Consider the following 60,948-nt stretch of genomic DNA (forward strand, 5'->3'; position numbering starts at 1 on the left):
ATTGTAATGAACTGATCTTGGTGTTGTAAATGTGAATCGTATTAATATAGCATTACCATCATAATTTTTATGATTATGTGTTCTATGGTTGAAGGTCACTAAGTTTTGAACTGATAATAATATAACTTGATTTTGTGATTTTTTTAACTATTAAAAATTATAAACTGAGATGTGGATGTTTTGTCAATTTGTTTGCTTTTCTATTCAGATAAATTGGTTATTTTTATCTGGATATTGTTCAGTATTGATTTTCTCGTTATTTGTTTGAACACGATGTTGCATTGTTTTCTCTTACATGAACTTGGCCCTGGACATGACACCGACATTAACACGTCGACACACACCATTAATTATTTGAGAAATTCACATAATTGAATGAAATGACACAATGAGTTGTACATCGGACATGTTGTCTTAGAACACTAAACATATTATCTGTTTTGTTCAATTGGATGTTGTTAGCCTGTATATTTAGTTGCTTTTATTATTTTGTTATTACCAGTTGTCTGATACTGAAGCATATTGTTTTTATTTTATAATTTACTTTTGACAGAGTAATCACGATAACTCTGATGTACTTTATCTATTTAGCTAACCAGATTTTTTTGACATTTCAGCTCTAACAAACTTTTCTTTGTGGACCTTAAAGACTATTCAAAATGGTAAGTCTATGAACAGGGCTCAATGAATATTTGCTTGTTTGTTTACTTTGAATCAATATCAATAATCTAAACTGTAATTCGTGTCTGTATTTGCAGGTGAAGTTCACAGCTGATGAGTTGCGTCGTATTATGGACTACAAGCACAACATTCGTAACATGTCTGTCATTGCTCATGTCGATCATGGTATGGTTTCATTAACACTTATCTCATTGTGTTGTTGATCTTCACTTTGTTGTTTGCTTAACATAAAATTAATATTACTATCATAATTTATGAAGTTTTTTTAAATATATATAATATTTGATAGATAAAGGCTTTTTATCTATAATATTTGATAGATAAAATCTTTTTTTAAAAATAATATTTATAGGTAAATATGTAGTATGCCTGTCTGTCATTGCTCATATTGATTACTGCATGAATTCATGAACACATTGACTTTGGTTTTTGTTTGACAAGAAAGTATTGGCATCATAATTGATATAGCTTGTATTTTTTGTAATTTTGATAGGTAAAACCTATTTATAATATTTAGAGGAAAATCTGTTTTTTCCCTTTATGATGCTGATTGTTTTTATGTTTCATTATTAATAATTCCTCTACGATGCATTTTCCTTATTGTTGTCATGTTTCCACTTATCCCATTTTTCAGATTATTAAGATATAATTTAAATTTGGCGTTTGCTTGACAATAAAATATTAATGTCACAATTAAATTTTTTAGTTACTTGATAGAGAAAGACTATTCTTAATACTGTAATCTTTTGCCATGTTGTTAGACCAAATTTGCTAGTTTGAATAATAATAAAAATAATTTATTTTCTGTGTTTTTTTATTTGCAGGAAAATCTACTTTGACAGATTCCCTTGTTGCTGCCGCTGGTATTATAGCACAAGAGGTTGCTGGAGATGTTCGAATGACAGACACCCGTGCTGATGAAGCTGAGCGTGGTATCACTATCAAGTCCACTGGTATCTCTCTATACTATGAAATGACTGACGATTCTCTGAAGAGTTTTAAGGGGGAGCGCAACGGGAATGAGTATCTCATTAATCTCATTGATTCCCCTGGGCACGTTGACTTCTCTTCTGAGGTTACTGCTGCACTTCGAATTACTGATGGAGCACTAGTGGTGGTGGATTGTGTCGAAGGGGTTTGTGTGCAGACTGAAACTGTGCTGCGACAGGCTCTTGGAGAAAGGATCAGGCCAGTTCTGACAGTTAACAAGATGGACAGATGCTTCCTTGAGCTCCAGGTTGATGGAGAGGAGGCTTATCAGACCTTCTCGAGAGTTATTGAGAATGCTAATGTGATCATGGCTACATATGAAGATCCATTGCTTGGTGATGTTCAAGTGTATCCCGAGAAAGGAACAGTTGCTTTCTCTGCTGGTTTGCACGGTTGGGCTTTTACTCTGACCAACTTTGCAAAGATGTATGCCTCTAAATTTGGTGTTGACGAGACAAAGATGATGGAGAGGCTTTGGGGTGAAAATTTCTTCGATCCTGCCACTAAGAAATGGACCACCAAGAATACTGGTTCAGCTACTTGCAAGCGTGGGTTTGTTCAGTTCTGTTATGAGCCTATCAAGCAGGTCATTAACACTTGTATGAATGATCAGAAGGATAAGTTGTGGCCGATGTTGACAAAGCTAGGGATCACCATGAAATCAGAGGAGAAGGACTTGATGGGTAAGCCTTTGATGAAACGTGTCATGCAGACATGGCTCCCAGCAAGCACTGCACTTCTTGAAATGATGATCTTTCATCTCCCCTCTCCATCAACAGCTCAGAGGTATCGTGTTGAGAATTTGTATGAGGGTCCCCTTGATGATCAGTATGCTACTGCTATCAGAAACTGTGACCCTGAAGGACCTCTCATGCTTTATGTGTCAAAGATGATTCCTGCTTCTGATAAAGGAAGGTTTTTTGCTTTTGGTCGTGTATTTTCTGGTAAAGTTTCAACTGGTTTGAAGGTCAGAATTATGGGACCAAATTTTGTCCCTGGGGAGAAGAAAGATTTGTATGTGAAAAGTGTTCAGAGAACTGTTATTTGGATGGGAAAGAGACAAGAAACTGTTGAGGACGTGCCTTGTGGTAACACAGTCGCTATGGTTGGTTTGGATCAATTTATCACCAAGAATGCTACATTGACGAATGAGAAGGAAGTTGATGCACACCCTATTCGTGCTATGAAGTTTTCCGTCTCACCTGTTGTGCGTGTTGCTGTTCAGTGCAAGGTTGCTTCAGATCTTCCTAAGCTTGTTGAAGGTCTCAAACGTCTTGCTAAGTCGGATCCTATGGTTGTTTGTACTATTGAGGAGTCTGGAGAACACATTGTTGCTGGTGCAGGAGAACTTCATCTTGAGATCTGTTTGAAGGATTTGCAGGATGATTTCATGGGTGGAGCTGAGATTATCAAATCCGACCCTGTTGTGTCCTTCAGAGAGACTGTTTTAGAGAGATCATGCCGCACAGTGATGAGCAAATCACCCAACAAACACAACAGATTGTACATGGAAGCTAGGCCGTTGGAGGATGGGCTTGCAGAGGCCATTGACGATGGCAAGATTGGACCAAGGGACGACCCTAAGAATCGTTCCAAAATCTTGTCAGAAGAGTATGGTTGGGATAAGGATCTTGCCAAGAAAATCTGGTGTTTTGGACCTGAGACCACTGGACCCAACATGGTGGTTGATATGTGCAAGGGAGTCCAATACTTGAATGAAATCAAGGATTCTGTCGTTGCTGGATTCCAGTGGGCATCAAAAGAAGGTGCTTTGTCCGAAGAAAACATGAGAGCCATTTGCTTTGAAGTATGTGATGTTGTCCTCCACACAGATGCTATCCACAGAGGAGGTGGTCAGATCATTCCTACTGCTAGGAGAGTCTTCTATGCCTCACAGCTGACAGCCAAACCCAGACTTCTTGAGCCTGTTTACATGGTGGAAATCCAAGCTCCCGAGCAAGCTCTTGGTGGTATCTACAGTGTTCTTAATCAGAAGCGTGGACATGTATTTGAAGAAATGCAGAGGCCTGGTACTCCACTTTACAACATCAAAGCATACCTCCCTGTCATTGAGTCCTTTGGATTCTCCAGCCAGTTGAGAGCTGCAACATCAGGGCAGGCGTTCCCTCAATGTGTGTTCGATCACTGGGATATGATGTCATCAGATCCATTGGAGGCTGGATCACAGGCTGCAACCCTTGTGACCGATATTCGCAAGAGGAAGGGCTTGAAGGAGCAGATGACACCTCTCTCTGAGTTTGAAGATAAGCTTTAAATGGATGATGATTTTTTTATTTATTATGATTTTAGATGAGTTGTTATTAAAGCTGTCACCTTAGTTTTTTAGGATTGGTACTTTGAGTTGTTTTTGGCTTTATCAGTGAGTTGTGGTGTACTTCGGATTTGCATTCCTGCTGGTCAAATTTATTACTCAGATTTTGTTTTAATACTGTCTTTTCAATGACGTTCTGTTGCTTTGCTTTTATAAGATGGTGGTGTGGAAAATGATCAAATCTAATTGGGTTTGATGGATAATTATAACACTACTATTGCCAAATAGCATCCTTGTTGAAAATGGATCATGCTATTATTTGATCTATCTGAGATAGGTATTTGGGAATTGAAGCCACTGTTCCGAAACCGAATTTTACCCTGTTAAGGCACACGATTCGTTTCTACACACTTTGCCTTTTCTATTTAGTATCAAAACTTAACTATTGAAAAGAATGTCATCTACGGATATAGGATATTCAATAATAACACTGCTATTAGTTAGCACCTTTAAAATTAAGTAAGAGCTATCTTTAAATAAAAGATACTAGATTTTGATGCAGCACTCTCTATTAACCTATCTGATATGCATAAACAAACACGACTCATCTGAATGCACAAGTAAATACCTAAATAAAATCATGAATTTTACTAGTGGCAGTCCTTTAAGACCTGGTTACATCATCCTGAAATGACAAATACTGTTAAATTTCCAAAATAAAATAACCTGAAACTCTTTCTCTCATCACATTCACTTATTTATATATACAATAGAGTATTAACGAGATATTGTGACTCAATCTTTGAATGTATTTGGTCAACATATTCAATGATGTTTTTGTAAGAGATGTGAGGTAAATATTTAGAGAGAAATAAAAAATGGTTTTTGATTATTTAATTTTTATTAAAATTTGGGTGTAACTGGATATTTTGTGAATGCGACTAGAAAAAATCTAAAATCATAAAAATGTTCACTACAAAAATCTAAAATCAAAAGCGATAAGAAATGCCTGCAGTTGTTCATAATCACAATTTGAAGTGTGATAATGCAGAAGTTCCAATGCCCTTTGCATAATATTGTGTTGAGTAGTCTTTTAAAGAAACATCCCTGTACAGTGGTGGGTTTTCTTCAGATAATAGTTCCTTGATTGGACCATAAACTATTGATTCATCATCTGTTCTAAACAATGATGCTACTGAAATTCTTGGACCTATATGCTTTGCTAAAACTCTGTGTTGAACGCTAATGAACTTGTCATTAGTTACAAGCTGCACAAAATACAATTAAATTGGCAATCATAATCCAATTCTTATTTCACATGTTATAACCCTTGCTACATGTCTATAATGTTCACAAAGAAGTAAAATAATAAGAACAAATCTAATGACCCTCCGACTTCTCGTTCTCTCAAGATTTTTCAGTGTAAACATGAAAATTTTGTTTTGTTCATGAAAAATAGAACAATATGACTAATGATAAACAAAATTATAGATGTTCTTGAAATCATGCGGACACTGATTTTGTAGAAGTGTTGAATTGTAGATGTTGCCAAAATCACAATGACACACAATGATTATACGAAACTCAATCAAAATCAATTTCAAGTTTCAACTACGCAGATCCAAACGGTTATTTACCTGCAAAAGATCACCAATGTTTACGACAAGAGCTCCATTGATAGGAGTTACATCAATCCATTGATCGTCATGAAGAACTTGTAAGCCGCCAATATGATCTTGCAAAAGTATAGTTATGAAGTCATTGTCTGTGTGATTGGTATTTCCCATAGTTAATTCAGGTTCAGGACATGGAGGGTAATAGTGACATAGAACAATCAACCCTTCAGCACACCCCATTTCTTTAAGGTGAAATCTGTTTAGCCCTAGAGCTTCTGACAATAACTCAAGCAATGTAGAAGCAAACACCATTACTTTTTCTGAGTATTCAATCACAATATCTCTGCATATACATTATCAATGCATCAAGGTTAGTAGGTTGGCTACATCAACCAAACAATAATTGTGTTACAAAACAAGAATTTTTCAAGTATATTAAAATTTGTCACTTTAGTCCCTAACATCGTAATAACATAGATTAAAGTGACTGATTTCATAGATTATCGAGACTACCTATAAATTTTATATATTTTAGAGATTAAATTAGAGAGAGCTTGATGGTTGATTCTTCAGAATACGCCTAAAAGGTTTCTTCTATAATAAATTAAAAAGTTAAAATTTTCTTAACCTTAAGGATTTTACAACATTTAATCGTTATTTAACTTTAATAATAACGTTAAAAGCAGTATTAAGAAGGAAAAAAACCTGCAAACTTCGGGAAATTCTTCTGATTTTGGTGGATTTGGTGCCATGGAAAAACCAAGTGAGTCCCTCCAATTAGCAGCAGGATCATGGTAAAGACTATAATTAGAAACGTAAACAACTTTCTTGTTAGGATCACGTGTGTAATACTCTTTCCTTACCATAACATCTTGTTGATGAAATCTACAAGTTCCTTTGATCATCTCATCCAAAACATGAGCTGAAATTCCATGATTTATTACTTGAAAGAATCCCCACTTCTCACATGCATTTTCAACTTTTCTCACAGCTTCATCTCTCAAAACAAGATCATCATGGATTCCTGTTAGGTCAATTGTAGGGATACTAACATTTGAATTTGAATCATTGACTGAAAAATCATTCATACTAGATTGTTCACAATAGAACATTTGTGACACCATTTTCTACAAGTCCTTGCACACCAGCTTTTGAATCATCAAATTCTTTCAATTCACTTTTCCTGTCATAATTTGAAACAGATCCTTCTTCCAACTCATGTGTGCATGTGACAACCATAGATGATCATGCAGTAAATATTGAATTGAAAATAGAAACTTACAGGCTTTGATTTCAATTTTTTTTTTCTTTGTACAATAGCTGAATAGACTAAGACATGTTTAACATCTTGATGCTCAACATTTTTTTTTAAAGAATCTTGATGCTCAACATATATTATAAATAAATTATGGTGACAACTTGGATTTAATTAAGCAACCAATTGAGAACCATTTCTTGTAATAGACGCCAATCAATAATAGACTATAAAAATGAAGTATTAAATTAATTTGTCTTGATGTTGAGGATTACTGTACTTCTTTAATTTAACTATTAGTTTAGCGGTCAACACATATTCAAATAAACACATACAAGAGTGGGAAATGTGGCGACCCGAATTCAAACCTGGGATTCCACATAAAATGTCTTAATAGTTCAACCACTAGGTTGTAACAATGTGACCAACTTAGAACTACATCTTATTCACGTGATGTTTAAGAGTTGAGGATTACACCAGCTGTATAGATGGGTGAAAATTTAAAATCCAAACCTTGGTAAGTACGCAAATCAAAAGCAACAAAATTGTATTTTTCATCAATCCTCGTAATGTTATTTGACCATAATTTAACCAAAGAAAAGTTGAATAAGCTAGCATTGAAAAAATTTGTAAAAATTCCGGGCAAAAAACTACTATATATATATATATTTTTTTTTGGTCAAGTAGCCTACTGGCTAGAGCTCACACAATTAAATTGTGGAGAAGTGGAGTGTCCTGGGTTCGAACCCCGACCCCTGCATATAAAATGCAATATCCCTACAAACTAAGCTAAGTCCACGAGGATATAATTTTATATTTTAGTCCCTATAAAAATAATGAAATTGGTTCATATTGAAATTGGTCCACGCGTCATTCATTTTTGTTCTTAAAATCAAATATTTTACATAATACAAGGACCAATTTCAATTTGAAATGAATTTGGAGGAATTTAAACAAAACAATAAGGACCAAAAACATAAAATGGTATATTTGCAAGGGTTAAAAGCAAAAAATATTTTCATAGGGACAAAAACCGGATATTTGCAGAATCATTTACATATTTAAACCAATAAAAATTATATTCTATTTTTCATAATTCGTACATGATTGGTATACAAAATATTGAAGACATCTATGTCAAAGGGGTGAAGAACGATAAAGATGCTAGAAGTAGAAAATATTATCGAAATTTTAAGAAACGAGTTATAGAAAATTTTATAGAATGAGATTAGATTGGTATATATGTTTTATTTTTTATTTTTTAAGGAAGATTGATATATATATATATATATATATATATATATAGAGTTACATGAGTAATAATTTTTGTACACGTGTGTTAACAAAATTGTACTTTCTGCATTCCAAATTATTATAGAAAATTAGAAAGCAATAACAGCCCACATATTATTCATCTATCAATACCTCTACATTCTAAAAAGAAGATAACTAACCAACAAATTAGAAAACAGTTACAACAAAGTTCAAACATACTCAACGCCACTTTAAATAATCGCATTGCATGAACAACCTTCCAATCATTTTGCATAAGAATTTCAAAAATGAAATATTTTCTTTTTCAATGGAGTTGTGTTTCTCATACACCAGAACCACTACCACCATACTTCACAAAGAGAATAGTAGCTCGGCGAAATCCAACACGGCCTCAACAAGTTCCTGCATCTAACCCTTTATTGGAGCAGCATCAAGAGAGAAGTTCTCATGAAGAACTTTGTATTCGCCATGCTCGTTGCGAACACATATCTTCTAGTTGGTGCTTTTTCTTTCGAAGTTTTTTCTAATTCCTTGCACGTATATAATAATTAATTAAATTAATAAATTGAAATATAATAATTGAGTAATTTTGACCAAGATACTCTCACTAAATTTATTTATGTTTAAAAAGGAAAACTATAAATTTGTGAGTAAAAATCTATTCTAAAATTTAAAAGTAAAATTTATAGTTCCAACTAAAATCAATTTTATTTTGAGAACAACTAAGCATGCAATAATCAATTTTTCACAATCTCTAAAAGTGGAATCAAAAATACACTTTTCTTATTTTTTGTGGAATAGGACAAAGTTTTTTGGTACAACTCATTGGATTTCTATCGGTTAGAAAAATTAGTATTTTTATTTTTTTATTTTTATAGAAGTCATATTTTGTTTTATATTTATTGATTTGCGCTTGAAACTTCCACATTTTCGCTTTTTTGTTAGGGCATCATCAAGTCCTTGACCAATGTTCTTTCCAAAAAAGAAAAAAAAAGAAGTCTTTGACTAGCGTCTAATTTCAATAATTATCAGGAGGATCAGATATTTATTGGTAATTTTTGTATATATGTTAATAGTTATATAGGCAATAATTTTTGTATGGGTAATAATTTTTGAACATATATGTTAATAAAATTGTACTCTCTCCGTTCCAAATCATGTGTTAATAAAATTAATGCATGTTTTAAATATTGAAAACAAGAGAGAGAAAATAATTAATGATGCAGATTGTATCATTGCAGAAGACCAGAGAGATTTTCCCCGGAGAAAATCCATTCAAATTATATGTCATTATTCTAGCAATTTTACATGGATTAAGAAATGTAGTTTATTTTGATAGAAAAGGGTATTGTGAATTGTTTTACAAAAATATTCTTTATTAATGGTATGAAAAACATAAATTAAAATAATTGAAAAAATATAAAGTAATAAATAGTAAGGGTCATAACATGAAATTAAGCATTAATAATTCTTTAATATTGTAAAATGACATGTAATTTGGAACAAATAAATTTTGCTAAAATAACATATAATTTAGAATGGAGGGAGTATGTATATATATATATTTTTTTTTTTTATAAGGCCAAGAGAAAGGTTAGGCAGAGGGAGTATATTATTTCTGTCGTATGTGTGCAAAATGAAAGGAAAAGAAAAAAAAATACAAAAGAATATGCAAAGAACAATAAGAGAAGAAACAAAGAATTATCGGTAATGTTCCTCCTCATCTAAGTTCAAAGTCCTAACTGATATATTTTTAATTTGTCCAAAAAAACAATAGAGTATTATAAAATTTTATGTTATTATTTGAAAAAAGAAGTTACTTAATAGATAATATATACATGATGCATAATTGTAATACTAGTTGAATTTTACATTTGTTTTGTATTCCAAATATATATGATATTCAATCTCACATTACATGTATGACTTCAAGAGTCATGCTTAATACACGAAGAATGAGAGAAATATGTATTTTCACAAGATATATCATGCAAATAGTATGTGACATTCTTTGTGATTGAAATGTATAACTCTGAAGGAAAAATCAACTGTGAATGATTTATCTATTATTCAAAATTTACATTTTAATTTAAAATTAATATGTTCATTGTAGTTTTACCTTTTATTTAATTAATATTTGTAACACTTAAATTAATAAACCAAAAGTAAAACTCTCAATTTTAGATTAAGTTCAAAATTCAATTGTAGATTATGACTATCCAAGTTTGGTCTCCAATTTAAATAATACTTAACATGTTTTTATTACCTCCCGACTCAATTTTATATTTCCAAGCAAACCTCAAGAAAGTGAGTTGAATAACATATTAAAGTGTTAAAATTGTGTGTATATGGAGTAAAAGTATAAATTCTAGCTTAAAATTAGAATCAATTTTAATCGAAAATACCAGGCATATCAAAATTAATTTTACAACTTTGGTATCAATTTTAGCTCATCGAAATACACTAAAAATAACATATCATAGTTATGTTTTTATTTTTGAGATATTAATATATCATAGCTAATAAAAAGATTTATTCAAATAAATATTTTGTAATTTATAAATGGAAAATGTTAACTAGTTAAACACTTTAAATAGTAACTTTTTATAAAAGTTTGTGTAATAAATTGCATTGGAAATTGAACACTTTGACATTAAGCTTAAAAGTCGTTAACAAGACCTAAATCAGAGTATCAACTCATTTTATAGTGAAATTGAACATGCAGGATAAAATAAGAAAAAAAAAAACATCCAAGGCCATAAAAACTCAAAGCACTGTCAAACTGAGTTTGCATTGTCGCTATAGAAGATTTTAGTTCTAAAAATTATTGTACAACTTAATAAATCAATTCACTTCCTAAAAGATAATGAAATATAGTAAATCAAAATTGATCTCCCTATTCATTAAAGTTATCTCTTATAGCTTACAATATCAGCTTGAAAATAATTCATCTCTAGAGGTCTAACATGCATCATAATCCTCTTGAGAAATACACATCTTGGAATGTGCCCCTAGACCCTAGTAGTAATGGTGAAAGCAGTATTAAGAAGCAAAAAAACCTGCAAACTTCTTGAAATTCTTCTGATTTTGGTTGATTTGGTGTCATAGTAAAACCAAGTGAGTCCCTCCAATTAGCAGCAGGATCATGGTAAAGACTATAATTAGAAACATAAACAACTTTCTTGTTGGGATCGCATGTATAATACTCTTTTCTCACCTTGGCATCTTGTTGATGAAATCTACAAGTTCCTTTGATCATCTCATCCAAAATTTGTGTTGGAATTCCATGATTTATTACTTGAAAGAATCCCCAATTCTCACTTGCATTTTGAACTTTTCTCACAACTTCATCTTTCAAAACAAGATCATTATGGATTCCTGTTAGGTCAATTGGTGGGATACTTAGCTTTGAATTTGAATCATTGACTGAAACATCATTGATACTAGATTGTTCACAATAGGACATTTGTGACACCATTTTCTACAAGTCCTTGCACACCAGCTTTTGAATCATCAAATTCTTTCAATTCACTTTTCCTGTCGTAATTTGAAACAGTTCCTCCCTCCAACTCATGTGTGCTTGTGACAACCATAGATGATCATGCAATAAATATTGAATTGAAAAGGGAAACTTACAAGCTTTAATTTCAATTTATGTTTTTCTACAAGAGATGAGTAAACTAAGACATGTTTAACCTCTTGATGCTCAACATATAATATAAAATAAATTATGGTGACAACTTGGAATTAATAAAGCAACCAATTGAGAACCATTTCTTGTGATAGAAGACAATCAATAGTAGATTTAAAATTGAAGTATTAACGGTGGCACTAATGACCATTGTACAATTCTCTTTTATGGATAAAGAAAAAGTATTGACGTTTGAGAGAAATCATAGAAGTAAAAACAATATATTTTCAAGTACAACTTTATTTTAATAAGTACCATGAAATTATTTTTGATCATATTTTCTAGATTGACTCACACAACAACAAATGAACTTTAAGCATTGTAAAGCTAAAGGAGATCTGGCACACAAATTCTGAGGACAATCTTTAATGGATAAGCAGTAAAATTATGTTATGATGCCAAATAAGAAGAAATGAATGTTAGTAATAGGGAATGAAACCTTTTTTATAAGATAAAGAAAAAAAATTTAAGAAGAAAAAAAAAGAATATTCACTTACCGCCTTTGATTTCTATGACTTATCACGAAAAATCTTTGGGACTGGATAGACGACAAGCTTAATTGTGTTATTGATTGCTCTTCGATTGACTCTCTCCTATCTTGCAGATCGGTTAGGTGTTCCTCCCAAGTTTCAGATATTTATTTGGCGGCAGTCTTGCACACGGTTCATACTATTTGGTGGGCTAGGAACTCCTTGCATTTTTCATCAGTCACGGTAACAATTCATTCCGCCAAAGTCTGTATTCACTCTTTGGTCGCAATGTCCGGAAATGTTTGTAAGGGTAAGTGCTTGCCTTCGGACTTCACTTTTCTTGATTCTTTTGCGGTATCTCATCATTGCCGTAAGGTCAAAGAAATTACTATGGTTTTGTTGAAGCCCCATACCTCTCCTTGGTTGAAGGTCAACACGGATGGATCGGTTATTGGTGGACATGCGGCCCGTGGGGGGCTGTTTCGAGATCACTTAAGTATGTTCTATGGTGCTTTCTCTTGTAACGTCGGTTTACAGTCTGTTTTTCATGCTGAGGTTCTTGGATTTATATTTGCTAATGAGTATGCTGCTCGGGAAGGGTGGAGAAACATTTGTCAAGAGAGCGACTCCACAAGTGCTCTTTTGATTTTTTCGAATGCCTTGTTGGTTCCGATTATGTTACGTAACATATGGCATAATGGCCGCAACCTTGGGATTCAAGTTATTTCTTCTCATATTTTCCGTGAAGGTAATTGTTGGGCGAATAAATTAGCTAATTTGGTTCACTCCATGAATGGTTCGGTTTGGCTTGATTCTCTTCTGGGTGAGTTGAAGGTTGATTTCTTTCGGGATAGATGTGGTTTACCTAACTACAAATTTCCTTAATATGTTTTTATGGTTGTATTTGTTTTTTCTGCTTTTTATTTCCTTTATGTTTTTTGAGGGTTTTGGCCTAGTCCCCCCTCCTTTGTAATTTTCCTCCTTTTTTTAATAAATTTTTTAGAGTTTGGCGGCTTAGGATAGATGTTTCTCGGGATGCCAACCTAATTGGAATGTCGATGTTACCCCTTAATGTTTGTCCTCTCTCCTTGCTTATATAAAAAAAATTGAAGTATTAATTAATCTTTGTCTGTTGAGGATTACAGCCTGTGCTTTTTTAATATAGCTATTGGCTTAGCAACCAACACTTACACAAATAAATATAGACAAAAGAGGAAATGTGGTGACCCATATTCAAATCCAGAATTTCATATAAAATATTCCCATAGTTAAACCACTAGGTTGTAACACAGGATTACAAACCTTTACATAAAACCATATCTTCTCATTCATGTGATGTTTAAGAGTTGAGGATTATATATTTAGTCCCTATAAAAAAATTGAAATCGGTTCATATTGAAATTGGTCCATGCGTTATTTATTTTAGTCTTTATTTTGAGGATTAAAATCAAATATTTTACATATTATAAAGATCAATTTAAATATGAATGACTACAAACCAAAAGCTAAAAATGATATATTTACGAGGGATGAAAACAAAATATATTTTTATATGGACTTAAACCAAATCTTTTGATATTTGACGACCATTTTCATTTCTAAGCAAATAAAATACTATCTATTTTAACTTACATAATTCGTACATGATTGGTATAGGAAACATGCCATGGAACACATCTTAACTAGTAAAGCATAAATGTACTTGGCCCTTTTTGGATAAACATATTAACTAAGAATTTATGCATAAGTGCTTATCTTACTTATGTATAAACTATTTGTCAAAAAAGATAAAATGATAAGTTAACAAGAAAACCGTGTAGAAATAAGCTGAAAACAAATTATGAACATGTCTTCTATAAGTTCTCAAAAACAGACTAACAAGTGCTTATACCAATTGATAAACTTAAACGAGGCAATCGAAATATGCCGCTGTAGCTTCACATGACAGTATAGTTTCACCACACATGACGTTGTTTTGAAACCAAAACCAAGCAAACGTTAGAAATAGGCATCTCCTTGGCAATGTATTATTTGCAAGACATAAGCATAGCAAAAATTTCAAGTCCAAGATAATTAAGATCTACAATCATATTGAAAATTGTTATTATTTCCCAACTACTAAATAAACCAGCTCAATCCACATTATCCAACTCAAAGCTTGAAGTCTTGAAGAACAGAAGTGCCATCAAGCCCTTTTGCATACACGTAGGCTATAAAATCAGCAACAGTGGTTTCTTTGTATCTGGGAGGGTTGTTTTCTGATAATAATTCTGTTATAGGTCCATAAAGCTTTTTATGTGCTCTAAGACCTGCCTTGAAAAAGCATGCAACAGATATTCTTGGACCAATGCCATTTGCCAGTACTCTATGTTCAACACTCTTGAATTTGTCATTTGTTATCAGCTGTAGTTCATTAAAAATTTCTAATTAGATAAATTCATGTACTTGCAGTGAGTAGTACAATATTAAAAACTAGGGTTTAGCCTGTTTTGTCATGCCTTGAGAATGATCTCAAGAGGGGTATTTATAGCCCTTTGTGTGCTTGTTTTCGCGTGACTTAAGCCACAAGCAAGCTGGCCTTAAGTATTTTTACTAAGCTCTAGATGCTTCTAGAAGCTAGATGAGGTGGCGCCTCTGGGAGGGCGCGCCTAGGCCTCAGGAGCCCTTCTGGAGGGCGCCTAAGCCTTTCTAGAGGGCATTCGAGCCCTTAGGAATATATTGACGGTCCATAGCTCCCCAAGCACGAGCTTTGGGAACCAGGCGAAGTGATGATTTTATGAGATTGATCATTCGTATGAGCTATTTGCGCTTTCGGATGCTTGCTAGGGGGCGGTGTGCTTTGGGGGGACACGCCCAGGCTTCAGGGAGCCTTTTGGAGGGCACCTGGGTCTTTCTAGAGGGCATTCGAGCCCTTAAGAATATATTGATGGTCCAATTCATGTTAAGGTTATTTACACATAAAAAAAGTTCTTGCTTAGTCGCACAATGAAACGATTCATTTGTAAAAAAAATCTATCAAAAAATTATTAACAATTTTAATTTTCAATGCAATATTACAAGCCTAATAGTAAAATAGAGAACTTGCCTGCAGAAGATCACCGATATTAACAACAAGAGCCCCGGGTACCGGTGGTACATCGATCCACTTGTCTTGGTGAAGAACTTGAAGGCCACCAATAATACGGTCTTGGAGAAGCACTGTGAGAAAACTAACATCAGAATGTTTGGTGGTTCCCATTGTTAAATCTGGTTCAGGACAAGCAGGATAGTAATGACCAATTATCATATTCCCCTCACAACAATCCAAGTCCTTCAAATGGTTTGGATGCAATCCAAGAGCTTCTGATAGTAATTCAAAGAGTACTCTTCCAAGTTTCATTAGACATGTTCCATATTCCATAAGTATATCCCTACAAGAATATGAAATCACCAAGCAATAAATTATGTTCCCTATAATAGGAATAACATGTTAAACTTAACCTCCTAGCTTTTTATAATTAGTTGTTTAATTTCACTTAACATCTTTGATTGATAATCGGTTCATGTTCATTAGTAGAGTTTGGACACTCTGACATCGGACACGACAGTGACACTCAAATATAAGTACAAGAACAAGTTTAAAAATGTTGGAATAAAATGTGTTTAACATTAACCCTTAAGAGTTTTGATGATAACAAGGTATTAAAAATTGTCAATTGGATATGCTAATATTTGTTCAAGTGTACAGGGCTATAGACAAAATTTGACATCTTAAAAAGGTCTTGGAAGAACAATAAAGAGCAAAGGAATCAACAAAAAGGGAAGCTTAAAGCGTCTGAAGAAAACTGCTCCTGAAGATAAAGCGCTCCTGAAGACAAAGTGCTCCTGAAGTGGTGACATCATCAGAAGTGAGTTCATCAGAAACAAGTTTATCAGAAGCCAAAAAATCACCAGAAGCTGCAGTTCATCATGGGATGCAACTTAAGGCTTCAAAAGCTGTTTAATAGATTCAACCTCGTCTTAAGATTGCAGAAGACTGGAAAAGTAAAGCAACAGATATTTTGAAAGGATTTGAAGGCATTGGATGCTTGTTCTTCAAAGGGCGTTGACAAAGTAAGTTTGTACGAAGTGTACAACCATTACCTCCACTACTTTGTTTTTGTCCCTGCTACAAGACAAGAAAAATAGTTCTACTTGCAACGATGTTCCTTCACAATGGGAATAGATTTGAAATTGATCCTTCATGGGACAATAACTATATCAGGCAAAAGATCATTGGAAACGACTCTATTTTGAATGTGCTGACAATTTACAACGTCTCTTTCACACCTCTATATAAAGGAGTGAAGACTCAGAGTTACATACAGAACAACAACAATTTAGTAATGCCAAAACTCTGCTGAAATTGTTCTGCATTCAAAAGTTCACTTAGAATTTCTTATCAACTTTCATATCTTAGAAATTCTAAGGTCTTTAGAGTCTGTATCTAATTTATATTGTGAACACCACTCATTGTATATCAAGTGTTCAACCTTAAACATTTTTCTTTCTAATTCTGATTGAATTAAGAATTCTCTTGTAATTGTGCTTGAGCAATAGAAGTCTCTTGATTGTGTTCAGGAGCATAGGAAGTCTCTTGCAGTTGTTCTTGAGAATTTGAAGTTTCTTACTAAGTTTAGTAGTGAGCAATTGTAATCAGATATTACATAGTGAACTCTCCTTGAAAGTGCAAGGGGGACATGACTGACTTCCGGTTTGTGGAAGGAACCTGTATAAATTGTTCTCTCTCTCTCTCTCTCTCTCTCTCTCTCTCTCTCTCTATTTATCCGCTGCAACTAGTTCTGAACATCACTTCAGAAGTAGAACTCTATTTGCTTCTGATCAGTGTTTTCAGCTTAGGAGAAAAAGAAGAAAAAGAAAACACAATTCAACCCCCCTTCTTGTGTTTTTCTCACCTTCAATTGGTATCTAGAGCCTTGGTCTGTTGTCAAAACACTTAACAGTGTAACAGAAAAAGATCTGTGAAAAACATGTCTGGTGCGGAACCTGAATCCAATACGAGCACTACTATTCCATATGATTATGGTAGCAATAAGAAATCTGACTATGGAAAAGTTTCAAAGTTCAATGGATATCCTGAATAATTTTCTTGGTGGAAGACCAACTTCTATAGTCATGTCATGGGTTTAGATGAAGAACTATGTGATATACTAGAAGATGGTATTGGTGACTTGGTCGTTGATGAAGAAGGAGCTGGTATTGATAGAAGAAAACATACTCCTGCTCATAAGAAATTCTACAAGAAGCATCACACAATCAGAGGAGCACTTGTCAAAGCTATACCTAAAGCAAAGTATATGAAGATGAGTGACAAATTCACTGCTAAGTCAATGTTTACTTCTCTCTGTGCTAACTATGAAGGTAGTAAGAAAGTCAGAGATGCAAAAGCTCTTATGCTTGTTTATCAGTATGAGTTGTTCAAAATGAAAGATGATGAAAGTATTGAGCAAATGTACTTAAGATTTCAGACTCTAGTTTCTGGACTTCAAATACTAAAGAAAGGCTATGTAGCCTCTGATCATGTGAGAAAGATACTTAGAAGCTTACCTGCAAGATGGAGATCAAAGGTGACTGCTATTGAGGAAGTTAAAGATTTAAACACTTTGAGTGTTGAAGATCTTGTCAACTCTCTCAAAGTTCATGAGATAAGCCTTAATGAGCATGAACCTTCTAAAAAGAGTAAATTCATTGCTCTACCATCAAAAGGGAAGTCATCAAAAGCTCTTAAAGCTGTTAAGTATGAAGAAGAATTATCTGATGGAGATTCTGACGAAGATCCTACTGAGAAGATGTCTATGCTTTCCAACAAGCTTGAGTATCTGGCAAAGAAGAATAAGAAGTTTATGAGTAAGAAAGGTGGCTATAAGAACTCCAAGAAAGAAGATCAGAAGGGATGCTTCAACTGTAAGAAGCCTGAACATTTCATTGCTGATTGCCCTGAGCTTCAGAAGGAGAAATCAAAGGACAAGTCAAAAAAGTCAAGCTTCAACACAAGGAAATTCAGAAAGTAGATAAAAAAGAGTTTAATGGCAACCTAAGAAGATTTAGATAGTGACTCAGACTCTGAAAAGGAAGATTCTGAAGAAGATGCTAAATGAGCTGTTAGGTTAGTGGCTACTGTGACTCCAGAAGCAGATTCTGAAGATGAAAATGCGGTATATTCTAAATTTCCTAGAGAAGAATTGATTGAGTCTCTTAAAGAACTTCTTACACATTTTGAATACAGAACCAATGAGTTGAAAGATTTAAAAGAAAAATATGTTGCTTTGATGAAACAACAAGAATCAACTCTATTGAATCTGAAAGCTTGTAAAGAAGGACTTAAAGGGTTTGACTTCATTTGTAGAACTTATGAAGAAAAACTCAAGCATCTTTGTCAGAAGCTAAAAGAAAAGTGTAATGGAAAGTCTTTAAGCGAAGAAGAAATTGCTCTTGAGGAGTATATTATGTCTGGTATTGACAGAAGCAAAGTTGCTTCTATGATTTATAGCATTTACAGAAACAATGGTAAAGGGATTGGATTTTCAGAAGGGAAACCTAATGAAATCAGTCTTAAAGCCTATTGTGAATGCATCAAGGAAGGATTGAAAACCGTTTTTGTACCTGAAGGTGCTAAGAATGAAACTGTTGCTCAGTCAGAACCTAAAGCTTCTAGCTCTAAGGCCAAGATTACTTCAAAGCCAAAGAACTTTAAGCCAACGACAATGATAAATTATGATTCTAAGACTTCAAAGATTAAGATTCTGAAGAGATCAGAACCTGTTCCTCAGAGTCTGATGAAGCCAGAAGCTGGTATCTTAAAGTTGAAGTCTCAGAGGAAGAAAGCAGTTGTTTTTACTGAGAACTCAGAACCTAAAGGTATTAAACCTAAGGCAATGAGTAACCGGAAGCAATCAAATTCACAGCACAAGGTACAAGAAGTGAAGAGTAAAACTTCCAATACTAACTCGAAAGGACCCATAAGACAATGGGTACCTAAATCTGAAAATGTCAATATTGCAGATATGTCTAAGAGCAAAAGTAAAAAAAAAAATCATGGTACCTAGACAGCGGTTGCTAAATGCATATGACAGGAGAGAAGTCTATGTTCCTCACCCTTACAATGAAAGAAGGAGGAAATGTGATGTTTGGAGGCAGCCAACTTGGCAAGATCATTGGTACAAGAACTATTGGTAATTCCTCTATCTCTATTAATAATGTGTGGCTGATAGATGGTCTGAACATAACCTTTTAAGTATCAGTCAGTTTTGTGATAATGGTTATGATGTGATGTTTGGTAAGACCAGCTGTACAATAATAAAAAATGATGACAAATCCATAATATTCAAGGGAAAGAGAGTAGGGAATCTCTATAAAATTAACTTCTCTGAACTGGTTGATCAGAAGGTAGTTTGCCTTCTATCAGTGAATGATAAGAAATGGATGTGGCACAGAAGGTTGGGACATGCTAATTGCAGATTAATCTCTAAGCTTAGCAAGTTACAACTGGTTAAAGGCCTACCTGACATTGATTATCATTCAGATGCACTTTTTGGTGCATGCCAGAAAGGGAAGATTGTAAAATCATCTTTTAAAACAAAAGACATTGTCTCAACCTCCAGACCCTTAGAATTACTTCATATTGATTTATTTGGATCAGTTAACATTGCATCCTTATATGGAAGTAAATTTGGTTTGGTCATTGTTGATGATTACAGCAGATGGACTTGGGTAAAATTCCTAAGAAGTAAGGATTGTCCATATGATGTATTCAGCAGCTTCTGCACTCAAATACAGTCTGAAAAAGAAATGAAAATTTTAAAAGTCATAAGTGATCATGGTGGCGAATTTGAAAATGAGCCATTTGAACTTTTTTTGTGAAAAACATGGAATTGTCCATGAATTCTCTTCTCCTAGAACTCCACAACAAAATGGGGTTGTAGAGAGAAAGAATAGAACTTTACAAGAAATGGCTAGAACCATGATTTATGAAAACAATTTGGTTAAACATTTCTGGGCAGAAGCAGTGAATACAACATGTTATGTCCAAAATAGAATCTATATCATACCTATCTTGGAAAAAACAACATATGAACTCTTTAAGGGATGAAGACCCAATATCTCTTACTTTCATCAATTTGGATGTACCTGTTACATTCTAAATAACAAGCTCTACCTAAAGAAATTTGATGCCAAGGCCCAAAGAGGAATCTTTTTAGGTTAATCTGAAAGGTCAAAGGCATACAGAGTGTATAATTCAGATATACTCTGTGTTGAAGAATCAATGCATGTTAAATTTGATGAGAAAGAGCCTAGAAGTGAAACTCTAGAGCAAGATGAAAGTTTTGCAGATATACAAGTCACTGAAGATAGTTCAGAACCTGATCAGAAAGCTGTATCTGAAGAAAGTCCAGAAGCTCAACCCACTCCAGAAGCTGAGCCAATCTCAGAAGCAGAAAATGAAAATACTTCTGAAGAAATTCAAGATGAATCTCAGCAAGTAGTTCAATCCAAATTCAAGCATAAGTCTTCACATCCTGAAGATTTAATCATTGGAAACAAAGATAGTCCTAGAAGAACAAGATCATATTCAGACAAGAAGAGTCTATGATAGGATTATTATCAGTGATTGAAGCTACAACAATTGATGAAACACTTTCAGATGATGGATGTATATTAGCTATGCAAGAAGAGCTAAATGAGTTTCAAAGAAATGATGTGTGGGATCTAGTACCCAAACCTCAACAGAAGAACATTATTGGAACAAAATGGGTATTCAGAAACAAGTTAAATGAACAAGGTGAAGTGACCAGAAACAAAGCCAGACTTGTTGCACAAGGTTACAATCAACAAGAAGGCATTGATTACACTAAAACATTTGCTCCAGTTGCAAGATTGGAAGCAATCAGGTTACTTCTATCCTATGCAGTAAATCATGGCATAATATTATATCAAATGGATGTCAAGAGTGCATTTATTAATGGTGTCATTGAAGCAGAAATGTATGTCAAGCAACCTCCTGATTTTGAGTATCTTAATCATTTTAACCATGTTTACAAACTTAAAAAATCACTATATGGCTTGAAACAAGCTCCTAGAGTTTGGTATGATAGACTAAGTAATTTCTTAATCAAAAATGATTTTAAAAGAGGTCAAGTTGACACAACACTCTTCAGAAGGACTCTTAAGAAAGACATTCTGGTTGTGCAGATATATGTTGATGATATAATATTTAGTTCTACTAATGCATCTCTTTGCAAGGAATTTTCTAAGTTAATGCAGGATGAATTTGAAATGAGCATGATGGGAGAGTTGAAGTTCTTCCTTGGAATTCAAATTAATCAAAGCAAAGATGGAGTATTTGTTCATCAAACAAAATATACAAAGGAGCTTCTGAAGAAGTTCAAGCTGGAAGATTGTAAAGTGATGAACACTCCAATGCATCCAACCTGCACCCTAAGCAAAGAAGATACTGGAACAAATGTAGACCAGAAGCTGTAGAGGTATCTCACTGCATCTAGACCAGATATTTTATTTAGTGTATGCTTGTGTGCAAGATTTCAACCAATTATCAGTTGGTTGGATTTTGTGATGCTGATTATGCTGGTGACAGGATTGAAAGAAAATCAACCAGTGGAAACTGTCAGTTCCTGGGAGAGAATCTAATATCCTGGGCTAGCAAAAGACAAGCAACTATTGCTATGTCTACAACAGAAGTAGAATACATCTCAGCTGAAAGTTGTTGTACACAACTACTTTGGATGAAACATCAGTTGTAAGACTATCAGATGAATGCTAACAGTATTCCCATTTATTGTGATAATACTACTGCTATTTGTTTGTCGAAGAATCCAATTCTGCATTCAAGAGCCAAGCATATTGAAATCAAACACCACTTTATAAGAGACTATGTTCAAAAAGGAATTTTAGATATACAATTCATTGATACTGAACATCAATGGGCTGATATATTTACTAAGCCTTTATCTGTGAAAATATTTGATTTTATAAAGAAAAAATTGAACATGCACTTTGTGTCTGATTAAATTTGCTTGCTCCTGAACTAGAAGTTTGGTTCTGAAGTCTGTTCAGAAGCTTTGGTCCATCAGAAGCTCTTAATTGAGACTCTAAGGAAAATGTGCTTCTGAAGATGACGTCAGCACTTAAACTTTAGAAGTTGTATTATTTGCTTCTAAATAGCAGTGTTAGTGGAAACGTTGGAAGTCACTCTTCAGTAACACCTGTCCTACTAACTAAGCAGTTATTCTGAAACGCCTCTGACGTGGTCTATTTGTATTGGTGTATGACTTTAGTGGGCGATGATGAATTTTTGCTTCGAATGTACTATCTCGCACCCCCAATTGTCATCAATGATGTGTCTGTTTGTCCCCTTCTGAATTGCAAACGTTTTTACTCAAAACACTTAGCCAAAACACACACTACTCACTTCACAACCTATATGTTCATCTTTTCAAACCTTTCTCGGCGAAGTAAGCGCATTTTCTGTATCTCAAAACCTTGAAACCCAAAAATCATCTCTATCATCTAATGACATCATCTAGTTCTGCTCCTGAATCCTCATCAAACATGCAACAAGAAGTTGTTCCAATTTACGAAATCAAGGGAAGAACCATGTCTTTGGAGGAATGGGACTTGAAGATTCAAACAGAAAACCATGTTGATTTCGTATCTCTAGCTTATCATGGATGTAACATAAGTAAATACTACGAAGCACAAGGCTTAGTAGGTTACTTCAACTTGCTAAATGGACCTACCTATCAGACTTTGGTGAGACTTTTCTGGGTAAGGGCTAGCATCTACGATAGAGAAGCATCTAAGCTTGAAGAGGCTGAAAAGGTATTGATAAACCCAGAACTTGAAGGGAAATCTAAAAGGGAAATGGGTTTGGAACCCTTTGTAAGCACTGAGATCAAATCCAGCATAATGGGGATTCCAGTTCACATATCAAAAGAAATCATTTCATTCATCCTCAGAAGGCCTGCTGAGGGAACATACAAGGTTGGCATCAAGAATGTGAAGATCAGTCCTTGGAATGAAATAGTTCACCAAACAATATTCAATAGCAAGGAGAAGGGTGTTTATGCTGACCTATGCATGGAAAGAAAAATGATGCTGAAGATTCAGAACGAGAATCTGTTACCAAAATGTGGTGACAGTGATCAACCTTCTCTTGAGCACAAGATCTTCCTCCACCTCTTCATCACTAGAGAAAGAACCAACGTGTCAAGATACATCTTCATGCATATGATCCAATAACTTAGAGAAAGCCAAGAGAAGAAAAGATGATGGGTTCCATATGGAAGACTCATTTCAGAAATTCTTCATCAGGAAGGGATTCTAAAAGCTCTAATCAAAGTTAACTTATTTACTGATGAACAGCTAGGCACTGAAACCGGCAAAGTCATAAATGGAAGCAGACTGAAGCATATGAAGCTGATCAGCAAAACTGATTACAAGACGCTGGACTCAGACCTGAAGGAGTCTTTTGTTGTATCAAATTTAATACAAGATTTTCCTCCCATCTGCAAGCAAGATCCTCTTGATGTCCAGATGAACTACATCAAAGATCACTTTGCTTCAACATGCACAAAGATTAGTCTGGAAGATGTGCCTGAGACAATGTATGGTGGAGCTCTTCTTGTGGCCAAGAGCAGAAAATAAAAGAGGAAGGCCATCAGTAAGGATGCCTATCTTGAGGGAGCTTCTGAATAAACCTCCGAGAAGGCCAAGAAGTCTAAGATAGTAAAAGCCTCATCTGAACTGATTGTTGGTTCTGATATGCCAACAATTCAGGATTAAGTTCAGAACCACAATGCTGAGAGGGTTCTGAACAAGAGGACCAGAAACGACAAGGAAACTGCACCATCTCAAGTAGCTCCTGATTAGCCTAAAATTCCTAAGAAGAAAAGGAAGCAGGCCCTCAGGAAGTTAAAGGTGTCAGCAGAAGTGGCTGAATAAGAGGGTGAAGAGGCTGCAACTGAATTAGTTTTAAGGAAATTAAGGAAGAAGCAAGCTGAGGCTGCTGCTACACTCCAGAAGGCTATGGAGTTGGCAAAGCAGATTAAAATCCCTGCATCCAGCATAGCAAGGGAAGATGCTGGAGCAGATGCTGAGAAAGTGATCAAGGCAGCTGAAGAAGTACAAGAACTGGTTGCTTCTGAAGCTGGAAGTCTGATGAACATTGCTGCTGGTTCATCAGAAGCCACTATTCCAAAAGGTCTTAAAGGTATTCTTGACTCTCCTCACTCTGATAGTGTTGTTGTAGAATCAGACTCAACTCCATCTATATCAACTGAAACCACTTCATCCACATTTTCATCTGACTTAGATGATGTACCTTTAGGAAAGATATATACAACCATAAAAAAAAGCCTTTCACCATCAACCAAAATCCATAAAAAGGCAGGTGTGAACTATACAACTTTTGAACCTATGGTTCCTAGTCCAGATGAAAGGATTGGGGGCCTAGCCCAAAGGAGAATAGATGTCTGCAAACATCTACCTCCTAACCATCCTTTCCAACCACCATTCATCCAACCACTTAACACTTTACCAGCTGAAACCAACCCAGAAACTACATCACAATACCCCACATCAACCAACCAAGATCCTGAACCACAAAAAGCCTCTGAAGTAGCTTCAGAAGAAGTTACTTCAGAAAGTCCCCAACAACAACCAACAACAAACTCACAAACAACCATTCCCACATCTGAACAAACTGTTCCTGAACAAGTTGTTTCTGAACAATTTGCTTATGAATAACCTCCATCACCAACCATTCCTGAATCCATTCCTAAACCTGAAACTATTCCTGAGTTAGAACCTATGATCACATCAAATGCCTCTGATGTTGAGGAAGAGCTTATCAACTCTTTTTCTGATGTAATCATGGAATCTGATTCTGATCAATTGAATCAATTTTGTCAAATTCCTACCTCCTTAAACAGCCAACCTTCATCATCCTTAGCCATTCAACCATTAGCTCATATTAAACCTAAGATATCCTCACCACCTACCATCTTTTTTGATTCTACAATTCTATCAGATGTGTGTGAGAACATCTTTCAGGAGCTGAATAAGCTAATCCAGTCAAGGAATAACCTTTTTCATAAGGAGAATTATCAAAAGAACTAGAATAGGCTCAAGGAAAGAGTTGACTTTGTCTTGGGTGAACTACAAAGGACATGTTCTGATGCTCAAGACATAGCTCAACAGAAGTTTCAAGACTGGTTAAGGGGAGTAGACAACAACTTGCAAGAAGTGAAGATCCTCAGAACCTGGGTGCAGAGTCCACTGAGCCTAAGAGAAAGGAATGCCACATACTTCATTCCTACAGGTGTGCATCCTAGGGAGCTTGATCTGACCTTCTTGCAGAGAATCAATGTACTGTCTGCATCTTCTGAACTAGCCCTGCTGCAAAGGAACGCAGAACTTAAGGTTGAGAATAAAAAGCTCAGAAAGGAAGTGCTAGAACAGAAGCTACTCCTGCTGAAATACAAGACTACATCTGAAGCACAATTAGGGCCAGAGAGGAAAGATTGGTCAAGAGTAATGAAGAGTTCAAACAAGAGATGAACAGAAAGGCAGATGAAACTCATAAGATGATGCAAGAAATGATGAAGATGATTCAAAGATAAGCCCAACCCTAGTTTCACACATATTTAGCTTGTTTAGTTTTATCTCTTAAGTTGTTTTATGCACTTTATCACTTTGCTTCTGAATTTACTCTATTGATCAATTTACCTCTGAATGAATATGAATGCTTCTGAAAAGGGGAGTAGATGTATAGTATTTATAGGCTCTGAGCTCCATTAATTTAATTTTAATCAAGTTAAATTAATAGGATCTTCTTCTAATCTCTTAGTCTATTAATGCGAGTTTATTCTGAGAGTTATTGCGTTTTTAATTTATGAATTTAATTAACATGGATAGAACTCAGATGGAGCTTACAAACCTCACCTTAAAGTACTATTGGACTCAGGGGGAGCTTACAAACCTCATACCCTTATAGTCAACGTGTTAATTAGATTAACAACAATTGAAAATTTTATATACTATTGTTTGTCATCATCAAAAAGGGGGAGATTGTTGGAACAAAATGTGTTTAACATTAACCCTTAAGAGTTTTGATGATAACAAGGTATTAAAAATTGTCAATTGAATATGCTAATATTTGTTCAAGTGTACTAGACTATAGACAAAATTTGACATCTTAAAAAGGTCTTGGAAGAACAATAAAGAGCAAAGGAATCAACAAAAAAGGAAGCTTAAAGCGTTTGAAGAAAACTGCTCCTGAAGACAAAGTGCTCCTGAAGTGGTGACGTCATCAGAAGCAAGTTTATCAGAAGCCAAAAAATCACCAGAAGCTGCAGTTCATAATGGGATGCAACTTAAGGCTTCAAAAGCTGTTTAATGGATTCAACCTTGTCTAAAGATTGCAGAAGACTGGAAAAGTAAAGCAACGACTATTTCGAATGAATTTGAAGGCATTGGATGCTTGTTCTTCAAAGAGCGTTGAAAAAGTACGTTTGTACGAAGTGTACAACCACTACCTCCACTACTCTGTTTTTGTCTCTGCTAAAAGACAAGAAAAACAGCTCTGCCTGCAATGATGTTCCTTCACAATGGGAATGGATTTGAAATTGATCCTTCATAGGACAATAACTATATCAGGCAAAAGATCATTGGTGATTGATCAAAGCTTCAAACGACTCTATTTTGAATGTGCTGACAATTTACAACGTCTCTTTCACACCTCTATATAAAGGAGTGAAGACTCAGAGTTACATACATAACAACAACAATTTACTAGTGCCAAAACTCTGCTAAAATTGTTCTGCATTCAAAAGTTCACTTAGAATTTCTTATCAACTTTCATATCGTAGAAATTCTAGTGTCTTTAATGTATGTATCTGATTTGTATTGTGAACACCACTCATTGTATATCAAATGTTCAACCTCAAACATTTTTCTTTGTAATTCTGTTTGAATTAAAAAGTCTCTTGCAATTGTGCTTGAGCAATAGAAGTCTCTTGATTGTGTTCAGGAGCATAGGAAGTCTCTTGCAGTTGTGCTTGAACATTTGAAGTCTCGTACTAAGTTTAGTAGTGAGCAATTGTAATAAGATATTACATAGTGAACTCTCCTTGGAAGTGCAAGGGGGACATGAATGACTTCCGGTTTATGGAAGGAACCTGTCTAAATTGTTTTGTGCCCCCCCCCCCCCCCCCCCCCCCCCCCCCTCTCTCTCTGTATTCACTGCAACTAGTTCTGAACATCACTTCAGAAGTATAACTCTATCTGCTTCTGATCAATGTTTTCAGCTTAGGAGAAAAATAAGAAAAAGAAAACATAATTCAACAAATACGTTTTTGTGTTTCTCACCTTCAAAAAAGTTCATTAATTAATAGACTGCACCTATATGTGTCGATGTTAGATAGTGACACATATTTGACAACAAATACGTCTTTGATTCATAGTGTTGGTGTTATGTAGCTGGAGACCAGACAATTCATGATCAATTTCAAAAAGGAAAACCGACCCGAACAAAATTGTTATGACGGTTTGGTAAAATTGAACCCAACTGTTATTGTTTCTTCTTGAATTGAACTGAACTTGTATAAAAGTTGGATCCATGCACCAATTACGTGTTTCCGAACCAAAACTACTTTAATAGATTTGAAATGTACTTGTTTGATCCCAACTAATTCTTTGTGAACAATAATGTGCCAAATTTATATTATTAATGGATATTTGGACAGTTAAAAAAATCAAGATTCAAATAAAATATGATGACCAATGTAAAAACCTCAAAAACTGAGTTGCATCGAAAATAACCAAACTGGTTTTTCACGAACAACACCGATCAGTTATTTTTGGCGCGATTTGGTTCAATGATTCAGTTCAATTTTTGGTTTTTTTAACAACTCAATTTGGAGACAATTTCTAACCTATTTTGCTAATTAATACAAATGTATTCAATATTGATGAACATAACAAAAAATTTGAGGCAATATATATATATATATATATATATATATATATATATAAACAAGAACTCACCTGCATACTACTGGCAAATCTTCTAGTTTGGAGGCATTAACAGCAAAGTCACATATAAAAGTATCCCTCCAATTAAGTGCTGGTGATCTATACAAATCAAAATTGCTATTATAAACCAATGGCCTTGTTCGATCTCTAGTATACATCTCTTTCTTCACTTCAGTATCTTGTTCAAAGAATCTCTTCACTCCATCTTTCATATCTTCAAGAACATTCAAAGGAATACCATGATTAATCACTTGAAAGAAACCCCATGTCTCAGATGCTTCCTTTATTTTGGTTATAATTTCTTGCCTTGTATTTGGATCCTTGTCAATATTTGCAAAGTCTATAACAGGAATAATGTGTTGTGTGTTGGTTGAATTTGTGGCCTTTCCATATTTATCAGGTGGATGATGAAATAAGGTAGGGATTTTGAGAATACCTTGATCAACAAGGCCTTTAACACCAGCTTTTGTTTCATCAAATGCTTTGAGCTCTTGTAGCCTATCAGAGTTGAATTTGAAGTTGCCTTCAACTTCATCTGTAGCAGTAAACCCCATCTTAGTTTCTTCAGTTTGCAGTGAGTGAATATATATATATATATATATATATATATATATATGGAAAACGCTAACAAGTGCCCTTAGAGCATTGTTTAAGCATCTTACATTGAAAATTGTATAATTATTACTTTTACATAATTTTAACTTGTATTTTCAAGAAAATTGTGTCATTAGCAAGACCCTATAAATTATAATCCAAATAATTAGAGACACAAATTATGATCCCTAGATCTAATCAAACAAATGTCCATTATAAAAATGCATTCTTGTTGTTTTCGATTTGCCTACTTACCAAGGTTTGGATTTTAAAATTTCACCCCATTGTACAAATAGTACTGCTAATTCTTAAACTATTAATCTGCACATGAACGTGGAGATTGCAGTTTTAAATAATCTGCACATGAACGAGGAGATTGCGATTTTAAATACAGGCTGTAATCATCAACATCAAGACAAAGATTAGTTAAATACCACATTTTTGAAGTATTTTATTGATAGTGGTTTATCTTTAGGTATAATATATTACAAGAACCGCTTCTTAATAAACACACGTTGCCACCATAATTCAAGTGTAAAATTAAATTATATATGGTGCAACTGTCTTTAATAAATCAAGTAATTAAGAAAACAATATGGCGTGAACATGGTAAAGCCAATATTGTTGACTATTGAATGTCATGGCTGAAAGTTAGTGGCGATTTGGCAAGTAATGGCTTATGGTTCTGCTTGTGTTCACATGCAAAATTAAGACACAGTTGGTTAGGGAGTTCGATATGAAAGACTTGGGACCAACAAACAAGATTTTAGGGATGTAAATTCACTGAGATAGAAAAGATAGAAAGATTTGGTTTTCTCAAAAGAATTGTATAAGGAAAGTCTTGCGGCACTTCAACATGCAAGACTGTAAGCCAATCTCTACCCCACTTTCTATGAATTTTAAACTATCCACATGTATGAGTCCTAGCAATGAAGCAGAGAGGATGTAAATGTCTCGAATACCGTATGCATCGGCGGTGGGAAGCCTTATGTATGCCATGATATGTACAAGATCAGAGATTGCACAATTAGTGGGAGTGGTTAGTCGGTTTATGACAGATCCTTATAAAGAGCATTGGAATGTTGTTAAGAGAATCATGAGGTACATTAAAGGAACCTCATGTGTTGCAATATGTTTCGGAGGATCAGAGTTAATTGTCATGGGTTATGTTGATTCAGATTTTGCCGGTGATCATGATGAAAGAAAATCTTTTACTGGTTACGTGTTCATGCTTGCGAGAGGAGCAGTAAGTTGGTTATCCAAGTTACAAACTGTTGTAGCTATGTCAACGTCAGAAGCTGAGTACATGGCAGCTACCCAAGCATGCAAGGAAGCTATTTGGATGCAAAGGTTAATGGAGGTACTCGGGCACAAGCAGGAGCAAATTACTGTGTATTGTGATAGTTATAGTGCCTTGCAAATCCAACTTTTCGTTCAAGGATGAAGCACATAGGTGTTCAATATCATTTTGTTCGAGTAGTGTGGAGGAGGGAGTGTGAATATGCATAAGATTCACACCAATGATAACCTAGCAGATGTAATGACAAAGTCGATCAATGCTGACAAGTTTCTATAGTGTCGATCCTCATATGGCCTATTGAAAATGTAGCAACGGAAGTTGGCGAGGTAGAGAGATTTTGAATTCTAAAAAATGTAGCTTTAAGTGGGAGATTGTGAACATGGTAAAGCCAATATTGTTGACTATTGAATGTCATGGCTGAAAGTCAGTGGCAATTTGTTAAGTAATGGCTTATGGTTCTTCTTGTGTTCACATGCAAAATTACTGCACCAAAGTTGAAAATACTACCGTGCCATAAATGTAAATGGTTGGGGCATGGTTCTTTCACTCCTATAAATAGCATGCTCTTGCACCATTCTAAATCATCCCATCATAGAACAAATTAACACAATAACAAGTGTTTTGTTCTAGTAAAGTTAGAGAGAAAGAAAAATAGTTTCTCTTGTAAGGTTTCTCCTAGGTAGTGTTAGTATTCTCCTATTTATAGGAAACGGTGGTAATTGTACTCTCCTTGCATTTAGAGAGATGTCCTGTAATTTCTTCCACTTTGTGAAAGTTCTCTATTCTTCTCTTGTGGTTTTTCCCCTTATTTAATGAGGGGTTTCCACGTAAATATTGTGTGTTCAATTCCTCTTTTGTCGTCTCTTATTTTAAATGTGTGATAATATTTTGTTACTCTGGTATCCAACATACGACGACTTTGGTCCACTAAAATTTTCGATGTCATTTCTGGAGGCAGCCAAATCCATTGAAAATGATACCATATGAAAACGACATTACTCACATATTTTCCTGCGGTCAATATGATATTGGTGGCAGCTTTTTCCCCGCAAACGTTTCCGACGACCTCTAACCCACATAAATAAATGAAAAATGGAGTTGAGATCTCTCCATTTATTAAAATAAATGGAGATTATCATTATGAAAGGGAAAATGTTATTTTTCTAGAAAAATAGCATCAAGAATTTTTCAAGACACAACTGGCAAGTTTTAATTGCATTATTTATTTGTTCACTTCCTATTTTTCAGCCACACCTCTTTGAATTGTCAGCCACACCTCTTTGAATTGTGGCAAATAGTGCATTGTGATCGGCTACTATTTATTCTTGAAGAATTCTTGATGTCATTTTTCTAGAGATATAACATTGCTCTTATGAAAGAGATAAGACACAAAACATTAGTTGTGGGTTCTATCATTAAATGGATCCTACTATCATTAATTATTTTTAAAATTGTGTCTTTCTCTCTTTAAATGAAAGAAATGGAGAAGATGTTAAATGGAGGGGATCTTAACTCGCCGATAAGCACCGTGAAGCTGCTGATACCATTGTGGCGGACATAGCCACCAGTAACACACAAAAAGCGGGAAATTTCAAATTTTCTTATTTTTTAAGTGGTCAAAATTTGTCGTTAAGCACCCTGACTAGTAATGCACCTCTGCCGCAGGAAATGACCCTATGGAAATGGTTTCCCTTGAATGTTTCTTGCTCGAACTCCTTTTTCATCGTGGCCGGAAACAAATAATGTCGGTGCCAGTAACGACCTTAATTTCTACCATTCACCTCTTAATATTATTTTTTTCATATCATATTTTTTTTCTTCTTCAATTCAATCTATACTAGAATATCAGATATGTTTATATGATTATCTTTTCAGTTTTGGTATCTAAACTAAGGGGTCATTTGCTTTCTAAACTCAATCCATACATATACATATACTCCATAGTTCATACAAAGTTGCACACAACACAATGGATGGAGGATCATAAAACTACTATGAGGATGACCCTTGATTTGAATCATCTAATGTGGACAGTTGGTTGAATATGATAGAGTAACAACAGGACTGTTATTGCGTGTTGATAATTTTATGACAAACGGTAATGCACTACGATGAAGTATAAAGAGAGAATGAATAAAATAGACATGGTGTGCCAATAAACAATGTAAAGAATGAAGAGTAGGTTGAATCGAAACTCAAATTCAATGCAGATTGATATTTTTTTTCCGAAAAATACGACGATCGAATTGGCAGAGAGAGAGAGAGAAAAAAGAAATAAGAGATTTTGAAATTAAAAAGGGAAAACCAAGTGATTCTCTCCATTTGGCAGCAAGACTATAATTAGAAATATAAACAACTTTCTTGTTAGGATCACATATGTAATACTCTTTCCTTACCCTAACATCTTGTTGATGAAATCTACAAGTTCCTTTGATCATCTCATCCAAAACATGAGTTGAAATTCCATGATTTATTACTTGAAAAAAAAAAAAAAACCTCTTCTCAAATGCATTTTGAACCTTTCTCACAACTTTGTCTCTCAAAACAGGACCATCATGGATTCCTAGTAAATCATTTTGAATTTGATTCACTGACTGAAACATCATTGGTATTAGATTCTCCACAATTATGCGTTAATTGAGATTCATCCATGATTAATATACATATCTTGGAAGATATCCCTGTCAAGAATTTCATCTAGAAAATGCACCGATAATTTAGAGGGAAATTCTTTGTAGTAAAGCATACATCTACCTTGTGTACCTTCACATGAAAAATATTCTAGTTTCACTAAACATGATGTTTTAAAATCAAAACCAATGTACTTAGCAATATTATAGTTGCAACACATAAGCATAGCACAAATTTCAAGTCCAAAATTATGACCTACAATCAAATTGAAAAATGGTATTATTAGGTCGAAAGAAAACACTTGTATATGTGGAAATCAGTTATTTATGTCGAAAGAAAGGGAAAAAAGATGCAGATGAATGATTCTATGTCAAAAATGACCTAAAACCACCCCTTCTCAATGAGTTAAAGATAAAGAAAACTTAAAGAGAGTTGGAGTTTCTCTCACTTAAAAACGGCCGACTATTTTTCACATAACTTCTTCATAATGATTAACTAATCTTCACAATAATGGTTTTTTTGTTGTAGGTTATAATTTTAAAATGTCTACATACAATGAAGCAATGTCGCCTCTTGATGTATATAGTGATATAGATGAAGTGGTATTTAATAGCGTTAATGACGTTGACACTAACACAGTGATACTAGAAGTTAATAGCGGCAACGATGTTCGTACTGATAGAGATACAGGCGATATGAAATTCAACCATGGTAATGGTGTTTGCAGTGAGCAATTGAAAAGAGAATTCTAATGGCTACAAATGCATCAGTGATGTGACCAATGATGAAATAATCGGTAGACAGTTGTTAATAGCACAAAACAATCTGTAGATGAAATAAACGAAATAATTGTGCCGAGCGTAACACCAAAACGTTCACAAAATGCTGATGTCAAAAGTTTGTACGAAATTTTGCAAAAATTTGCTAAAGAAAAAGATTCGTAAGAGAAAGAACATAGAGGTTGCAAAGAATCTACTAAAAATCACAATGTCAGGAAATTGTATTCAACTAAAGTATAAACTACTCCCGTTGTTTCAACCAAAACACCCTTAGGTTACAACATAATATCCTCAGAAGGAAAGGAATCTGACTCAAAATTAATTGAAGCTCTTTGGGAGAATATTTTATGAAACTTTTATAACATACTGTGTAGTATTCTCACGATGAGTCAATCAAGTATAAATATTACTCCTAATATTTATATCTACGTACAGACTTAATATTTCATATTCATAACTCCTGTCTCTTGAGATATGGTCATCAGTCTACATACATAATAGTCTCTACGTTTTATTATTATCTCAATTTATACTAAAACTTGACTACTTATACTTGACTACAAATACTTTTAAGAATAATATTCTTTCTGTTAATGTAATCTCATGATTAAGTCACACTTAATGTTCCATCACATGAACTATATATTCTAAGGACTTTATTAATTTTACAATAAGTATAATAAAAGAATGTCTTATTTTGTTTAATAATAAAAGTCATGATACATATAATAAGTTTAAGGCTTAATTGCCCTTTTGGCCCCCTATGTTTTAAGAAGTTGCGATTTTGGCCCCCTAACTAATTAAAATACAAAATAGCCCCCTATGTATTGGATTTTTGGCAGTTTTGGCCCCCTAACTGATTAAAATACAAAACAGCCCCCTATGTATTGGATCTTTGGCAGTTTTGGCCCCCTAGACCAATTTTGACTCGGTCAACGCTGACGTGGCACTTCAAAGGCACCACATGTGCATTGTTTTAATTAAAAATAAATAAAAAAAATCCACATATAACTTAAAGAATTAAATAAATGAAAAAAACAACAAATAATTAAAAAAAAAAGAAGGAAATTGTGCTCCAAAATCTGATTCTAGCTCTTCTTCCTCTCATCTCTCTCTAAAACACTGATTCAAGAACCTGCTCCATTGACAGAAGCATGGAAAAAGTGAAAAAAATGATGAGTAGCTCAATGCAAGCACGATAATGAAATAATCTTCTATTGAACGAAACGAAAGTTTCGTTTTTATCAAAAGAAAAAGGAGCATATCACATGCACTTTGACATATATAAAATGCACAAAACAAGGCAGGTATTAGTTGCATGTTGCTTATACATAACTTGAATAAGAATTACACCTCCATTGTTCCCTAACAATTCAATAGCCTGATATATTTATCATATAAATTCTTTTTTTTCCTCTGTTACTCTGTCATTTCCTATCTGTATATTTATTATAAACTGCTCAGTTATTTGTTAATTTGCAGTTATAAATGCAATATTATCAGTGTCAGCATGAATAATGCAAGAATATCTGAATAATCTTTGATAATATGAATATCTATTCTTGAATCAATTCTTGAATCAATTAAAAAGTGGTTTAAAACTCCTCATCTGAGACACAATAACTTCTACATGTTATCTTGAATGCATGAATAAGAACTCCCTGTATTGTCAATTTGATGATCTCCCAAAAAAATCAGAACAATCACATACTTTTTACATTATTAAAAGTAGGGTTAAATATGTTTTTGGTCCCTATAAATATGGCAATTTTTCATTTTAGTCCCTCTAAAATTTTTCTTCAACCTTTAGTCCCTATAAAATTTTCAATCTTCACTTTTGGTCCCTCTTTTAAAGTAAACTCATATGTAGAATTCATATTTCTAAATATAATCTTCCAGAAAAATTCAAAATATTATAAGAATTACTCTAAAAAATTTTTAGAATTTTTTAACAAAACATGAATTTAATATGAATTTTTATATTTTTTACGGTTAAAAATTCATATTTAATTTGTGTTTTGTTAGAAAATTCTAATTGTTTTTAGGAAATTCTTTTAGAATATTTTACACATTTCTGCACAATTTCATTAAAACATACAAAAATTAAATTTAAAATAGGGACCAAAAGTAGTGATTGAAAATTTTATAGGGACTAAAAATTGAAGGAAAATTTTAGAGGGACTAAAACAAAAAGTTGACATATTTATAGGGACCAAAAACATATTTAACCCTTAAAAGTATAATGATAATTTCTATTTATATTTACTCATCAACTCTATTCCTGAATGCTACAACTAGTTTGTTGGAACAAAATGTGTTTCACAATGAACCTTAATGAGTTTTGATGATAACAAGGTATTAAAAATTGTCAATTGGTTATTACTAATAATTGTTTAAGTATACAGGACCAAAAGCTAGTAAAGTAATTTCAATAGGTCTTGGAAGAACAGTGGAAAGCAAAGGAATACTAAGCATCTGAAGAAAACTGCGTCTGAAGCTTAAAGTGCTTCTGAAGCTGAAGTGCATCTGGAGTGATGACGTCATCAGAAGCAGAAGCTCATCAGAAGCAAGGTTTTCATCAGAAGCGATATCATCACCAGAAGCTACATTTAATCCGTAAATTCAAACTCAAGATCCAAAGTAGCTGTTTCTCATTTCAACATTATCTAAGAAGAACGAAGAATTGAAAGGGAGGTATCAACGGTCATTTGGATAGCACTGAGTATCTGTCCTTCGTTAACAGAGTTGACAAAGTACAAGTGTACAACCACTACCTCCACTACTCTGTTTTGTCCACGCTACAAGACAAGACAACAGCTATGCCTGCAGAATTTGTGCCTTCAAGATGGGAATGAATTTGAAGTTAATTCCTCAAAGGACTACACCCAAATCAGGCAAAGGATTACTGGTGAATGATCAAAGGATTTCAAACGACTCTTTAGACGTGCTAATCATCTCAACGTCTCTTTCACACCTCTATATAAAGGAGTGAAGACTTGAAGATTGTAGATAGAGATACACAAGTTAAAAAGCGCCAAAACTCTGTCAATTTGATTCTACAAAGCACACTGAATTTTTGCACTGATTTGATACATCTTAGAAATTCAAAAGTCTAGAGTCTTTAACGTATTATATTGTGAACACCACTAATTGTATATCAAGTGTTCAAGTCAAACTTATATCATTGTATTTTTGTTTGATCAGAAGCCTTTTGCCTGCGTGCTTGAGCATTAGAAGACTCTTGCTTAGTGCTTGAGCATTGGAAGACTCTTGCGTGTGTGCTTGAGCATTTTTGAGAAGTCTCATACTTAGAGAGTATTGAGCATTTGCAATCTTTGTGATTATAGTGAAATCTCCTTGGAAGTGCAAGGGGGACTGGACTACTTCCGATTTGTGGAAGGAACCAGGATAACTGCTTGTGTCTTGCCTTTCTTTTCTCTGCTTTGATCTTTTTCGCTGCATATCTGATTCTGATCATTTCATCAGAAGCATTCACAAACTACTTCTGAAGTTTTATCAGAAGAAGATTTTTTTAGAGAGAAAAAGAAAACACAATTCAACCCCCCCTTCTTGTGTTTTTCTCACCTTCAATTGGTATCAGAGCTTGCTCTGTTATCATAGCACTTAACCGTGTGACAGATCAAAATCCAAGAAAAACATGTATGATGGAGAGGAATCAACTACTTCTATAAAATACAATAGTGTCAAACATGACTATGATACTGCTGAAAGGAAATCAGATTCTGGAAAAGCTTCAAAGTTCAATGGAGATCCAGAAGAGTTTTCATGGTGGAAAACCAATATGTACAGCTATATCATGGGATTGGATGAAGAACTATGGGATATTCTTGAAGATGGAGTTGATGATTTGGATTTGGATGAAGAAGGAGCTGCTATTGACAGAAAAATACACACTCCTGCTCAGAAGAAGCTTTATAAAAAGCATCACAAGATCAGAGGAATTCTTGTTGCTTCTATTCCTCGTGCTGAATACATGAAGATGAGTGATAAATCCACTGCTAAGGCAATGTTTGCATCACTCTGTGCCAACTACAAAGGAAGCAAGAAGGTTAGAGAAGCAAAGGCCCTAATGCTAGTTCATCAGTATGAGCTGTTCAAGATGAAGGATGATGAGAGTATAGAGGAGATGTACTCAAGATTTCAAACTTTAGTATCTGGACTGCAAATACTGAAGAAGAGCTATGTTACTTCTGATCATGTTAGCAAGATTCTCAGAAGCTTGCCTTCTAGATGGAGACCCAAAGTAACTACTATTGAGGAAGCTAAGGATCTAAACACTTTGAGTGTTGAAGATCTTGTCAGTTCCCTCAAGGTACATGAAATGAGTCTGAATGAGCATGAGTCCTCTAAAAAGAGTAAATCTATTGCTCTACCATGTAAAGGAAAGTCTTCTAAATCTTCCAAAGCTTACAAGGCCAGTGAATCTGAAGAAGAATCACCTGATGGAGATTCTGATGAAGATCATTATGTGAAGATGGCTATACTGTCTAACAAGCTTGAGTATTTGGCAAGGAAGCAGAAGAAGTTTTTGAGCAAGATGGGTGGCTATAAGAACTCCAGGAAAGAAGATCAGAAGGGGTGCTTCAACTGTAAGAAGCCTGGTCATTTCATTGCTGATTGCCCTGATCTTCAGAAGGAGAAGTCTAAAAGCAGACCCAAGAAACCAAGCTTCAGCTCTAGCAAATTCAGAAAGCAAATCAAAAAGAGTTTGATGGCGACCTGGGAAGATATGGACACTGAATCTGGTTCTGATAAAGAAGAAGCAGATGATGATGCAAAAGCAGCCATGGGGTTAGTGGCAACAATATCATCGGAAGTAGTATCAGAAGCTGAATCAGATTTAGAAGATGAAAATGAGGTATATTCCAAGATCCTCAGACAAGAACTTTTTGATTCTCTAAAAGAACTCTTATCACTATTTGAACACAGAACCAATGAGTTATCTGATTTAAAAGAAAAATATGTTGATTTAATGAAACAACAAAAAACAACTCTATTGGAACTGAAAGCTTCTGAAGAAGAACTCAAAGGGTTTAACTTCATATCAACAACATATGAAGACAGACTCAAGATTCTTTGTCAGAAGCTACAAGAAAAATGTGATAAATGTTCAGGCAATAAACATGAAATTGCCTTGGATGATTTTATTATAGCTGGCATAGACAGAAGCAAAGTTGCTTCTATGATCTACAACACATACAAAAACAATGGCAAAGGGATTGGATATTCTGAGGATAAATCCAAAGAATACAGTCTCAAGAGCTACTGTGATTGTATCAAGGATGGATTGAAATCCACCTTTGTGCCTGAAGGTACTGATGCTGTAACTGCTGCTCAGTCAGAACCTGAAACTTCTGGTTCTAAGGCTAAGATCACTTCAAAACCAGAAAACCTCAAGTCTAAGGTTATGACAAAATCTGATCCTAAGACTCAAAAGATAAAAATTCTGAAAAGATCAGAACCTGTTCCTCAGAGTCTGATTAAACCAGAATCTAAAATCCCAAAGCCAAAGGATCAGAAGAACAAAACAGTTACTGCTTCTGAGAAAACAATACCTAAAGGTGTTAAACTTAAAGTATTGAGTGATCAGAAGCTACTCAGCACTCACCCCAAGGTACAAGGGAGGAAAAGTAAAACCTCCAGAACTAACCCAAAAGGACCCATGAAGATATGGGTACCTAAATCTGAATTGGTTAAAACTGCAGGTGTGCCTAAGGGCAAGAGAGAAACAAAGGTCATGGTACCTAGACAGCGGGTGTTCAAGGCACATGATTGGAGAGAAAGCTTTGTTCCTTACCCTTACCATGAAAGATGGAGGAGAAGTGAAGTTTGGTGGCAACCAAACTGGAAAAATCATTGGTACAGGTACTATTGGTAATTCCTCCATTTCAATTAATAATGTGTGGCTTGTAGATGGTCTGACGCATAACCTATTGAGCATTAGTCAATTTTGTGACAATGGGTATGATGTAATGTTCAGTAAGACCAACTGCACACTAGTCAACAAGGATGACAAATCCATTTCATTCAAGGGAAAGAGAGTTGAGAATGTCTACAAAATTAATTTCTCTGATCTGGCTGATCAGAAGGTAGTTTGCCTTCTGTCATTGAATGATAAAAAGTGGGTATGGCATAGAAGGTTGGGACATGCTAATTGGAGATTAATTTCTAAAATTAGCAAGTTACAACTTGTCAAAGGATTGCCTAACATTGATTATCATTCAGATGCACTTTGTGGTGCATGTCAGAAAGGGAAAATTGTGAAAAGTACTTTCAAATCCAAAGACATTGTATCAACCTCAAGACTCTTAGAATTACTCCATATTGATCTTTTTGGACCAGTTAATCCTGCATCTTTATATGGAAGTAAATATGGATTAGTCATTGTTGATGATTACAGCAGATGGACTTGGGTAAAATTCATTAAAAGTAAAGACTATGCATGTGAAGTGTTTAGCAGCTTCTGCACTCAAATACAATCTGAAAAAAAATTGAAAATTTTGAAAGTCAGAAGTGATCATGGTGGAGAATTTGAAAATGAGCCATTTGAATCTTTTTGTGAAAAACATGGGATTCTCCATGAATTTTCTTCTCCTAGAACTCCACAACAAAATGGGGTTGTAGAGAGAAAGAACAGAACCTTACAAGAAATGGCCAGAACCATGATCCATGAAAACAATTTAGCTAAACATTTCTGGGCAGAAGCAGTTAATACTTCATGTTATATTCAAAATAGGATCTATATCAGACCTATGTTGGAGAAAACTGCATATGAACTCTTTAAAGGAAGAAGACCCAATATCTCTTACTTTCATCAGTTTGGATGTACCTATTACATTCTAAACACTAAAGACTATCTGAATAAATTTGATGCCAAGGCTCAAAGAGGAATCTTTTTAGGTTACTCTGAAAGGTCAAAGGCGTACAGAGTGTATAATTCAGAAACACATTGTGTTGAAGAATCTATGCACGTTAAATTTGATGATAGAGAGCCTGGAAGTAAAACTCCAGAGCAAAGGGAAAGTAATGCAGGTACAACTAATTCTGAAGATGCATCAGAATCTGATCAACCTTCTGATTCTGAAAAGCATCCAGAAGTTGAATCTAGTTCAGAAGCTGAACATACTCCAGAAGCTGAGTCTATTTCAGAAGCAGAATCTAGTCCAGTAATACAGAATGATAATGCTTCTGAGGACATTCAAGATAACACTCACAGGTTATTCAACCAAAATTCAAGCACAAATCTTCACATCCTGAGGAGCTAATCATTGGAAGCAAAGATAGTCCTAGAAGAACAAGATCACATTTCAGACAAGAAGAATCTTTGATAGGTTTGCTTTCAATAATTGAGCCTAAAACTGTTGAAGAAGCTCTCTCAGATGATGGATGGATATTAGCTATGCAAGAAGAGCTAAATCAGTTTCAGAGGAATGATGTGTGGGATCTGGTACCCAAACCTTGTCAGAAGAACATTATTGGAACAAAATGGGTATTCAGAAACAAGCTGAATGAACAAGGAGAAGTAACCAGAAACAAAGCTAGACTTGTTGCACAAGGTTACAGTCAACAAGAAGGCATTGATTACACTGAAACATTTGCTCCAGTTGCAAGATTGGAAGCAATCAGGTTACTTCTATCCTACGCAGTTAATCATGACATAATATTATATCAAATGGATGTCAAAAGTGCTTTTCTTAATGGTGTCATTGAAGAAGAAGTGTATGTCAAACAACCTCCTGGGTTTGAGGATCTTAAGCATCCTGACCATGTTTATAAACTTAAGAAATCACTATATGGCTTGAAACAAGCTCCCAGAGCTTGGTATGATAGGCTAAGTAATTTCTTAATTAAAAATGATTTTGAAAGAGGACAAGTTGACACAACACTCTTCAGAAGGACTCTTAAGAAAGACATTTTGATTGTGCAAATATATGTTGATGATATAATATTTGGTTCTACTAATGCATCTCTTTGCAAGGAATTTTCTAAGTTAATGCAGGATGAATTTGAAATGAGCATGATGGGAGAATTGAAATTCTTTCTTGGAATTCAAATCAACCAAAGTAAAGAAGGAGTATATGTTCATCAAACAAAATATACAAAGGAGCTTCTGAAGAAGTTCAAGCTAGAAGATTGTAAAGTGATGAACACTCCAATGCATCCAACCTGCACCTTAAGCAAAGAAGATACTGGAACTGTAGTAGACCAGAAGCTATACAAAGGTATGATTGGTTCTCTATTATACATCACTGCATCTAGACCTGATATTTTATTCAGTGTACGCTTGTGTGCAAGATTTCAATCAGATCCTAGAGAATCTCATTTAACTGCAGTTAAGAGAATCTTCAGGTATCTGAAAGGAACAACTAATCTTGGACTCCTGTATAGGAAATTCCTAGATTATAAGTTAATTGGATTCTGTGATGCTGATTATGTTGGTGACAGGATTGAAAGAAAATCAACCAGTGGAAATTGTCAATTCTTGGGAGAGAATCTGATATCCTGGACAAGCAAAAGACAAGCAACTATTGTTATGTCTACAGCAGAAGCAGAATACATTTCAGCTGCAAGTTGTTGCACACAACTACTTTGGATGAAACATCAGTTGGAAGATTATCAGATTAATGCTAACAGTATTCCCATCTTTTGTGATAATACTGCTGCTATTTGTTTGTCTAAGAATCCAATTCTACATTCTAGAGCCAAGCATATTGAGATCAAACACCATTTTATCAGAGACTATGTTCAAAAAGGAATTTTAGATATACAATTCATTGATACTGAACATCAATGGGCTGATATATTTACAAAACCTTTATCTGTTGAAAGATTTGATTTTATTAAGAAAAATTTGAACATGCACTTTGTGTCTGATTGAAAATTTGCTTGCCTCTGAATAAGAAGTTTGGTTCTGAAGTCCATTCAGAAGCATCTGGTCCATCAGAAGCTCTTAACTGAAGTTCTGAGGAAAATGTGCTTTTGAAGATGATGTCAACACTAAAACTTCAGAAGCGGTATTCTTTGCTTCTGAATAGCATGGCTAGTGGGATCGTTTTCTGAAAAGTTTCTGACGTGGTCTATTTGTATTGGAGTATAACAAAAAGGACACTGATGTTTTATTTGCTTTTAAACATACTAACACGCGCCCCCAATTTGTCATTAATGCTATGTTTGTTTGTCTCATTTGAATTGCAAACGTTTTTGATAAAAACACTTAAACAAACACACACTACTCACTTCACAACTCACACTTTCATTTCTTTTCAAACCTTCTCTGCTAAGAAACTCCAAAAACCCTAGAAACCCTTTTCATCTTCAATCAATTTTATGGCTTCTTCAAGTTTTGCACCTGATTCATCATCAAACATGCAACAAGAAGAGGCTCCTGCCTACGTAATTAAAGGAAGAACCATGTCATTGGAGGAATGGGATTTGAAGATTCAATTAGAAAATCCAGTGGATTTTGTTTCTTTGGCCGCTCACAACTGCGATATTGGAAGTTTCTACGAAGCGCAAGGCTTGGGGAGCTACTTCAATTTTCTGAACGGTCCAACTTATCAAACTTTGGTACGACATTTCTAGGTTAGAGCCAGTATCTTTGATAGAGATGCTGCTAAGATTGAAGAAGATGAAAAAGTTCTTCTCAATCCAGAACTCAAGGGTAAATCCAGAGAGGAAATAGGCTTGGAGCCATTTACTAAAACTCAGATTCGATCAAGCATCATGGGGATTCCTGTATGGATCAATGAGGATGTGATTGCTTTTGTCCTCAGAAGACCAGCAGAAGGAGATTATAAGGCTGAAATCACTAAGCCCAAGGATAGCCCCTGGAATGATGTTGTGAATAAAACTCTCTACAACAAGGTCAAGGACTTTACCTATGCAGATATGAATGCCAAGACCAAAGTGATGCTGAAAATTCAAAATGACAACCTACTACCAAAAGGTGGTGGTAGTGATCAACCATCTCTGGAACACAAAATCCTCTTACACTTTTTCATAACTGGTGTAAAGGCAAATGTGCCCAGATACATTTTCAGACATATGGTACAACAGCTCAGAGAGAGCCAGCTGAAGAATAGGTGCTGGGTACCCTATGGGAGGCTACTCTCTGAGATTTTTCATCAAGGAGGTATCATCAAGATGCTGAAGGAGGCAGAATTCTTCACAGATGAACAGTTGGGAACTGTTAGAGGAAGATTATGAATGCTGAAACTTTGAGGTCCATGCGTCTGATTGATGTAAAATATCTTAAGAAACTACCCACAGATTTGAAGGCATCTGATGCCAAATCAGCATTGATTCCAAATTTTCCCCCCATCTGTAAGCAAGATCCTTTGGATGTTCAGATGAACTTTATCAGAGAACATTTTGAAAGGACAAGGGAGAAGATCAGCCTGAAAGATGTGCCTGAACAGATGTTTGGAGGTATTCTTCCTGTTGCCAAGAGCAGGAAATCAAAGAGCAGGCCCCTTTCAAAAGAAGAGTACTTGGAAGAAGAAGAGGCTAACAGGAAACCTTCCAAGAGGACCAGAAAAGAAACCAAGGTTGAGGTTGCAGCACAAAAGCCCAAGAAATCCAAAACAATTGTCTCTGCTTCTGAAGAAGCTGCTGCTTCTGAAGAAGTTCCTGTTTCTGAAGAAGTTGTTCAGAAGCAAAAAAACAACAAATCTGATGCTAGGGAAGCTGCTCTTCAAACCATCAGAAACAAGAGAACAAGAAATCTGAAGACTTCTGAAGGAAGCACGGAGGAACGTGTTGAACAGTTAGGAGCTTTGGAAGAAGAGCCAAGTGCTAAGAAGGCTAAGAGTAATAAGCCTAGTGTAATGTCAATGTTTGTTCCTACAGAAGAACAATGGCAATATGCTAGAAATTATACTACTACTGAGTTGGCTAGGAGAAAGCAGTTAAGACAACAGAAGAAAAGGGAGGAACAACTCAAGGCTGCAGGGTATAAGTTTGCTCCTGAGAAGGCTGCTGAGTTTGTTGCTTTAGCTGCTGAAGTTGAACAAGAAACTGTCCAGGAAGGAGTAAAATTGTTATCTCAAGCTTTGAAAGATAAGCATGCTTCAGGAGCTACTTCATCAGAACCAGCATCTAAAGCTCCAGAAGCAGCTCATCCAGAAGCTCACTCTTCAGGTACTTCCTTAAAAGCTAAAGTCAATACTCAGATTCCTGACCTTCCATCTTCACCCTCATCATCATCCACTGAATCAGATGACAAACCTCTAAGTCAGCACATTGAAAAACTCCTAAACCGCAAACCTACCAAACTAACAACCTATGTATCAATTGATTATGAGCAGACCCAAATTGAATTCTCTAAACAGAGGATAAAAATCTGTGAAAAATTCAATTTACCTGCTGATCACTTCTTTCAACCATCTATTCCAGAAGCTGTTAGTATACAATTTCCTGAAACCAACCCACAAAATAACCAATCCCCACCAAAAGCCTCTGAAGTAGTTTCAGAAGCAACTACTTCAGAAATCCCCCAACAACAAGGATCATCAACCCTTCACAACCTAGAAAAGCATTTAGGTGGTGAAATGCAACCTACACCCACAAAGGCCTCTAAGACAGTCCCTGAAAAGACTGTTTTGGAAAACCAACAAACAACCGCTCAAACTGAAACAATTATCCCTGAACAAACTGTTCCTGAACAGGTTGTTTCTGACCAAGAACAAGGTGCTTCTGAACAATATGTTCATGAATACAATGTTTCTAACCAACAACAAACTACCACAGAACAACCCCAACCTAACACAGAACAACAACAACCAGAATCACCAAAAATTGACTTAACCACTCCTGAACATCAAACAGCCTCTAACCAACCTTCTACATCTCAATCAACCATTCCTGAATCTTCACCCATCCCAGACACCATCCTGGAATCTGAATATATTGATGAACAGCTTATCAGGTTAAGTGATGAGATTCAGACACTGATTCTTCTCAGAACAGTTCCTGTACCTCCCATTCACTATCTTGATCAATGGATGGTTCTGAAAAAAGGCTTCAATAAACTGCTAGATCAACTGAGCACAAAATGTGTCTCATCTCACTCTGCTATGCTGAAGAAAATATTGGATGATATGCATGAAGCAGCTAGAGTGAAAGAGCTTGATTATGTGCCTCTGTTAGCCAACACTCCTTTCTATCCAGAAGCTGATTACATCTCAAGGGCTGATAGAATTCAAGAAGGGCTGAGAAGAAGACTGAGAGCCAAGGATGAAGAACTTCAGAAGTAGTCTGAGCAGATTAAATACTTATTGGAACAAGTGTCTAAGCTATCCAAACCTTAGTTGCACACCAATTCTTTTTGAATGTTTAGATCTTGTTTTAAGTATTGCATTGCTTTGACTATGTATTTTAACTGGTTTATCATTGCTTCTGAATCAATTCAATATTTCTCATGCTATTTTCAAGTTATTGCTCTGAAAATAATTGCTATATTTGTTGTGTCATTGGCTCTAATACACTGTATTTTAAAGTTTATCCTTCTGTTGCTCTGATACTCTTTCTTTTGTTTTTTTACTTACTTTTTGTTGATGACAAAAGGGGGAGTAGATGTATAGTATTTTTAAGGCTTTGAGCCCCATCAAATTAACTTTTTGATATGAGTTTTGCTCAAAACCACTTCTAAACCTTTTTTTTAATACTTCTGATTTTTCTATGAGTATTTTATTGAAATTTAATTAATGAGTATAGAACTCAGGGGGAGCTTACAAACCTCTCCTTAAAGATCTATTAGACTCAGGGGGAGCTTACAAACCTCTATCCCAGTAGTCAACTTATTAATTAAATCAACAACAATTGAACAGTTTAAATACTATTGTTTGTCATCATCAAAAAGGGGGAGATTGTTGGAACAAAATGTGTTTCACAATGAACCTTAATGAGTTTTGATGATAACAAGGTATTAAAAATTGTCAATTGGTTATTACTAATAATTGTTTAAGTATACAGGACCAAAATCTAGTCAAGTAATTTCAATAGGTCTTGGAAGAACAGTGGAAAGCAAAGGAATTCTAAGCATCTGAAGAAAACTGCGTCTGAAGCTTAAAGTGCTTCTGAAGCTGAAGTGCATCTGGAGTGATGACGTCATCAGAAGCAGAAGCTCATCAGAAGCAAGGTTTTCATCAGAAGCGATATCATCACCAGAAGCTACATTTAATCCGTAAATTCAAACTGAAGATCCAAAGTAGCTGTTTCTCATTTCAACATCATCTAAGAAGAACGAAGAATTGAAAGGGAGGTATCAACGGTCATTTGGATAGCACTGAGTATTTGTCCTTCGTTAACAGAGTTGACAAAGTACAAGTGTAACCACTACCTCCACTACTCTGTTTTGTCCACGCTACAAGACAAGACAACAGCTATGCCTGCAGAATTTGTGCCTTCAAGATGGGAATGAATTTGAAGTTAATTCCTCAAAGGACTACATCCAAATCAGGCAAAGGATTACTGGTGAATGATCAAAGGATTTCAAACGACTCTTTAGACGTGCTAATCATCTCAACGTCTCTTTCACACCTCTATATAAAGGAGTGAAGACTTGAAGATTGTAGATAGAGATACACAAGTTAAAAAGCGCCAAAACTCTGTCAATTTGATTCTACAAAGCACACTGAATTTCTGCACTGATTTGATACATCTTAGAAATTCAAAAGTCTAGAGTCTTTAACGTATTATATTGTGAACACCACTGATTGTATATCAAGTGTTCAAGTCAAACTTATTTCATTGTATTTTTGTTTGATCAGAAGCCTCTTGCCTGCGTGCTTGAGCATTAGAAGACTCTTGCTTAGTGCTTGAGCATTGGAAGACTCTTGCGTGTGTGCTTGAGCATTTTTGAGAAGTCTCATACTTAGAGAGTATTGAGCATTTGTAATCTTTGTGATTATAGTGAAATCTCCTTGGAAGTGCAAGGGGGACTGGACTACTTCCGATTTGTGGAAGGAACCAGGATAACTGTTTGTGTCTTGCCTTTCTTTTCTCTGCTTTGATCTTTTTCGCTGCATATCTGATTCTGATCCTTTCATCAGAAGCATTCACAAACTGCTTCTGAAGTTTTATCAGAAGAAATTTTTTTTAGAGAGAAAAAGAAAACACAATTCAACCCCCCTTCTTGTGTTTTTCTCACCTTCATAGTTTACATGTGTTTGAAAAATAGAATACCACTTTACTTCCTCGTGTTTCTGGTTACAATTCGAATACGAGAGAGATTCAATCGGAGCAAATCCATTGTAAAGCTTCAAGATTTTGGAACAAAGGGTTTTGGAGAGAGAGAATCAGTGTTTTAGAGAGAGATGAGAGAAAGAAGTCGAAGAATCAGATTTTGGGACACGATTTCCTTCCTTTTTTTATTTTTTTTTATTTTTTTAATTATCTGTTGTTTTTTTTCATTTATTTAATTCTTTAATTTATATGTTGTTTTTATTTATTTTTAATTAAAACAATGCGCATGTGGCGGCTTTTAAGTGTCACATCATCTTTGACCGAGTCAAAATTGGTTTAGGGGGCCAAAACTGTCAAAGATCCAATACATAAGGGGCTGTTTTGTATTTTAATTAGTTAGGGGGTCAAAACTGCCAAAAATCCAATACATAGGAGGCTGTTTTGTATTTTAATTAGTTAAGGGGCCAAAATCGCAACTTTTTAAAACATAGGGGACCAAAAATACAATTAAGCCTAAGTTTAATATAAACTACTGGCTTTTGGGGCTTACACCAACAACTCCATAATTTATTATTTGAATAAAACAGGATCATCATGGATTCCTGGTAAATCAATTCTAGGGATACTAATCTTTGAATTTTATTCATTGACTGAAACATCGTTGATATTAGATTATCCACAATTACGTGTCAATTGGGATTCATCCATGATTGATATACAAATCTTGGAAGATATCCCTGTCAAGTTATTTATCTAGAAATGCACTGATAATTTAGACAAAAAATATTTGTAGTAAAGCATACATCTACCTTGTGTACCTTCACATGACAAATATTCTAGTTTCACCTAACATGATGATGTTTCAAATCAAAACTATTATGACATTCATATATCGGAAATTTTACCCTATATCTCTACATTTATACCTTTGAAAAATTCTAATATGGTCACATGATCAAAGAAATAGTGTTTGGTCAAACATACATGAATAAGTATTTTTTTACTCCCTTCGTCCCTTAATGTAGGCACCCATTTTCTTTTTCACATTTTTTAAGAAAAATTGTCGGTGTAATTAATGTGTCTGTTTTATGTTAATATTACCAAATTGTCATTTGTTTGTATGTGTATAAAATTTGACTTTTTATATTTCAAGATAAATTAGTAGTATTAATTAGGGGTATGTTTAGGAAAACAATAATAAATGCATATAGTAATTTGAAAAGAGGTTTAGATTTAGGGACAAAAATAAAGTCAAATGGGTGCTTAGATATAGGGACGGATGGAGTAATAATAAAGAAGAAATTGATAAAAAAAGATGAGTGAGTATTTTGAGGAGAATTTTTTATGTGTGTGTCCAAACATTATTGATTTGGTCTTGTGACCGTGGAAGAATACCTCCTATACCCTCACCCCTGCATTTAATATGAGTTGTCTATTTTACCCTTCTATATAAAGTTGAAACACCAATTTTTTTTCCTAACAGTTCTTCAAAAATTGTCTGTTCACCCCTCTCCCAACTGCAAATATTCTAGAAAAAACATTCTAAGTTTTCCAGAACAACAAATCGATCCTTTTCGCGATTTCACATACAAATAACACAAAAGGCAACGTTTACACATGCTATGATTTGATGATTTGTATCAATTTTTATTTGCCTTTCATAATAGATCAAATGATAACAATTTACATGATATGTATTTATCACTGATGTAAATTTAGACTTGCTAGTATGTGAATAAGAAACTAAGAAAGGGAAGCTTTACATGGTCAGATCAGATGATATGTGTCAGTATTTCTTTGCCTTTTGATCCGATTCAGATTTTCCAGTCTAAAAGCATCACGTTTTTTGAAGTATCTTATTTTGTTCTTAGTAATTGGTCAAGTAGCCTAGTGGCTAGTTTCACTATACAAGATGATGTTTTGAAATCAAAACAGCAAACGTTAGAAATAGGCATCTACTTGGCAATGTATTATTTTGAAGACATAAGCATAGCAAAAATTCCAAGTCCAGATAATTTTGCTCTACAATCATATTGAAAATTGTTATTATTTTCCAACTCAAAGCTTGAAATGTTGAAGAACAGAAGTGCCATCAAGCCCTTTTGCACATAAGTAGGCTACATAATCAGCAAACGTGGTTTCTCTATATCTGGGAGGGTTGTCTTCTGATAATAATTCTGTTATAGGTCCATAAAGCTTTTCATGTGCTCTAAGTCCTGCCTTGAAAAAGCATGCAACAGATATTCTTGGACCAATGTCATTTGCCAGTACTCTATGTTCAACACTCTTGAATTTATCATTTGTTATAAGCTGTAGTTCATTAAAATTTATAATTAGATAAATTCGTGTTAAGGTTATTTCCACATATAAGAAAAAAGTACTTTCTTAGCCGCACAATGAAACGATTCATTTCTAAAAAAAATCTACCACAAAATTATTAACAGTTTTAATTTTCAATGCAATATTACAACCCTAATAGTAAAATAGAGAACTTGCCTGCAGAAGATCACCAATATTAACAACAAGAGCCTCGGGTACCGGTGGTACATCGATCCACTTTTCTTGGTAAAGAACTTGAAGACCACCAATATGGTCTTGGAGAAGCACTGTGAGAAAACTACCATCAGAATGTTTGGTGGTTCCCATTGTTAAATCTGGTTCAGGACAAGCAGGATAGTAATGACCAAGTAATATGTTCCCTTCACAACAATCTAAGTCCTTTAAATGGTTTGAATGCAATCCAAGAGCTTCTGATAGTAATTCAAAGAGTATTGTTCCAAGTTTCATTAGACGTGTTCCATATTCCATAAGTATATCCCTACAAGAATATGAAATCACCAAGCAATAAATTAAGTTCCCTATAGTAGGAATATCATGTTATACTTAACCTTCTAGCCTTTTATAATTAGCTGTTTAATTTCACTTAACATCTTTGATTGATAAGTTTTTCATGTTCATTAGTAGAGTTTGGAGACACATGAAACACTAACATTATAATCACAAGAATAGTTTAAAAAATCAAGTAATTAAATGAATGTATCTGTATGTGTTGGTGTTATATATAGATACGTGTAGGACACCAAATACGCCTTTTTGGTGTTAGCTAGTTGGAGATGGGACTATTCATGGTCTAGTTTAGAAAGGAAAATCAACCCGAACAAAGTTGTTATAACAATTTCGTAAAATTGAAACTGACTATTATTGGTTCGTTCTGAATCGATCTAGACTTATATAAAAGTACAATTGATGCATCAAATGTGTTTCCGAACCAAAACCACCTTAATAGATTTGAAATATACCTTTTCAATCCGAACTGATTCTTTGGGAACAACAACCTATGAAATTTATGTTATAAACGGATATTAGGACTGTTAAAAAATCAAAATTCGAACAAAATGGGATGACCGTGTAAAAACCTCAAAAACTGATTTGCACCGAAAATAACCAAACTGTTTTTTCACACACAATACCGACCAATTCTTTTTGGTGCGATTTGGATTAATGATTCAATACAATTTTTGGTTTTTTTAGCAGCCCGATTTGGAGACAATTTCTTACCTATCTTGCCAATTAATAAAATATATTCAATATTGATGAAAGTGACCTAAAATTTGAGGCCGTGTATATGGATAAGACATATAGAGTTAATGGTATTTCATAACTAATCGATTGAGCAGCAGCTCGTAGACCACACAAAAAGAAATATTTATTATTTGACCCATATCCTGACATAAGAAGTCCAAGGGAGCAATACTCAAAAGATAAACAAGAACTCACCTGCATACTACTGGCAAATCTTCTAGTTTGGGGGCATTAAGTGCAAAGTCACATATAAAAGTATCCCTCCAATTAAGTGCTGGTGAACTATACAAATCAAAATTACTATTATAAACCAATGGCCTTGTTTGATCTCTAGTATACATCTCTTTCTTCACTTCAATATCTTGTTCAAAGAATCTAATCACTCCATCTTTCATATCCTCAAGAACATTTATAGGAATACCATGATTAACCACTTGAAAGAAACCCCATGTCTCAGATGCTTCCTTTATTTTGCTTATAATTTCTTGCCTTGTATTTGGATCTTTGCCAATATTTGCTAAGTCTATAATAGGAATAATGTGTTGTGTGTTGGTTGAATTTGTGGACTTTGAAAACTTATCAGGTGGATGGTGAAATAAGGTTGGGATTTTGAGAATACCTTGATCAACAAGGCCTTTAACACCAGCTTTTCTTTCATCAAATGCTTTGAGATCCTGCAGCCTATCAGAGTTGAATTTGAAGTTGCCTTCAATTTCATCTTTAGCAGTAAACCCCATCTTAGTTTCTTCAGTTTGCAGTGAGTGAATATATATATATATATATATATATACGGAAAATGATAACAAGTGCCTTTACGACATTCTTTAAGCATCTTACATTAAAAATTGTGTCAATATTACTGTTACATGATTTTATCTTGTATTATAAACAATTCCCGTAGGACATTTATTAACAAAACTATGTAAAATTGGTCAAAAAAAAAAAAAAACCATGTAAATTATAATCCAAAGAATTAGAGACACAAATTATGATCGCTAGATCTAATCAAACAAATGTCCATTATAAAAATGTATTCTTGTTGTTTTTGATTTGCCTACTTACCAAGGTTTGGATTTTAAAATTTCACCCCGTTGTACAAATAGTACGACTATAATTCTTAACTCTTAATCTGCACATGAACACGAGGAGATTGCGGAATACAGGTTGTAATCCTCTAACATCAAGAAAAAGATTAGTTAAATACCACACTTTTGAAGTATTTTATTGATAGTGGTTTATTAGATTGATGTGGCCAGGAGGGTTTCCTTAATAATTTTGTGTAGTATTTTTATTTTAGCCTAATTTTAATAACTTTCTGTTTTTGTTTCACTTTGTTATTTTCGGTCTATGGTTTTTGTTATTTCCCTATCTAAGCTTAACAATTGTAGCTTTTGTAGCCTAACAGAGCAACTAATTTTTTATTCATTCAATAATATTTTAGAGAGTTTTCTCAATTTCTGTTGGATTCTGAAACTCTATTTTCACAAGTTTTGTCTCTTGCAAACTTACTCTTTTCAATTTAGGTTTAGCGCTTGCTAGCCTACGTATTTTCAAAAGTTTGTCGCTTGCAAACTTGCTCTTTTCAATCTAGGTTTAGCACTTGCTAGACTACGCTTCCGACTGCGTCAGTTGGTATCAGAGCAGATTTCTCTTGTGCTTTTCCTAACATGATCAGCCATGGGAGATCAATCAATTACGAGTGCAAAATGTAGGGTAAAATTTGACGGTTTAAATGCGGCCATCAAAGCTCCATCAGATAGCGGCGTTGACATCTAAGGTTGACAAGAACATAAAAAAAAATGGAAAATTTGGACCAATTAGAGTTCCACGTGGTGTAAACAATCAAATTTTTGAGGATTCGAATTCTTTAAAGGTGAAGGAGAAGGATAACATGAAGCATCACTGTGATGAAAAAAGAGAAGTTTATGAATACATGATTATCCAACCGAAAGAAAAGGGGAAGTCAAACAGTGGTAAGGGTGAACATATAACTTCACGGCCTTTGCAAGCTGCTCACGATGAATATGAAGAGGAAGCTACACTCGCCAAACAAGGATGTCCTCACATCGCCAAACTCGGCAAAGGTAGAAGAATCAAACCGCTCAAACATTCAAACTTCAACGAAAGAAACTGCAGAGACAAGTTTAGACAAGATCCATGTAGGTTTTAAAGTATCAAATAGAAAGCCATGTAGGTTTGAAATATAATTTGACATTTATCTCTCTATATAACCATAATAATAACATTGTTTTATGCTATGATTAGTTATATGTAAGGTTTACTATTTGTTATAATTTAAAAATGTCTGGCATACAGTGAAGCAATGTCGCCTCTTGATGTATATAGTGATAGCGTTTATGATGTGGACACTAATAGTGATACTGAAGATATAGAAGTCAATAACGACATCAATGTTCGTAGTGATAGAGATGTAGGCAGTATGGAATTCAACCATGGTAATGGTGTTTGCAGTGAGCAAGGGAAAAGAGAATTCCAATGGTTACAAATGCATTAGTAATGTGACAAATGATGAAATAATCGGTAGATAGTTGTTATAATAGCACAAAACAACCTGTAGATGAAATAAAAGAAATAATTGTGCTGAGTGTAACACCAAAACGCTCTCAAATTGCTCATGTCAAAAGTTTGGCCGAAATTTTGCAAAACTTTGCTAAAGAAAAAGATTTGTAAGAGAGAGAACACAGAGTTGCAAAGAATCCACTAAACTAAAAATCATAGTTTCAGGAAATTGTTTTCAACTAAAGGACACACTACTCCCATTATTGCAACCAAAACACACTTGGGGGTGTATTGAAATAGGATTTTAAAAGACCGTCTGAGATTGTATTGATTCTGTGAGATTTTAAAAGACTTTTTAGGTAAAAGACTTTATACACTCAAGATTTTAAAGGATTTATCACACTGACTTTTAAGGATTTCAAAGGATTTTATATGATTTTAAAATTTCAAAGGATTCAATGATTTTTAGGGGAAAAAGAACAAACTTACAAGCGTGAATGATAAAAGTAATGAACAAATAAAGGGTTAATGGTGCTTTACCCCCTGTAATATAGGTCATTTTTTGTCTTCCCCCTGTAAAATATTTTATTTTTATTTAGCCCCTTGTAAAAAAAAAATTTTTGGAATATTCCCCTAATAGGTCATAAAAAAACGACTTTATTTTTTTTTTTTCAGAATTTTTTCGTTTTTTTAAGACTTATTAGGGGGGTATTCCAAAAAAAAAAATATTTTACAGGGGGGACAACAAAATATGACCTATATTACAGGGGTGTAAAGCACCATTAACCCAACAAATAAATTCTAGCGTTTGAATAAAGAAAAATATAACCAATAAAAAATTCTTTTACTATTGATTTTCAAATTTTAAGAATTTTATAAGATTTTAAAGGACTAAAAAACACTTTAACACATTATTCTCAATACACATTTTTTATTTGTTAAAAATGTTAATCCCACAAAATTCAATTGTACATATTTAAAATTATGCCATCACTTACAAATCTTTCAAAAAAAACATATTTTGTCGGCCATTACAAATTGTTCGAGTTACACGAGTTTACCGAGTGTTAACTCAGTCAAACTCGTTAAACCTTCCAATTTTACCAGAAACCGATTTTACCTCAGAGTTAACACGATTTTTGTACCTAAAAACATAAACTCGGTAATCTCGGAGAGTTAACACTCGATTTGCGGAACATTGATTACGACATATTCTCTATCATAATATTCTCAATACAATTTTTTATTTTTTATGAGATAGAGAGAGGGAGAGAGGGGGGATGAGAAATGAGAGAGAGAGAGAGAGAGAGAGAGAGAGAGAGAGAGAATTGAGAGATAGAGAAACGAAGAGAGAAAGGAGAGAATAGGGAGGGGGAGAGAGAGAGAGAGAGTAACTTTTAAAAGAAAAACAATCTCAAGAAATCTCATCTTTTTATGAAAGACTTTTTCTTGTTAAAATTACACCACAAAATCCATCAAAATCCAATTTATTAAACAATCCTTCGAAATTTGAATGATTTTGAATACCACAAGACTTTTTTTAAGTGATGAAAAGTCTTGATTGAATACCTCAAGACTTTTTTAAAATGACAAAGAGTCTTGATTGAATACCACAAGACTTTTTTTAAGTTGCAAAAAGTTTTGATTGAATACCACAAGACTTTTTCATAATTAAAAAGTCTTTTAAAATCCCATAGAATCCTAATCCAATACGTGTGTTTGAATGGGGAAATGTTTTGAGGGAATGTAATGTTTTGAGGGAATTCAAATACTTTGATGTAAATTCCATTGTTTAGATGATAATTTGAAGAATTTTCAAAATGATGGAAATTTATGAAGTATTTTGTTCAAGTTAAATTTAAAGAATTTCAAATGACACCTAAAAGTTAAGAATTTCAAAACTCTTCAATGTTATAAATTTTCAAATTTTGCAATTTGGTCCTCAAACTTTCCAAAATTTTCAATTTGACCCCTATAAATTTATAAAAAATTGCAAATTGGACAATAAAACTCTTATAGAGTCCACATCTAGGGATCATAGTGGTTTCAGATCTAAGAATGGTATACACCATTATCATTATGAGAATGTCTTATGACACTTCCATAACATACTATGCACTATGGGATGAGTTTGCTTGTTGTAGAAAAAGCACGCTGTTTCACGCTGTAAACAATCTCAGCCACACATTTGCAATCAGACGGTCCAGCTTAACACAGTTACAAAATCACTGTAAACCATCTCAGCCACACATTACAATCTGACGGTCCTAATTCGTTACAGCGTGCTTTTTCTACATCACCAAATCCAAACCGATGTACTATTCGTATGATGAGTCAATCCGGTATAAATATTACTCCTAATATTTATACCTATGTACATACTTAATATCTCATATTCATGACGCATGAGATGTGATCATCAGTCTACATACATAATAGTCAATACGTTTTTATATTATCCCAATTTATATTAAAGTTTGACTATAGATATTACTCCTAATACTATCTCTTTATTAATCTTACAACAAGTATAATAATGAATACCTTATTTTATTTAATAATAAAAGTCATGATATATATCATAAGTTTAACAATTTCATGATTTATTACTTGAAAAAAAAAATCCTCTTCTCACATGAATTTTGAACTTTTCTCACAACTGTATCTCTCAAAACAAGATCATCATGGATTCCTGGTAAATCAATTCTACGGATACTAATCTTTGAATTTCATTCATTGAATGAAACATCGTTGATATTAGATTCTCCACAATTATGTGTCAATTGTGATTCATCCATGATTGATATCCAAATCTTGGAAGATATCCCTGTCAAGTTTTTTAACTAGAAATGCACTGGTAATTTAGACAGAAAATATTTGTAGTAAATCAAACATCTACCTTGTGTATCTTCACATGACAAAGATTCTAGTTTAACCTAACATGATGATGTTTCAAAACAAAAACCAAACCCAATGTAGCAATATATTAGTGTCAACACATAAGCATAGCACAAATTTCAGGTCCAAAATTATTATGACATTCATTTATCATGCTAAATAAACCAGCTTAATACACAGCATCCCCCAACTCAAAGCTTGAAATGTTCAAGAGCTGAGATGCCATCAAGCCCTTTTGCATTGTAGTAGGCTACAAAATCTGTAAAAGTGGTTTCTCTATATCTTGGAGGGTTGTCTTCTGATAAAATTTCTTTTATAGGTCCATAGAGCTTTTCTTGTGCTCTAGGACCTGCCCTGAAAAAAGATGCAACAGATACTCTTGGACCAATAGTATTTGCTAGTACTCTGTGCTCAACACTCTTGAATCTGTCATTTGTTATAAGCTGCAGTTCAATAAAAACTATAATTAGCTACATTCATGTAAGTTCATTTCACATACAATGAGTTTTATTGTGAAGTACTAATATCAATTTTGGTTGCAGGAAATAGACATTGCAAAATAGTAATAGAGAACTTGCCTGCAGAACATCACCAATATTAATAACAAGAGCCTCAGGTATTGGTGGTACATCAATCCACTTTCCCTTGTGAAGAACTTGAAGGCCACCAATATGGTCTTGAAGAAGCACTGTGAGGAAACTACTATCAGAATGTTTGGCGGTTCCCATCGTTAAATGTGGTTCAGGACAAGCAGGATAGTAATGGCAAAGTAACAAATTCCCCTCAGAACAATCTAAGTCTTTTAAATGGTTTGGATGCAATCCAAGTGCTTCTGATAGTAATTCAAAGAGTACAATTCCAAGTTTCATTACATGTTCTCCATATTCCAGAAATATATCTCTACAAAAAGATGAAATCACCAAGCAATTGGTTAAGCTCCATATTGTAGAAATATTATGTTTAACTTAACCTCCTAGCCTTTTATAATTATTTGTCTAATTTCACTTAACATATGTTTAACTAAACATATTTCATGTAAATTAGTGAAAAGTTTGGAGGCCTACGTAACATTCACTCGTAATAGAAATATTGATCGACTAATGAGTCAGTTGACAATATTTTTTCTATTAACACAAAAACAGACATCCGACATAACACATGTTGGACACCAAATACATCTTTAATTCTATGTGTCAGTGCTACATAGATGGAAATAGAATTGTTCATGGTTTGGTGCACCGGTTATAAAGTTTGGTGCACCGGTTATGTATATTCGAAACTTGTAGCCTAATTTGCTAATCCTGAATTTCTAATTGATATTTTGATAATTAAAACAAATATATACAAAATTGATATCAAAGTGGCCTAAAATTTGAAGCAGTATACGACAAAAAAGAACTCACCTGCATACTACTGGCAAATCTTCTGGTTTTGGAGCATTAGGAGCCATCTTCAATGCCAAAGTATCCCTCCAATTAAGCGCTGGTGAACTATACAAATCAAAATTACTATTATAAACCAATGGCCTTGTTTGATCTCTAGTATACATCTCTTTCTTCACTTCAGTATCTTGTTCAAAGAATCTAATCACTCCATCTTTCATATCCTCAAGAACATTTATAGGAATACCATGATTAACCACTTGAAAGAAACCCCATGTCTCAGATGCTTCCTTTATTTTGGTTATAATTTCTTGCCTTGTATTTGGATCTTTACCAATATTTAGAAAGTCTATAACAGGAATAATGTGTTCTGTGTTGGTTGAATTTGTGGATTTCCCATATTTATCAGGTGGGTGATGAAATAAGGCAGGGATTTTGAGAATACCTTGATCAACAAGGCCTTTAACACCAGCTTTTGTTTCATCAAATGCTTTGAGCTCTTGTAGCCTATCAGACTTGTTTTCAGTTTCATCTGTAGTAGCATACCCCATGTTAGTTTCTTTTTGCAGTGCCTTAATTAGAATGAAAATTCTTTGTTCAAGTGAAGTACTTTTAGGGATCACTTTGATATTAAGGGTATATTTTCAGTAATCAATTTCAAAAGCAATTTGTAAAAGTCAATTTAATAAACAACTTTCAAAAGAATCACTGAAAATTGTCAATTAATTAGCAAATTATATCCACATAATATGGTCTCGGTGACTTAAAAGTTAAATCACATGTATGTACATGGAGACAAAAAATCGTTGCATGGTCTGGTGGCGATTGATCTTTATGGTGAAGTTTTTGTTAACGTGTTACCCGTTTTCACCACTACTTGCCCCCTCAATAAAACCTAGGGTGGGCCAGAACCAGCCGTCTAATATGACTATATTTTTTTTTTTTACAAAGTCTAGTATGACTATATTAGAAGGGGTTGGTTGATCACAAATATTATTTATTTATTTTTTTTACCAAAAATAAACGATGTTCATTCATTCAAATATCGATACAATACAAATTCAAAGTCGCTAAAAGCGAAAATAATGAATCTATAAACAACTCACAGCATTCATGTTAATAACATAAACCATAATGCCTTGCAAATATGATCATATTCAATGTTTCCGAATCTCCAACATTGACGAGGCAAAATCTGTACTTGATCAAATCTAATATTTCAACCTGAATTAAATAAACATCACACTAAGACAGGAATTAAAAATAGATAAAGCTGAGAAAACTGAAAATATATGAAAATCACTTATATACTCTAATTATAAGTCCAAACATGACCGATTTATTAAATTTGTTGTATTCCTTTTTTTTTATTAAAAATTTGGACTTTTTGTAAAATTTTGGTGTACTCTTTTTTTTATATATATAAATATGGACTTTTTGTAAAATTTGGTCTTGAAAATCAGTTTTAAACCGATAAAAGACCAATTTTTAATCCAGATTAAAAAATAGATATTTTTTAAATCAAACCATACCTATTTAAAATCCTATTTTGTGAAAATATAGTCTGATATATATTAATAACTAGTTGCACAACTTGTTCAAAAATAACTAGTTGCACAACCGAGGTGTTGGCTAACCCCGAGGTTGCAGCTCGGGTTGAATCTATTATCTTGTCGGTTTCGCCTCTTCCTGATAAATTGGTTTGGATACACTCCCCAGATGGGTGTCTGACTGCAAAGCAAGCCATCACTTTTTTGCTTCCCTTAACCGTACTTATTCCTTGGGCAGATTTGGTTTGGAAATCTTGCATAACGTCGTCGCATTCTTTCATCTTTTGGCACCTATGGCATCAAAAGATGCTCACGGATGAGAACCTTCGTAGCCGTGGCTGTTAGATTGTTTCTGTTTGCTCCCTGTGTAGATATGTCTCAGAAACAAGGCAATACTGCTCAATTAAAACGAGGGTGAGAAGAAGAAAGCAAAATCGACTGTGACATGGCACATAATCAAATGTGATGGTTCCGTAAAAAAAAAAAAAAAACAATTCGAAGGTGCCGGTGTACAATTAATCCAGACTGAGGAAGAGTGGAAGGACTTGTTACTTTGGTCATCAACAGTGGCAGAGCCAGAAAAAAAATGTCAGGGTGGGCCACTAAAATTAACTATTGAAAAATTGTTTAAAGTCTCGCATAATTGAATTATTTAAATTTTTCAGGTGGGCCACTACACCAATTTGCGGGAATTTAGATCAACCAAAATCTAAAACCGGCATAAAATTATATAAAATCTCGCAAAATAGACCTATAATTGAATTATTTAAATTTTCGGGTGAGCCACTACACCACTTTGCAGGAATTTGGATAACCAAAACATAAAATCGACACAAAATTGCATAAAATCTCGCAAAATAGACCTATAATCGTTAATTTTTTAATTTTTCCGGGTGGGCCGTGGCCCACCCCAGCCCATGAAGGGCTCCGCCACTGGTCATCAACCAAAAAGCAGGTGCCCCAGGCACTATCTGGGACAATCCAATTCACTTAAGCCACTTAAGCGACGAGGGAGATGATTAAATGTAATTGCTTGTAATGTCTTGTTTTTTTTTTATGTTTTTTGATATGCTGCGCATTTTGGTATATATTTTGGTACTTTGATTAAAGTTGCGTATTGAATAAATTTAAATAAAGTTGCGTATTGAATAAATTTGAATAAAGTTTT

General features: G+C 34.3%; 4 protein-coding genes across 7 annotated transcripts in view; 1 reads left to right on the plus strand and 3 right to left on the minus strand.

The window, feature by feature from the left end:
* LOC11406801 (elongation factor 2) overlaps positions 1–4,135 on the plus strand; it is a 4,579-nt gene extending 444 nt beyond the window's left edge. The window contains exons 2-4 of the mRNA XM_003596118.4: positions 618–662; positions 759–846; positions 1,506–4,135. Coding sequence (XP_003596166.1) covers positions 660–662; positions 759–846; positions 1,506–3,946 — 2,532 coding nt within the window. The 5' untranslated portion in view covers positions 618–659 and the 3' untranslated portion in view covers positions 3,947–4,135. The remainder of the gene's footprint in view (positions 1–617; positions 663–758; positions 847–1,505) is intronic.
* A 433-nt stretch (positions 4,136–4,568) lies between these two features.
* On the minus strand, positions 4,569–11,727 carry LOC11408358 (1-aminocyclopropane-1-carboxylate oxidase homolog 1). Its single transcript, XM_024776238.2, has 4 exons — positions 11,550–11,727; positions 6,265–6,676; positions 5,581–5,902; positions 4,569–5,211 (listed from the first exon to the last, which is right to left on the minus strand). The coding sequence occupies exons 1-4, from the start codon at positions 11,680–11,682 to the stop codon at positions 4,969–4,971; spliced, it is 1,110 nt and encodes a 369-aa protein (XP_024632006.1). The 5' UTR covers positions 11,683–11,727; the 3' UTR covers positions 4,569–4,968.
* A 2,319-nt stretch (positions 11,728–14,046) lies between these two features.
* On the minus strand, positions 14,047–59,005 carry LOC11410784 (1-aminocyclopropane-1-carboxylate oxidase homolog 1). Of its 3 annotated transcripts, XM_039830641.1 has the most exons (4): positions 58,738–59,005; positions 28,352–28,837; positions 15,336–15,660; positions 14,047–14,653 (listed from the first exon to the last, which is right to left on the minus strand). In XM_039830641.1, the coding sequence occupies exons 1-4, from the start codon at positions 58,779–58,781 to the stop codon at positions 14,402–14,404; spliced, it is 1,107 nt and encodes a 368-aa protein (XP_039686575.1). In that variant the 5' UTR covers positions 58,782–59,005; the 3' UTR covers positions 14,047–14,401. The 3 variants fall into 3 exon arrangements, with proteins under 3 accessions (XP_039686575.1, XP_003596169.2, XP_003596176.1); XM_003596121.4 differs by lacking the exon at positions 58,738–59,005 and having other exon boundaries at positions 28,352–28,932; XM_003596128.4 differs by lacking the exons at positions 14,047–14,653; positions 15,336–15,660; positions 28,352–28,837 and adding exons at positions 56,812–57,291; positions 57,427–57,748 and having other exon boundaries at positions 58,252–58,954.
* On the minus strand, positions 49,805–52,196 carry LOC11413339 (1-aminocyclopropane-1-carboxylate oxidase homolog 1). 2 transcript variants are annotated; one of them, XM_024776556.2, is made up of 4 exons: positions 51,626–52,196; positions 51,148–51,183; positions 50,345–50,666; positions 49,805–50,158 (listed from the first exon to the last, which is right to left on the minus strand). In XM_024776556.2, exons 1-4 carry the CDS (start codon positions 52,165–52,167, stop codon positions 49,907–49,909), a joined length of 1,152 nt encoding a protein of 383 aa, XP_024632324.1. In that variant the 5' UTR covers positions 52,168–52,196; the 3' UTR covers positions 49,805–49,906. The 2 variants fall into 2 exon arrangements, with proteins under 2 accessions (XP_024632324.1, XP_003596174.1); XM_003596126.4 differs by lacking the exon at positions 51,148–51,183 and having other exon boundaries at positions 51,626–52,193.
* Positions 59,006–60,948: the final 1,943 nt, after the last annotated feature.

The sequence above is a fragment of the Medicago truncatula genome, chromosome 2 (assembly GCF_003473485.1).
Source record: "Medicago truncatula cultivar Jemalong A17 chromosome 2, MtrunA17r5.0-ANR, whole genome shotgun sequence".
NCBI classification, from domain to species: Eukaryota; Viridiplantae; Streptophyta; class Magnoliopsida; order Fabales; family Fabaceae; genus Medicago; species Medicago truncatula.

What these genes read in the sequence shown, in the direction of transcription:
- LOC11408358 (XM_024776238.2), bottom strand. Translation starts at nt 11,682, where the DNA reads ATGGTTGTCACAAGCACACATGAGTTGGAGGGAGGAACTGTTTCAAAT. An exon ending in AAATGGTGTCACAAATGTCC is followed by an intron (nt 6,677 to 11,549) that starts TATTGTGAACAA and finishes AGAAAATGGTGT; the next exon opens with CACAAATGTTCTATTGTGAA. An exon ending in ACATTGGTGATCTTTTGCAG is followed by an intron (nt 5,212 to 5,580) that starts GTAAATAACCGT and finishes TATTTTGTGCAG; the next exon opens with CTTGTAACTAATGACAAGTT.
- LOC11410784 (XM_003596121.4), bottom strand. Translation starts at nt 28,893, where the DNA reads ATGGGGTTTACTGCTACAGATGAAGTTGAAGGCAACTTCAAATTCAAC. An exon ending in GATTTGCCAGTAGTATGCAG is followed by an intron (nt 15,661 to 28,351) that starts GTGAGTTCTTGT and finishes ATATTCTTGTAG; the next exon opens with GGATATACTTATGGAATATG. An exon ending in ATATCGGTGATCTTCTGCAG is followed by an intron (nt 14,654 to 15,335) that starts GCAAGTTCTCTA and finishes AATGAACTACAG; the next exon opens with CTGATAACAAATGACAAATT.
- LOC11413339 (XM_024776556.2), bottom strand. Translation starts at nt 52,167, where the DNA reads ATGGGGTTTACTGCTAAAGATGAAATTGAAGGCAACTTCAAATTCAAC. An exon ending in GATTTGCCAGTAGTATGCAG is followed by an intron (nt 51,184 to 51,625) that starts GTGAGTTCTTGT and finishes TAAATTTCATAG; the next exon opens with GTTGTTGTTCCCAAAGAATC. An exon ending in AATCAGTTCGGATTGAAAAG is followed by an intron (nt 50,667 to 51,147) that starts GTATATTTCAAA and finishes ATATTCTTGTAG; the next exon opens with GGATATACTTATGGAATATG.